This window comes from Panthera uncia, chromosome B1 (genome assembly GCF_023721935.1).
Source record: "Panthera uncia isolate 11264 chromosome B1, Puncia_PCG_1.0, whole genome shotgun sequence".
Lineage (NCBI taxonomy): Eukaryota > Metazoa > Chordata > Mammalia > Carnivora > Felidae > Panthera > Panthera uncia.
The window spans coordinates 130,280,693-130,351,168 of record NC_064811.1 but is presented as its reverse complement, the minus strand read 5'-3'; the positions used below and the strand labels follow the sequence as shown (position 1 = coordinate 130,351,168).

General features: G+C 37.3%; 1 protein-coding gene and 1 pseudogene across 1 annotated transcript; both read left to right on the top strand.

Annotated features, from left to right (window-relative positions):
• Positions 1-12,549: 12,549 nt before the first annotated feature.
• On the top strand, positions 12,550-42,052 carry ASIC5 (acid sensing ion channel subunit family member 5). The gene is given in 12 exon segments (XM_049630060.1): positions 12,550-12,589; positions 15,307-15,372; positions 15,375-15,464; positions 15,467-15,605; positions 21,151-21,394; positions 22,835-22,960; positions 25,771-25,920; positions 26,857-27,004; positions 29,501-29,557; positions 31,999-32,180; positions 38,997-39,087; positions 41,711-42,052. Coding segments are annotated over 12 exon segments (1,521 nt in total). The 3' UTR covers positions 41,899-42,052.
• A 2,731-nt stretch (positions 42,053-44,783) lies between these two features.
• LOC125922449 (non-histone chromosomal protein HMG-17-like) lies at positions 44,784-54,098 on the top strand (annotated as a pseudogene).
• Positions 54,099-70,476: the final 16,378 nt, after the last annotated feature.

Genomic DNA, 70,476 nt, shown 5'->3' with positions numbered 1-70,476 from the left:
CATGTGTGTCCTGCTGAAGGTTGGGATTTGCTTCGTATACAGAGGACACATGAATTGTCATAGTAAGGGAGGGCAAAGTTTCCCTCAACCCTCTTAGGGTCCCTGGCTATGTCTGCAAATTAAACTGACCAAGGCAGATTAACGAGAACAAAAGATACACATCTTATTGAATTTGTTCAAGTACATGTACATTCATAAGAGAATGAAGACCCAAAGTGATCAGAACAGGAAGCTTTTATACCTTTTGGACAATAAGTAAATAAATAAATATATAACAGGACCAAGGGGTTTGGACAAAAGGGTATGGTGAAGAAGTAACTAGAAAGATAACGGTTAGGTTAATAAAGTTTGTTTGCAAATTACTCTGGGCTGATAAAAGTCCATTTCCAGTAAAACGAGAATTCATTTCCTGCCTTTAAGCAGAAAGGGGGGGGAGTCTTTTCTGCATGTACTGCCTCTTAATTGCCTTCAGCTTAAAATCACTTTCAAGTCAAAGAAGTATATTTTGGGGTGACATATTCTGGTTTCCTTCATTATTGACTCTTGATCACTTGGTTGTTCTTTGTATTTTTATCTAACGAGGTATTTAACATACACTCACATCCACACCCCAATCTTATTCACTTAGCTATTCTTTTCAAAACCCTTTTTTTTTTTCAGGAAAGAGGTTACATCAAATTAAAGGACCTCACGGAGAGAATAGGTCTTTGATTATTTTGATTCAAACAAAAATATACATGTTGTAACAACATGTTAATACAAAAAGGGACCAAGTCAAAAATGAAAGTTCCTAGAGGTCCACCTCCCGGAAATAACCAATCATTAACTTGAGTTTTATACTCCCTGAATTCTCCCCTGTCCAGAAAAATCATTGTTTTTAATATTATAAATTTAGGCAAAGCTTTCTTACCTCTGCTGAAAAATGTAAGTATGTATACAAAAATGCCCATTACACAATTCCTCAAAGCCAGCAAAGACACATTCATATCCTAAGAGCTGTAAGCAAACCAGTTGTTTCTTGCTTAACCTATTATTTTCACTCACCTGAAAACCTCCTATAAAGATACTGACTCCCAAAGAAGATCTCATTCTCATGGCTCTAAATACAATCCATTTGCCATATGCTATTTCTTCTCCCTCCAGCCCTTGTACCATGGGAAGGGACAGAAATTCTACTTACTTGTTTTCAGACTATTCTTTCCCTAAAAACTCCATTACTCTTCACTGTTGCTACTACCTGCTGACTCTTGCATCATCTTCCTTGTTTCTCATTGACTTTTCCTACCTGGTTATTGTCTGTCATTCTCCTCAAAAGTTCCCCTTTGTTAGCTTTTTGAAATTTTCTTTTTTTTTTTTTATTTTTTTTTCAGCGTTTTTTATTTATTTTTGGGACAGAGAGAGACAGAGCATGAACGGGGGAGGGGCAGAGAGAGAGGGAGACACGGACCGCGAGATCGTGACCTGGCTGAAGTCGGACGCTTAACCGACTGTGCCACCCAGGTGCCCCGAAATTTTCAATATATGTATAGATGATCCTGCCAACAGCTTCGCCATTTAGTTCCCTGAACTCTCCTCCTCCCCTGAGGACCTTGAACTCCACTGTCTCTTGGCCAGTCACTCCGCAGTGATCACCCAGACCCACACCACCAGTGCAGGAGCCATTAGCCACATGTGGCTATTGAACCCTTAAAATGTGGTTGGTCCAAATATATATGTGAGTGTAATGTATACATCAGATTTCAAAGACCAAACACTAAGAATGGAAAATGCCTCCTTAGTAATTTTTATGTTGGTTACAGGTCAAAATAATACTTTAATTTATTGTTAAATAAGATATATTACTAAAATTAATTTCACCTGTTTCTACCTTTTTACATCCACAAGAAAATGTTGTACTTGTCCAGTACAAGTGCCACACTATTGAATTCACGTAATCATAACCATGACCCTCAAGTGGGCTTTTTACATTGCCAGGAAGTGATTTGATACACCCCCAGACCATTCATCCTATTAATTTTCACACCTTCTACACTCTCCTCTACCCCTATCTCTACTCTCAGTTGATGATTCTGATTTCATTTTCATTGAAACAGTGGAAACAATCAGAAGAGAATTTCCATTTTGACTCTTCCATCGCTTCCTACCATCAACCCCTACGTACTCTGTGCTCCTGCCTTTTACCATAAATGAACTATCCACACCAAACTTTTCACTTGTGTATTACATCATGGCACCTCAAGAGCTTTGCTCCATCAATTATGGATTCTTTCTTCTACATGGTTGCACTTTGACTCTTAAGTGTATCATATCTATAAGAATGTAAACATGCTGTTGTTTTTGAAACTCATGAAAACTTTTGTTGACCACATTTTGCGTGTCAGAACTGTTTTTAATTTTTCCATTTAGTACTAACAATCCTCAAGAGAGTTGTTCATATGCACTGTCTCCAACTTTTCTTCTTGGATTCTCTTTTTGGCCACTGGAATATTCATACTACCCCTTCTCTAACTCTGTCACAGTGTTTAGCTCAATGTCAAATTTCAGGTCTCATCTTGCTTGAATCATTAGCAGAATTTAACACCGTTGACTACTCTTCCCCTGTGAGTCACCTTTTTCATTTGGAGACAAGTATATCTCACTCTCTTGGTTTTTCTCCTGCCTTCCTCTCATTGGTCACTCCATATGGTCTTCCCTTTTCCCATAGTTTTTAAAATTAGAGATTAGGGGTCAGTCCTTGACCATCTCCTCTTCTCTAGCTACACTCCCTGGCTTGATGACTCATTCTAATGGCCTTAAATACAATCCAGTTGCCACTCATTCCTAAATGTCTGTCTCCAGCCCAGACCTCCTTTCTGAACTCCAGACTCAACCCTCTCCAAATGCTTGCCCAACATCTCTACCTGAATGGCTAATAGGCATTGCAATCTCAACAGGTCTAGAACTGAGCTAACCTTGCCACTTCTGCAAAATCTACAAAGAGCCTTTATTATCTCATGTGATAGCAATTTCATTCTGATTGCTCAGGTCACAACTCCTGGAGTCATCCTTCACTCCTATCTCTTTCTCACAGTCCACGTGTAATCCACAAGAAAATCCTTTTGGCTCTACCTTTAAAAATGTAAGAATCCAACAGCTTCCTACAACCTTCTCCACTACCCACTCACTCACCCCACCCACCCCCCACACATATGCTATTCCCAGTACCTTAAGCAAGAATAAACATAAATAGGTTCACGTCATTCTTTAAACAAATTCACAGAAATTTTCCATTTTATTAAAATAAAAGATAAAACTCTTACAGTGGTCTACAAGCCTAGTATTATATGCCTTCCCATTATCCTTCTGATCCTCTCCCCTCTCTTTTTCTTACTACAGTCCACTTATATTGGCTTCTTTGCTCTTCCTCAAAAACAAATAGCTTCCACACAGGACCTTGGTTCTAGCTATGCAGAGTACCTGGAATGTTCTCCTCTTGCGTTCTCCTTTACTGCTTTCAATGTTCTCCTTTACTGCTTCCAAAACTGTTCAAATATTACCTTCCCAAATATGTCTACACTGCCTACCCCACTTATTACAATAATTGACACCATTTCCTCAAAACTGAGAAATCTTGATCTCTTCTGCCATGTTGTCTTTCTCTTTCTTTCTTTCCTTTTCTTTCTTTCTTTCTTTCTTCTTCTTCTTCTTCTTCTTCTTCTTCTTCTTCTTCTCCTTCTTCTTCTTCTCCTTCTCCTTCTCCTTCTCCTTCTCCTTCTCCTTCTTCTTCTTCTTCTTCCCATAACACATTTCATCTTCCAACTCATTAGGTAACTTACTTAGTGATTAGGTTTATTGTCATCTCTTCTAAACTAGAAGCTCCAAAAAAATAGGGACATACGTTTTGCTCATTGATGCATCCTATGCAACTGCAAGCAGTATCTGGACCACATTAGGTATTTTATCTTTGTTGAATGAGGATAATTAACCCTGAGAATTTAATGCTAACTCAAGTACTGTATAAAAATACTTTTCATTATTCTTGATTTACTGAAAATGTTACAAAGAATTTGGTCTTATGATGCAACATAAATGTTCATGAATTTTCTTGCCATTGTAATAATGTTTGTTTAAAAAATCCTCTACATCTAAGGGGCACCTGGGTGGCTCAGTTAGTTAAGCGTCTGACTTCGGCTCAGGTCATGATCTCGTGGTCTGTGAGTTCAAGCCCCACGTCAGGCTCTGTGCTGACTGCTCAGAGCCTGGAGCCTGTTTCAGATTCTGTGTCTCCCTCTCTCTCTGCCCCTCCCCCACTTGCACTCTGTCTCTGTCTCAAAAATAAATAAACATTAAAAAATTTTTTTAATTAAAAAAAAATCCTCTACATCTATCTGACATTGATCTGGGTTGTCACATTTGTTTTGCCACAGAGCTGCGCATGAGTTTCATCTCACATACAGTCTCAGCAGTCACCTTTTAAAAACACAGTTGAACTAGGCTCTTTCATCAGGCTTAAAAGTCTTTTTATTTTTATTTTTTTCAGTTTTAAAATTCTTATATTTGCCAAGGAACCTCACAACTTTTTATAAATCTAAAAATTCATCTGATTTCTCTTCAACATGTGTACTAGGACAACTGTAACAAATCACCACAACAAATGTGGTTGCTAAAAACAACAGAAATGTATTATCTCACAGATCTCTAGAAGTTTAAAATCAAGATGCTGTAAGGACCATACTCCCAATGAAGGCTCCAGGGGGACAACCCTTCCTCAACTTCTCCAGCTTCTGGTGGCTTCTGGAGTCCCTTGGCTTGTGGCTACATCATTCTAATCTCTCCCTCTGTTTTCACATGGCCTTTCTCTGCGAATGTCTCTGTGTCCACATCTTCTCTTTTCTCCACACAGATGGCAAATTGATGCTGGTAAACCATAAATCCAGAATTATTTCATCATCTGAGATCCTTAAACAAATCACATCTGAAAAGAATCTATTTCCAAATTAATTTACCCTGAAGTTCTAGGTGGACATGAATTTGGAGAGAAACTATACCACTGTAGTATAAAATTCACATGGTGAAAATTTTTAAATCATTTATACTATATTATTCCTCATGCCTCTTGAATGTTCAACTTTTGAATTTTGTTATTTTTGAGTTGTGTTTTTGTTTTGCTTTGTTTTGACTTCTTTTTTGGTAAGATACACTAAGCACACAACTTATAACCTTCCTTTAGAATAGTCCTCAAAAATATGAAAATAATGACAAATGAATATTTTTGTTCTGGCAAATACATTTCTCTCAAATGTTCTATTGCACAAAGGTAAGAGGTTAGAGTGAAGAAAACAAAGAAACATCAAATTGCAGCTAGTATGTTTGTATAATTAGACCCTGTCCGGGTAACCTTGACCCACAGTGTCATGTTCTATATGGACACATGATTTTGCAACTTTCTGGGCCTACAAGTTAAGCATTAGTGGAGTTCTTCCCCCTATCTCGACCAATAACAGGAACGTTTTTCAATCCTGTGAGCAAAACCACAGGGTTGAGGTGTATAAACAGAGCTGTTTTACTGATGGCCTGGCAGCAGCTGAGTAACAAACAAAAACCTCCCACACACTGAGCCAATAGCACACCATGGCAAGAAATGGAGTAAAAAACTCATTAGCAGATTCTCAAAAACCTTTCATTTTCAGAAAGTTGAACACACCAGCTAGGGATGGGCTTTTTTTTTTTTTAAGTTTATTTATTTATTTTGAGAGAGAGGGAGTATGTGTGAGAGGGAGTGGGGCAGAAAGAGAGGGAGAGAGAAAATCCCAAGCAATTTCCGCACTGTCAGCTCAGAGCCCAATGTGAGGTTCAAACTCACGAAACTGGGATCATGACTTGAGCCAAAACTAAGACTCGGACACTTAACCTACTGAGCCATACAGTTGCCCCAGGATGGGCTTTTTAAACAAATAATTAGACTATATTCATGATACATTTATTATGATTGTTAATGACAATGTCACAGATACGTAACATTTTCTTGTGTATGTTCCTACGTAAATTATAAAGCAGTCACTTCCTACATTCATCTAGGGATGAACATCCCATTAAATAAATACATGAAAGCATGAATCAGAAGAATTGTTTGGATACCAAGATCAACATCTTATTAGATACACTCAGATAACAAGACATAGAATAAAGAAATACACAGCATGCTATTCACTTTTGTTTTGATCCAAGAAGTTTGGTTTCTAGTATATTTGCTAGAAAAACATAAAATAAATATAGTATAAAAAATTATTGAGTTATTTAAAAGAAAAATCCTTCACCTTCTTCATGGAGACAAGTATATCAAGACAAGTATATAATCTCTTGGTTTCTTTTATATAAGATGTAGATATATGTCTATATGTTGCCTTACCATTTTTCACAACTATCCAAATAACTGAGAACTGACACTACCATGAACCCCACCTCTTCTCCTACAGTTAATTGTTTTGGTGCTTTAAATTGATTAATCTGAGTCTAATGCATAATAAGTCTGTCTTTTCAAAATTAGCAGTATTTTACTTCTAACACATATTTGAATTACAATCTTTTAATGGATAATTATGGAAAATGAGACAGCAGTAAGCACAGAAAACTGACTTCAGTCCTTGCAGAAAAGGTGCTACTTTGAAGAATCCCTTAAATGAGTAACCATAGGACTATGTTTTAATGTATAGAACAATAATCCATTAGTTTAAAAACAAAATCAGAGAAACCAGAAATTAATGCTCTTGTTTCTGGAAGAATGCCAACAACAACAACAACAACAACAACAACAAAGCAGAAATGATGACAGAAGGAGAATATCATCATTTGGAAACATCAGAGCAATAATGAATTCAGACAAGATTCATTGATCTATGCTAAAATCCTCGCATGAAAAGTTGGGAACAAGATATTTTAATCTCAAAGAATCGCTCCCAGTGTTAATTATTACTTATTAAAGGGAACAAGTACATTTACAAAGGACACGTATGACAGGCAGCACTTTAACCAAGAGATCAAATGTGCGGTCACCAATAACAAGAGAGACTGAGATGTATAGACCTCTGGACGCAATGCCTTGTGAAGAACATACGTAACTTTGTGGTACTCCAGTGACCTTAAATATTTGACTGGAGCCTAATCATCAAGAAGAAACTATATAATCAAGAATTCAGAGGCATTCTGCAAAACATATGATGTGTATCAATTATTCAAAAATAGAAATGTAATAAGAAGACAAAAATAAATTGATGGCTAGGAAACTGTTCTGGATTAAAGGCGACTAAATAGACATGACAACTGAACACAATCCATGATATGATGGTGGATTGGGGAAATAAAACATTATAAATAAAATACCTTTCTGTTTGGGGAGGAAGTTGAAAATTCTGAGTGTGGAATGCCTAATAAGTAATGGTGCTGTATCGGAGTAAAGCTTCCTGAGTAAGATTTTTATATTGTATTTTTGCAGGAGGATGTCCTTTTTTTTTTTTTTTTTAATAAAGAAGAGGATGATGTATTGCATTTAGAAGCAAAGATAAAGCAAATGTGGGGTGCCTGGGTGGCTCAGTCGGTTGAGCGTCCGACTTCAGCTCAGGTCATGATCTTGCCCTCTGTGAGTTCAAGCCCCGTGTTGGGCTCTGTACTGACAGCTCAGAGCCTGGAGCCAGCTTCAGATTCTGTGTCTCCCTCTCTCTCTGCTCCTCCCTACTCATGCTCTGTCTCTCTCTGTCTCTCAAAAATAAATAAATGTTAATTAAAAAAAAAAAAGATGAAACAAATGTGGGAAAAAGTTAATAATTAGTGAATTATAGTAAAGCGTAGTTAGGTATTCATTGCACAATTTTTTCCACTTTACTATAAGTTTGTACTTTTAATTTTTTTAATTTTTTTTTAAGTTTATTTATTTATTTTGAGAGACACAAAGACAGTGTGAGTGGGTGAGGGGCAGAGAGAGAAGAAGAGAGAATCCCAATCAGGCTCCACACTGTCAGCACAGAGACTGATGCAGGACTTGAACTCATGAAATGTGAGATCATGACCTGAAACCAAGAGTCAGATGCTTAACTGACTGAGCCACCCAGGCATCGCTGTAAGTTTGTACTTTTAAAAATAAGAGGTTAGAGGGGCACCGGGTGGCTCAGTTGATTAAGCGTTTGACTTTAGCTCAGGTCATGATCTCACAGTTCTTGAGTTCAAGCCCCACGTCGGGCTCTGTGCTGACAGTTCAGAGCCTGGCACCTGCTTCAGATCCTGTGTCTCCCTCTCTCTCTGCCCCTCCTCCACTCATGTTCTGTCTCTCTCTCTCCGCTCTCTCTCTCTCTCAAAAATAAAATAAACATTAAAAAATAATAATAAGAGGTTGGAAAAATTACAATAATTTTCTTATATTAGTGTGTGTCATGAGAAAAGTACAAGGCTAGGACAAACTTTTTATTCATTCACAAATATTTACTACCTGCCTCCCACCTGCCAGACATTTTTCTAGAGTTGGATGGATCAGCAAACAAAACAGGCAAAGAGCCCTGATTTCGTGGAACGTCTGAGCTTTTACCTCATGTCTGAGCTTTCTCCTTTTTTCCATAGATGAGGATGGAGGATGACAATTGGGCCGGACTCAGTGAGGTCTATCATAAGGTCCCGTTCTACACTAAATGCTATCATTTAGATGAACGAATTTGTGTTGAATAGATATGATCACAGGGGCTAATTTCTTCCATTTAGTGTTTTTTTAAGCTTCTTTATTTATTTTGAAAGCAAGAGAGACAGACAGAATCCTAAGCAGACTCTATGCTGTCAGTGCAAAGTGTGACGCTGGCTTTGAACTCACAAAGTGTGAGATCGTGACCTGAGCTGAGATCAAGAGTCAGATGCTTAACCAACTGAGCCACGCAGGCTCCCACTTAGTGTTTTAAAAAAAGATTACATTGCAATGAATGCAAAACCACTAACCAACAATGCTTATGTACAGGATATAACAGAAAATACCAGTATCAGTCCTGCTTTTTGTATTATTACAAACCAAAGCAAGACACTATCAAAGTATTTATTGAAAACATGCTAAGTTGTTAAATTCTCTTTGGTTTTTCTTTCCAAAATTATTAAGGAAAAAATCTATTTCCAGTAAAAGAAAACATATTCTTTACCTTGTCTTCCTTTGCAGATCCTATACTGCTTTTCCAAATCTGTCTAAATTAAAAAAAAAAAAATGCATCACCATTAATGGTTATGCATTGTCCTAAACAAAATGTAAAACACAGAGTGTTAATTGAAAGCTAAATTTAAAAGTAGTAGCCAAAGATGACTTGTTAAAATAACTTTAGATATCTGCCAATTCAATAGGATCGACATTTTTATGAAAAACACATAAGATTTTCTGAAAAATAGAATAAATAGGAAATACTTGTCTATTTAATTGAATATACTTCTCTGGCCAGAATATACTTCTGTCTATTTAATTGAATATACTTCTCTGGACACTGCATATTCTCTGTCTATTTAATTGAATATACTTCTCTGGACACTGCATAAAATTCTTAATGTTGTTTATGTTCTGAATTCAAATTTGAGGTCAGATGAAAGGTTTTGTTTCTTTCCTATTCATTCTCTTTTATTTTATCTTTTGAGTTTATCAATAATAATGAGTAGCTTTCTGCTGTTGGTGCTACTTGTACAATGACAGTTCAGAATGCTCTAGATCCTCACTTCATTTGTTTTGCCATGTAATTACCCACTTTTGTGTGTGTGCATGTTGTAGGGTGGTGTTGGACGGGGTCTGAAAAATCTTATCTTTTAGCAAATGCACTTGCTATGCAAAACAAGTACAAGAAGCCTGGAAAGTAGGAGAAAGGAAAGTGGAAATTTCTGTACTGATGTTTAAGGAGATCCCTCAAAGAGTTAAGGAAATTCAGATCAGGAAGAAGATATAAGGGATAACTGTGGAAAGGACACTGGGCTTTGATTTCAATCAAACAGGGAAGAACAAGGCAAATGAAAGGGAGATTTTCTCGCCAGACAGAAAGGATGGAATTTAAGTTTACTAAAAGTTGCTAATCGAGTGGGGGAGATGGTTAGTATTTTTCACCTGAAGAGAGGAGGAGAGAAGAAATCAGCATTGAGAAGTTTGTCTTCAAGAGGGAGAGGGGCACCTGGGTGGCTATGTTGGTTAAGCATCTGACTTCTGCTTAGGTCATGATCTCACTGCTAGTGAGTTCGAGCCCCGCGTCGGGCTCTGTGCTGACAGCTCAGAGCTTGGAGCCTGCTTCGGATTCTGTGACTCCCTCTCTCTCTCTGCCCCTCTCCTGCTCATGCTCTGTCTCTCTCTGTCTCTCAAAAAACAAATAAACGTTAAAAAAAATTTAAAACAAGAGGGAGAGAGATGAGGAGGTATTACATCAGCGCAAGCAGGAACAGATACTTTCATCATATTTAAATGTCCCAGAAGAGAGGGACAAGTTTGAGCAAATAAAAATAAGAAGATGATTTTCTTTCTTTTCTTGTTTATTAAGTATAAGACAGGCAAGAAATGGAGAGATCTTGCCTGCTCACCTTCCTTTCTGTTTCATTCTTTCTCCCTGTCTCTCTCCCTCTCTAACACCCGAAGGCAATGTGGGGAAATAACTAAAAGTGTGGGCTCAGAGCACCTGAGTGGCTCAGTCGGTTAAGCGTCCAACTTTGGCTCAGGTCATGATCTCACAGTTCATGGGTTTGAGCCTGTGACTTCCTCTTTCTCTGTCCCTCCTCCACTCACTCCCTCTCTCTCTCTCTCTCACTCTCTCAAAAATAAACATTAAAAACAATTATTTAAAGTGTGGGCTCCAAGAAAGAGGAAGTGACATGGAAGTGAAGATATTAAGAAACATTAGGAAAATTGCTAGTTATTTTTGAGCCTTGGTTAAATTATAAGGCAGATAAAATACAGCTTTGGAAGACGGTCTTTCTCTTGATTTTGCTTCCCTCACCACCTGTTCCCCTCCTCTCACCACACACACTCATAGGAACCCCTCTCCCCACCCACCTTCTTTATTATTGTTGCCTGCCTGACCTGTTCTTTCTGGATTAGCCCCACTTCTTACCAGTCTGTTCTCAACTTGAATCAAGTAATGACTCTGCCTTTAGAAGTTCAAACAGTGGGGCGCCTCAGTGGCTTGTTAAGCATCGGACTATATCACAGGTCATGATCTCACAGTTTGTGAGTTGGAGCCCCAAGGGGCTCTGTGCTGACAGCTCAGAGCCTGGAACCTGCTTCGGATTCTCTGTTTCCCTCTCTCTCTGCCCCTCCCCTTCTCTCTCTCTCTCTCTCTCTCTCTCTAAAATAAACATTTAAAAAAAAGAAGTTCAAACAGTGGATAACTAATAATTACCTTATTTATAGAATATAAATAATAGGATTATATAGGATAGAAAATACAGGATATAAATAATTAGGCCTATTTAACACTGTAATCTATGACCTTGCTAACCAAAGGGCTCCAACAGCTGCTGTGGAGAGATGGTAAGAAGAAAGGGAGGAAGGCCAGGAAGGCAAGGTATTCACCCAGGTAAGTAGCTGTTATTCCTCTCAGGAATACCTAAATTTTAAAAACTGAAGTTGTCATTTAACCCCAAAGAAGAGATCTTTCATGGAGAAGTTTATCCACCATGAGATTGACCCTCTTCCTGAAATCTTTGTTGGGGAAGTATCCAGGATTTTCATTTACATCCTTTGAAACTTCTTACTTTGCCTCCATATAACACTAGTTTCAGGTTACAGTACTGAGTTTCCAAGAAACTGTATGTAAAATATATCTAACCATGTTAATGATCAGTGTTACAAAATTCTAAAAGGCTCGGAGTAGTGATACATGCAGTTCCTCAGTTGTGTCAATAGGTGGTGCCATTTATACACAACAATGTATTTTCTCACTTCTTATTTAATATAATTTCTCAAAAATGTTAATATGGACAAATAACTGGCCTGTGTGCTCTATTGAATTTGTATGCTTTCAGCAATCATTACTTCTTGAGGAGAAATTTTCTAATGTTTTATTTTGTTACTTTCATTGAATACTATTTCTGTTTAAAACAGCTTACCTCTGTTACTAAGAAAGTCACTTCAGCCAGGAAAAGGCCTCTCTACCCCCCAAATTTCATTTCAACCACGTTTTGATTCAAAGTGGTAGAAAGAGAGAGGTGGAAACGAAAGCTAAAGAGATTTTCTTCCAGGTACACCGCCTAAGTGTCAACGAGGCTGGTCAGGGGTGATTCTAAAACCAAAGATATCTGTAGGGATTGTCTCTTTCATTCAGAGAAAAAGATTTCCCAGTTATGTATTTTGTTTCCCTCTCTGATGGCCTCTCGTCAGTCCATAAATACTCATAGCTGGTTCTGCCAGCATTTTGGGTTTGCAGATTATGTGTTTTATGAGGCAAAACACAGCAACACAAACATTTATACTGCCCCCACGTTTTACAACCTCAATTGGTGCATTTTATATAAAGGCCACAAAATGAACACGGTTATGAATGAAAATTGGATATACCTCAAGGACGCCACAGGCTGAAATTGAGAATGAAGCAGATTGAGAAACCAAAAGCCTATGCTGAGAAAGGTAAGGAGTGAACTCCTCCAGTTACCATTTTCATTCCCACAGGCTAGAAATTAGCCAGGGGAAAGGGAGATTATGTTTCCCATTTGGGAAATTTGATTTCCAATATGACTTGGATATAAGTAATGGAGTTTCTGTTATGTAGGAATGAAGTAATTTCTATGAAGGAGTCAAACAAAAATAGTTGTGAAATATCACTGTATGCTAGGATCTATTTTTTGGTTTTATCTTGTTTGGGTTTTTGTTGTTGTTGTTTCTATGTATCATGCGCCTCTAAGTGTTTTGTTTTGTTTTGTTTTGCTTTTAAATACAGTAAAACTTGTTTGATGTTCCTTAAAATGCTTCTCTAAAGATCAGTATTCAATGCAAGGGCCACTTGCCCTAGTTCTGTAGGGTTTACTTCAGTCAGGAAAGTAAGACGTTTGCTTTGTCTTTCAGGCTGGTGTGTCATTTAGTAAACCAATTTTAACCTTCCTCATAGAAATATTTCACCTTGTTTCTTCACTATTCATGAGCAATAATAATTATTTCCAAAACGCTTTTAAAGTCTTCGCAAATGACTAAGAATATTCCAGTAAAACCGCAGTAATTGTCAAGGAATGGATCTGTATTAAACAAGTTGACAGATACACCTGAAAACTTTGCTTTTTCAGGGTATGCTGGCAACTGGCAATACTTTGGTTGGCCAGTTACTAATTACTAGATCACTCTTCCCCTTCTAACAGCTTTGGGCCCTGGAGTAGGAAGGGTGCCAGATGCCCAGAGACTGAGTTGTCCTTCAGTAAGAGTTCATTCTTTATGTTTGTAAACTGATGGCTAAGTAATACACACAAAAGAGCATTGTTAATTTATTTTGATAGGAAATAAAAATAACAAGAGCTTTTTTTTTTTTTTTAGAGACAGATGCAGAGAGAGAGATCACAAGTGGGGAGAGGTGCAGATAGAGAAAGAGAAAGAATTTTTTTTTGTTTAATGTTTATTTGTGAGAGAGACAGAGACAGAGACAGAGACAGAGACAGAGACAGAGAATGAGTGGGGGAGGAGCAGAGAGAGAGGGAAACACAGAATCTGAAGCAGGCTCCAGGCTCTGAGCTGTCAGCACACAGCCCGAGGTGGGGCTCGAACCCACGAACTGTGAGATCATGACCTGAGCTGAAGTTGGACGCTGAACCAACTGAGCCACCCAGGGGCCCCACAATAGTTTTTCTTATATTTCTAATTTTGCCCTGGGACTGGGCCAATTACTTTATATATACATTGCCTAACTCAATATTAAAAGCAACTATATGTGAGACAATTGTAAAATTTTTGTCTAAAGTTAGGCTACTCAGATTAATACATAATTTCCTGCTTAGTGTCTAGTCTGTAAAATAATCATAATATAATTTGTAATTGTGTCCTAAGACTTTACAAATGAAATGGAGTCCCTTAGAAAATGTTTATAAGTGCCTTTTATATATCATGATGTAAGCTCAGCTAATTGATTGGGACCTATGATGTATTAAGTAATGATTTAATGATAAGCCACACTTGAAACCTTTTAGAAACAAATGCTGACCAGTTGAAACAAACGATACTTCTTGAATTGAAGCAAAAAATATAAGTCAATTCACTTAATTATAAGCATTTGTGAGGCCATTAAGAACTCATTTCTTAAATGAGAATTTTAGACAATGTTTAAAAATCCCCGAATATTTCACCATTTGCCACATCACTACTAAATTAGCAGAATAATAAAAATAGGTAATACTAATTGAGTACTTTTCATGCATGGTTCAGGTGATGTGCCAATTTATCCCCAGGTATTGTCTTATTTAATACAACAAACTCATGAGGCAAATACTGTTCTCCCATCTGATGGAAGAGGAACCGCTTACTAGAAAGATTAAGAAACTCGGCACAGTTTCTGAACAGTAGCACAGGTTATAAGAGGCCAGGCCTGACCAGGCGAATGCTATTTCCATGTCAAAGGCCATCTCATCCTCTGAGCTGTATTTCAGACTTCCTTCAGCGAAGAAATTCTGAATGTCTTCTACAGAAAAATAAAAACAAATTTTTTTTTGTTTCCAACATAAGATTCAGAATATGTTATATATTGCCAGGAAAAATTTAGGGCCACATTCACCAGCCCTTATCAATCAATATAAATAAACACGAGTTGATTTATTACTGACAGTATTGAAAAAACTCACTTTCTGAAGAGGTTGAAAATAGATTGCTTAACTGATAACACGATTTTAAACATTCTGATTAGATTAACCAACTGAAGTAAAATAGTTGTTTTCCGACGCCTGTGACGCTGCAGAGGTTACGTTCAGCCACACACGCGTTACTGTAGGACTATGATTAATTGAAGATCAATTAAAAGTCAAAGATTAAAGATTGCTTTTTAACCCCACTTATAACTCTCAGAAGAATCAGCCTGATTTTGCTCAAGACATCTAAGAGACTTTGTGTTTCATGGGGGGGGGGGGGATGTATTTCAAAACTGAGAGCTAATTCTTTTAAAGATTATGAGTTGTAAGCATCCCATTCAATTTGACCCATGGAATCAACACGTCTACTTAGTTTCTAAAGAAACCATGTAACTCAAGATGGATTTTGAAAAAGGTGAAAAGGGTAACCTGTTCAAACTTTCTTTGGGTTGTGTTTCTCACAGATTGCATTAAGGTTTTCTAACTCATTACTTGTGTTTGTTTCATTATTTTGTTCAACTTAAGGACTCTTGGAAAAGATAAAGCTTTGCCTCTCAAAGAAACCGCTGCCATCTGCCAATGACCGGAAGAAGTCGACCATGACTTTGCCATCTCCACTTCTTTCCACGGAGTACACAACCTTGTTCGAAGCCAGAGCAAAATTTGCAAGCTGATCTGGTTGGTGGTGGCTCAGTGTCACTCGTGGTGTGGCAGGTCTGTAGTCGCTTGGTCAGCTACTTCACATGGTCCACCACGATGTCCACCGAAGTTCAGTATGTGGAAAAGATCGAGTTCCCGGCTGTGACGTTTTGCCATTTAAACAGGTAACAATTACTCTTTTAGTAGTGATAGGTCTCTATCACTTTGCTAGGGTAACCTTGCTTGTATAACATAAGTTAGGTTTTACTATGTGATATTTAATGTATATAAAACCTTTGAAGTTCTTAAATTATACCTAAAAACCCAAATTTAGGAAGGCAAAGGAGCTTATTTGATTTCTTCTTTAATTTTTCTTTCTTTCCTTTCTTCTTTCTTTCCACAATTATTTACTAGGCATCACACCAAATCCTGTGGTTAGATAAAAGTCTGGATCCTTGCACTTAAAAAGTTTGTTGATTAGGAAGAAAGAGAGAAACATAAACAGTCACCATGCAGTGTGTATGATAATTGTGCAGTACCATAAAGGTATGTGCAGGGGCTCTGAAAGCACAGGGGACAGGGGACAGTCTCGGTCTGGAGTGTCATGGAAGTCTGAGTATCAAGGATGCCCAGGCAGTTCCTAGATGGAGGTGAAGAAGAACCTGAAGAGGGAGCCACTGTGCGAAAGTAGTATGGAGACAGGAAATGTTCTGATGTGTACATAACGAGACCTTCAAGGTAACCAAGGCAGGGCCAGCGTCATGGATGCGTGACCTGTGCCATCACACGGGGCCCCGAAGCTCAGAAGAGCTTTACGCTTGGCTTAATACTCTGCTGTTCTTGAGTCCTTAGCTACAACTCCCTCCAGAAAACTGCAATTCAATGACTGTATCAGGTCTCCTGTAGGAGGGTGGCTGTGCCCCATGACGCCTTCCAGAAAAGCCCTGTAATTGCCAATGGATGGCCTGGAAGAGCACATGCTGGATTTACCCTAGAGACGGGGAGAGCGATTTCCTTAAGATCCCCCACTGATCCACTACTTGATCATGGACAAATCACTTAATCTTAGCTTCAACTTCTGTATGTGTAAAATGATATGGCGTTGTCTACCCATTTCCTGTTGCATCAGATGAGGTGACACATACACCATTTTGTCTCATTCCTGGGGTTTTCCTTGGACAGGTGTTCAATATATATTAGATATTATAGCACACTTGTGTGACTGTTAGATATGTGTCAAGGTGTGCATCAAGGTCCCAAAGAGTAAAAGCAAATCAACCCCATCCCCCAGAGATTTTTAATACTATTGCCTTGTACTATGTTAAATGGTCTGTGTTCTAATATAAGCAAAGGCTGATTGAAGATATCTGTTCTTAAAATGTATATACTATTTTGACAATGGCAGTGTGAGGAATTTCACAGATCCTCTCTTCAGAGAAATAACCATAACTGGTAAAAAATTATTTTTTTAAAAAAAGTAACCATTGAGAGGTAAATCTCCAAAATATAAACAATTCCTCCCCCCAAAAAAAACCCACAAAACTCAATAACTCAGTTAAAAAATGTACTAAGGATTTGAGTAGACATTTCTTCAAGGAAGACATACGAATGGAGAATAGTTATATGGAAAAAAAATGGTCAACATCATTAACCATCAGAGAAATGCAAATAAACACAATTAGATACACCTCACACCTGTCAGGATGTCTATTATCAAAAAACAAAAACAAACAAAAAAACAAAGACAGCTAGTGTTGGTGAGGATCTGAATAGATTGGAATCTTTGTACACTGTTGGTGGGAATGCATAAGGGAACATTGGCTAGGAAAACAGTGTAGAGGCTTCTCAAAAAATTAAAAATAGATTTACCATATGACCTGGCAGTTTCTCTTCTAAGTATGTATCCAAAAGAATTTAAAACAGATCTTAAAGAGATACTGACACTCCCATACTGATTGCAACAGTATTCATAATACCTAAGATCTGAAACAATCTAAATGCCCATTGATAGAAAAATGGATAAAGAAAATGTGATATGTGCATACACTGAAATATTATCCAGCCTTAAAAAAGAAGGAGATTCTGCAATATGAAACCTTATAATATAAACCTTGAGGACACTATGCTAAATGAAATAAGCCGGTCGCAGAAAGGCAAGTACTACATGAATCCACTTATACGATGTCTCTCAAATAGTCCAATTCATTGAATCAAAGAGTGGAATGGTGGTTGCTAAGGACTGAGGGGACAGGAAGTGGAATTGGGGAGTTAGCAATCAATATGCACAAAGCTTCAGGGGCCCCTGGGTGGCTCAGTAGGTTAAGCGTCTGACTTCAGCTCAGGTCATGATCTCACAGTCCGTGAGTTGGAGTCCTGCAGTGGGCTCTGTGCTGACAGCTCGGAGCCTGGACCCTGCTTCAGATTCTGTGTCTCCCTCTCTCTCTGCCCCTCCCATGCTCATGCTCTGTCTCTCTCTGTCTCAAATATAAATAAAAACATTAAAAAATATATGCATAAAGTTTCAGTTATACAAGATAAATAAGTTTTAGAGATCTGCTGTGCCACATTGTACCTATAATCAACAATACAATATTGTATACTTGAATTTGTTAAGAGAATAGATCTCATATTAAGGGTTCCTACCACATAAAATTTTTCAAAAATTAGTAGCAAAAAAGAGAAAATCATTATATCTATTACAATAATTAGGATATAATATGGAGTGCCTGGGTGGCTCAGTTGGTTAAGTGACCGACTTTGGTTCAGGTCATGATCTTGCGTTTTGTGAGTTTGAGCCCCGCGTCGGGCTCTGTGTTGACAGCTCGGAGCCTGGAGCCTGCTTCGGATTCTGTGCCTCCCTCTCTTTCTGCCCCTCCCTCACTCCTGCTTTCTCTCTGCCTCTCAAAAATAAATAAACGCTTAAAAAACAAAGACATGTTAAGGGATTTTAAATAAAAGATGAAAGCATGACTCTTATACAAATATAAAATGAACACGTGTCAAAGATTTTATTTTAGTGAGAGATCTGATAAGATATTAAAATTGGCTCCTAGGAGATCCAACCAGCAGACATTCTTCCCCCTTTTTCCTCTCCATAAAACGATCTGGAAAAGACTCATTTCTTGTTAATGCATGGTGGACTTAAATCTGTTTTGGTGGGATTCAGTGAAGGGCTGAGTCAGGCATCAACTTGGACATCAGATGAAGCATATACATTTGGGTTACATAACGTGGGGATGTGTAGTGAGAGGGCATTAATCCACACAAGAAGGACAGATTCGTTGACTGGCTATCACTCATTAACTTGTTTAAACAAAGCAGTGTATTTTTATTATGTTTTCTTTTGCTAGCCTCTTACCAGTGTATGTTAAATAAAAGAGTAAGTACACTCAAACTAAGCAAGGTTTCTGAAAGATTAGACACAGGAAGGTTTTAAAATTTGAATTAAAGTTGAAAATAAACTCAGCAAGGCCCTTCGGTTTTATGCTGAACAATATGCCTCACAGTTTTTTTTTACTTCCTTTGTTCCAAATATTGGTAGGCTTTATTCATTAAGTTTAGTTCATCTGCTTAAATCACCCTCATGGTCTCAACTATTATTATGTAATACAAAACATTTTAAAAGATTATTTTAAAACGCCTTCCCTTGTACTCCTTTTATCTATTGTATTCATACCTCCTACACGTGTGGTAATTCCTTCATTTCTCTGCACAATCCTTTTGAAAAGAATCCGGTGAACATTATATGAAGTAGTAATGATTCTTGACCCAAAATTGCAGGGCTTTGGAGCTGATCCCTGGTATGCTGTCATCATTCAGAGAGACAGAAGGCTGAAGGAAGTGGAAGGTCCATCCCTCAGTTAGGGCTAACACCATGACTCTCCCCCAAATCCTCTGCAAATGTAGATGGCTAACTCCTCAAAGATCACTACAAATACTTTTGACCAAGAAAAGCAAGGTTGTTGGCTCTAATACACTTAGTAGAATACCACCATGAGTTAGCTGTGTTTTTAAGAGAAGAGGAAGTCATAGGAGGCTATGTATAGGATTCTAGAACCTGGGCTGGTGGATTTAAGACAGGCCCTGCAAGGGTCAAAGCTGGGTAAGTAAGACACTATCTTAGGACCTGGCCATTAAAGCAGTTTCTCATCTCTGAAAGGATGTATATTGGCTTGGGTTTGTTTTCTATTTTCTATGTTTTGTTTTGTGTGTGTTCTACCCTGACCGAGAAAGGGTTTCACGTGGCTTATATGAGAAAGCAAAAGGATATAAATATAATTGAAAGTGAAGATAAAATATAATATAAAATCTGGGACATAAAGGAAGTCCAAGAGTGTGGTTACATACACACAAACTATGCACCACATAGCTCTGTGTACTTACTTACCAAGGGTGGATACACATTTTATTCTATGCTTTCTCGCAGTAAATTTGAATGGAGCATGTTTGTTCAGTTTCAAGATTTATAATATCCAAAGTATGAAATACCAATCACATTTTGAAAAGAATATAGAGTATACATTTAAACAACCATACATAAGGCAGGGTCGAAGTTGCTCACCAGAATAAGGGAGTTACAAAATCCTTATTGTAGTTAGGGCAAATAGATAACTTCTGCTTTAGTTGCCAGGAAAGTACTTTGACCATAAATGAGGCATTCATTTATTTAATGCATATTTACCTACCTCTCACTGTATTCTAGGCACTCTTCTACATTTTTTAGGAAAAATAACTTAATCATCAAAATAGCGTTTTGAGACAGGTTTTTTTTTTTTTTTTTTTTTAACATACACCAATTTTACAAGTGAAGAAACTGAGTCACAGTGAGAGGAAGAAATTGGCTAAGTCATCCCATTAAGTGGCTGTAACAATCAGGGCTCAATCAGAGAAAAAGAAGCCCTGTGAGTGACACAGAATAAGGGATTTATTCTGGGGATTAAGTCCACTACATGGACTTAATTTTAATTTACATGGACCAATTTTAATCCAGCTGGGCTTGAAGTCAGCAACATCAGCAGTCAGAAAGGAAAATAGATCTGAAGTGAAGGAAACAAACACAGACTAGAAATGCGTGTCTCTCTTTTTCACAAGCCCTGATCTTGGTAGTGTAGGAGACCTACAGGATAAGCTGGCACCTTCTCCAGGTTGTACTCTTTCTTGACCCAAGATCTGAAGAAGCTTAACGAGGCCAGGGAGCTCCTGGCTGCTGTCGCATACCAACAAGTTAAGTCAGGAGATCTACAACAATGTGTGTACCAGACCAAAGCTCCGACCCTACGATGACCTCAGATTGTAACCAGATAAATCCAAGGAAGAAGATGTTGGAAAATAGTTCCAACATAAGCACATGGGCACAGCACAAAGCCACAACAATGACAGAGCTGGGATTTGAACTCGGGAAATCTAGCCCCTAAGTCTATATTCTTAGTGATCTCGCGTTCCTATTCTCTTCATGTTGCGTCTCGAAGATCCGTTAGGACGTATCCAGATCAATGTCTGAGAAGTATTCTAGGTAATGAAACTGTATGTGCAAATACAAGGTAAATTGCAGGATGTGACAAAGACTTCTTAGGGATTCAATTTTGCTTGAATGTGTTATGAATGAAGGAGAGCATAGCAGATATGCCTGAGAAGTTGATAGGGGCCAGATGTTTGGCCCCTAGATAATGTGTCTACTAGATAATAGAAAGTTTTTGCTCTTCTAAATATTGCCTTTATTTCTACTAATAGGTTCCAAACAGATGCTGCAGCCAAATTTAGTATTATTTTTCTCTTACGGAATATTGTATCCAACGTCCTCTATCTTCAGGAAATCAGGTCCAATTATACTGGCTTTAAAGACGCTATTGACTTTTTTGCAAGTTATCAAAACTTCAGCATTATGGAGTTTGTAAAAAAAAAAAAAAATGGTCTTTATCTCAACAATAGCACTTTGTTGGAATGTGACTTTTTTGGAAAGCCATGTGGCCCACAGGTAATGGTTTGATATTTCTTCCAATATCATCAATATAATAAACTATAGCACAGTACTGCTTCACACTGAGATAAAGTTTACTTTCCTGGGGAATCAATTGAAACTTGCTCAAAGATTGTGTTTAGTTAGTTGAGCATTATGACATCAGGGGTGTAGAATACACACGAGACGTATTTCTTTTCTTAAGTAGTTTAGATAAGAAAAGGTAGAAAACAGAAATCTTCGATTACCTTTATTGAAGGATAATCTTTCCAAAACAAAAACAATTGTCACCCCAGGGGATATTTTAATTTTTCCCATTCTTCAGTAACTTATTCCAAGGTAGCATTTTTATTATCATTAAGGAGCCAACATTTAGTTTTTTTGGCTTGGGGGCTATAGAAAATGAGTAGGCACCAGCATTTGACTGTGAAAATTATGTATATTTCTCTGATCACTCATAACATCCTGTTTTTATCCTTTATAGGATTAATCTACACTTAAGATAAAGTTTCAGATATACCTGAAAACTATTAGCAAAGGCAATTTGACATCCTGTTTCTTGTATCAGCAATTCTGTAGCATGTGTTGTCAGGTGATTCCAAGTTAATTTCATAAATTCATGATTTTGGGACACAATTCTGTATCCTTTTGGTAACCTTCTTTAGCACACAGAAAACAGGAAAAAAAAAATGCCTGACAGACATCTGACAGAGATAAAGCCCTGCTGTACTCTTAATTTAGAGAAGAAGTTCTTCTCTGTTGCTTGTTATTTACCAACCAACATATTTAAACTTGTCACCAAGAAATTTTATAGTAAACATGTATTAGGTCCTCTCTCTCTGTCTCATGACTCACGTTGGCTTTTCCCGTGTGAGTTCTCCCTCCCAGAGCCATGATGACTCCTGGCAACTCTAGCCTCTCATTATCATAGATTAATACTCCAGTATCCTCTTAATAATTCCATGGAAGACTGATTAGTTCTTCTTGCTTATTTACATATTAAAATGTCCCACCTAGATAATCACATACAAAAAAATAAAAACTATTATTGAGCACAAACCAGAGTCACCACATTATCTATTCTTTCTGATCTTTATGCATTCTCATTTAGACATCTGATTTAAAAAAATAAAAAAGTTTGAGCAATTTAAACTTCAAAAGTGACCAAACTACCCAGCTGATTGTATTTTCTTTGGTTCATTTTCTTTTTTTTTTTTTTTTAATTTTTTTTTAACGTTTATTTATTTTTGAGACAGAGAGACAGAGCATGAACAGGGGAGGGGCAGAAAGAGAGGGAGACACAGACTCTGAAACGGGCCTCAAGCTCTGAGCTGTCAGCACAGAGCCTGACGCGGGGCTCGAACTCACGGATCATGATATCATGACCTGAACCGAAGTCGGACACTTAACCAACTGAGCCACCCAGGCGCCCCTATTTGGTTCATTTTCATATTGGAGGACTTTGCACATGTCTTCACTGAATATGGAAATTGTTTTACTTTTAATTATGGCGAAAATATCCGAGCAAGGAACAAAGTGAGTGTCTCTGGAAGAGGATTAAGCTTGCTCTTCAATTTCAATCAGGTACTGAATTTTCCTAAACCTAGCCAGGGCTCAAGACAAAAAAGAATGATCAAAAGACTTGATCAAAACATTTTGCCCCATCATATTGTGCCCATGAATTGTATATTATTTCCATTTTTGATTATGTAGACTGGAGTCCCATGTATGCAAATATTGATCTCTAACATTAAAAATTCATAATTTAGAGGCTAACCTGGACATTTTTAGCTATACTACTGACTGTCAGTTTTGTGACTCCAGAAACGTTTATGCCACAAAATAAGGAAGCCAGAGGTTTCTAAATCACAATGTGTGTAGTTAATTTAAGATGACTTTATGTATTTTAAGAATATTTTTAGAAAGATTTTTATGTAAAGAAGGCAATATGTTTTGGAAAGAAGCAATGCACACGTATTTAACAAACCATGGAACCTATAGTCTGAAGGATAATTTTAACAATACTTGCTATGGAAAGAATTTTGCATAAATTGATTTTGCCTAAGCCTAGCTTCTGTAAATTGGTAATTGATCCAAGAAGTCTAAGTGTTTAACCTTGAGAGGCAGATGTCCAGACACCTAAGAAATTCAACAGACGTCAGCTTCAAGCGTACCTGGTGTAGCTCCCACCCAAGGTTAATTCTTAAGTTTTATCTTACAGCTCTTTCTAGTATTACACATTTAGAGATAATCTACTTCATTATAGTGGTTTTATAAATGAGGATTCTGAAATGCTGATAAATTAAGTATCCGAGGGGCGCCTGGGTGGCTTGGTCGGTTAAGCGTCTGACTTCGGCTCAGGTCATGATCTCACGGTCAGTGAGTTCGAGCCCCGCGTCGGGCTCTGTGCTGACCGCTCAGAGCCTGGAGCCTGTTTCAGATTCTGTGTCTCCCTCTCTCTCTGCCCCTCCCCTGTTCATGCTCTGTCTCTCTCTGTCTCAAAAATAAATAAACGTTAAAAAAAAAAAAATAAGTATCCAAAATCACACAATTAATGGCAAAGTTGAGAAATACATCTAGTTTCCCCAAATCCCATTGAATTATCCTATCTTCCAATCCAAGTGAATGGGGCCATTGGCTACTTTCAAAGAATTTTTCTTAAGGTGTATTTCATAACTTCCTCTTGTATCTCATTCAAGATCCTTTTTGCTCAACACAGTACTGCACAGTATAATGCATGTATATATATTTGATCATATACTTATACTGTATTTGCTTGTACATATATTTGATTAATATTTCCAGGTGATTTCAGGGGAGCATGGGTGGTTCAGTCTGTTGGGCAGCTGACTACCACTCAGGTCATGATCTCGCGGTCTGTGAGTTTGAGCCCCGTGTTAGGCTCTGTGCTGACAGCTCAGAGCCTGGAACCTGCTTCTGAATATGTGTCTCCCTCTCTCTCTGCCCCTTTCCTGCTTGCTCTCTGTCTCTCTCTTTCAAAAATAATAAACAATAAAAAAATTAAAAAAAATACTTCTAGGTGATTTCAATACTGGCCATATGGTCAGTTCCAATATTACATTGTGGATTATACAAGCTAGAATTTCCCAAATATTTTTAGGATGCAATTGAAGTCTGCAGATGCAATGCAATATTCCATAAGTGAATGGCTCTTAAATACTTGTCCAGACTAGCCAACCGAGTATTTCTTAGAGTCCTAACAGACCCAGGAGAAATAGGGTCCTGAGTTACAAATGGAATATTAAGCACGCTCATTAAATGTAATTACATATACAATCGACCTATTCACAGGAAAAATCATCGTATCCCCAAGCCCATTCTTTCTCCTTATAACCTGAAATTACAACTACAGACAGTCTCTGACTTCACAATGTCTCCACTTGCAATTTTTCAGCTTTACAATGGTGCAAAGTGATACACATTCAGTCAAAGTCACACTTCGAAGTTTGAATTTGGACCTGTTCTTGCGCGAATGATATGTGGTGTGACAGTGTCTCGTGATGCTGGGTGGCAGTAGCTCCCAGACAGCTACACAATCACCAGCATAAATAACTGATATGCTTACAACCATTCTGCACCCATACAACCATTCTGTTTCTCATGTTCAGTTCCATATTCTGTCAACTACGTGAGATACTCAACATTTTATTATTAAAAAGAGCTTTGAGTTAGATTATTTTGCCCAGCTGTGGACTAAAGTGAGTGCTCTAAGCATGTTTAAGGTACGCGAGGCTAAACTATGATGCTCAGTAAGTTAGGAGTATTAAATGCATTTTTGATTTATGGTATTTTCACCTTACAATGGCTTTATCAGGATGTAATCTCATTGTACGTCAAGAAAGATCTTTAATAACAAAATCACCAGAAGTTTCTTCGTTTTTTTCATCTGGCATAGGATTTATAGAAGAGCATGATGTTAAAGAAATAGTGTAAGTCTTCACTCTTAGGAGGAAATGAATTTCAATTTTAAAGAAGGCCAGAGATTTTAATTGCAAAGAGACAAAAGGAGCCAAATGATTTTCCAAAACCAATGAAGCGAAGAGAACAGCCAAGGAAGAAGCAACTAAAAGGCAACAAGGTGAAGAGAGGGCCTCCAGGAAATCAGATGACTAACAGTCATGATACGTACTGTGGCATTCATCTAAGGTGAAAAGTAATCTATGGAAACTCTTGACACCTTGACATGTGATTCAACCATGAAAAGTATGTCTTAGAGGTGTTTAATTTTCAGTTTTTATATAAAAATTGAACAGTGATATGAAATGGTTGATTTTAAGTAAGTCAAATGCTATCATGAGATAGTATAACTAATTCTTAAACTTTTGTAGAATTGATATCAATTTGTAACTTGGGGAAATTGTTGTTTGTTTCAGGAGGAATTCACTTATGAACAAACCCTTGGTTTTGTTTATGCTGGAATCATCTTTGTTATCCATTCACCACAGAAGGTGCCCCAGATTGATGGTTTAGGCTTGTCGTCACCTGTGGGAATGCATGCACAGGTAACAATCCGCCAAGTCAAGGTAAATAATATTCACAAGGTGTAGAGTCTGAGGGAATCAGGTAAGGTAATAAATGTATATACACATAAATAATACTTCCACTAGAAACCTTTTTCTGCCATGCTCTCAGAAGACCTCTGGAAATTCCAGAGTTTCATTTCAGATTCTTTCCCATTACTAGGAGGTAACTATTTAGCAAAAACAATGAATTCACATGTACAACATAAGTGAAAGCTGGGAAACCTGGTAAAATCAACGTAATTTTAAATTCCATTAGAGATGGAAAGAATCAGTAAATATGAAGACACTCCTAAGTTGCTGAACTGTGCGTTTTCTCAATGAGATGCTGTGGAAAGAAGAAAAATAAGTGGGAAGAGGAGGAATTTTGGAGTCAGACGTGTCTGGCTGATTTCCATTGGCCAGCCTCTTGCTCTGCAATTTCCTTAATTAACTTCCTGAAATTCCATCTCCTTTCTCTGATAAAGATAATATTGTGTTTTCATGGTTATTATGAGGTTTACGTGAAATGACATAAAGAAAGCACTTACCCACTGCCTGGCATAAAATAAGTACTCAATAAAGGATTATTTGTGTGTGTATGATTTTGGTTCCTATTTTGTGGGTGGACTGATTAATATGCTAACATATTATTTCCATAAATGATACTATTTTTCTTATATGAGTTAATTTTTAGAGCAGTCTGTCTGATTTTATTAATTCACTACAGGTACAGAGCATTTGGGATATGTGTGAAAGGACCCCTGTTATATCTACCTTCAGGGATTTTCACGTTAATAGAGCAGGCAAAATAGGCAAATGTAGTCAATTAAAAAAAAAAAAGAATCAAAGAGATCTGAGAAAAAAAGTAAAAATGTATATTAGCTTCTCTTCTTGGAATGGAGATGTATGGATTGACTCAGATAAACTTCCTGAGCTAGGTATTTATTTTATCTCAAGACAGTCCATCAAGAATACCCCTGGGGAGAATGCAACCCTAACATCAAGCTGCAGAATTTTAGTACCTACAGCACTTCTGGTTGCTTGAAGGAATGCATGGCTCAGCACATACAAGAGCAATGTGGATGTTTACCTTTTCTGCTTCCTGGTAAATAAAGAATGACAAATTTCCCTTATTTAATTTTTCCTACTTAATTTGAGTCACAGGAAATGAACGTATCAGAAAATTGTTTTCCATTCTTATGAAATTCTATGCCAGAAAAGTCATCCATTTAACAAATACAACCTCCACTGACAGATTTTAAATCCCGGAGTCATAGTGGAGATTTCTGGAAAAGAAAAGAAAATTGAACGAGGCCCCAATTCTTCTTCTGAGCATGTAAGTCTGGGTGCTCTTAAATATCTAAAACCGATCATCACAGTTTTCTCAGTTTGAAAGCAAAATTAGATCATCTATATAAATCTTAACCCCAAATATTTCATCATTGGGGAATTCTTTTCTTTCTGGTTAGAAAAACAACCAAGGCTCCCTTTGCATAGAATTTGGAACATTTCCAAAGTCATGGATATTGGAAGCAAGCCCCGAAGGATGCAGTAGGGCAGGGTGGATAAGAGCTAGACTCTGACCCAGGCTGTTCATTTCAGCTACACAATTTCTCCTCTATGTGACCTTCAACTAAACCTCTCTGTACCTCCTATAAGCTGGGAAGAATAATAATAGTATCCTAGCTCATGGGATTGTCATAAGGATGAAAGGAGCATGTAAGTAGCTTGAAACCCACCTGACACAGAATACACTCTATATAAACACTGGTTATTTTTATTCAGATTTGCCTCATCCCCCTTCTCCGGCAAATTTATAAAGAAGTGTAGAGTGCATTAAAGGCAATACCAGTTTGGCCCTTTAAATTTGCTGCTATGGCCCATCTCCTGCGCGCGCACACACACACACACACACACACACACACACACACACTGGATATACTACTAACTCTGCTCTTATTAACAATGGTTTCTACTTGGCAAACTTCTTAGGAATTTTGAGAATCATCACTTCCTTCTTTCGAGCATTCTGATCATTGGCCTCTGGCCCCTCAAAAACTGCCATTCTGTAAAACTGCTAATGCTGGATCTGATCCATCATTCCTAATTATCTTTCCAAAGTTTCTGGGGAAAAAAAAAATCTGAACTGATGGATGAACCATAATGTTTATAATTTAAAAATGTATTACTTCTTACAAGTTAGAAACTGGATTATAAATATGTAATTTTGTAAGTTAATTACAAATATGTAATTAGGAGCTAGACAAAGTGAAATATAAAATACAAAGCATGGCATTTGTGCAAACTTTTGCATATCCCACGTGCTTCCAAAATGGTATCTTATTTGGTTTGATCCTCACATATCCATCTACGTGAGAACATAGACGAGGACGTTAAAAATATAGAGACGTTAAATGAAGCAGCGAAAGTACCTCTACTAACAACTTGCAGAGCCAATCCCCAAAATCAGTTTTTCAGATATGGATTGTTTCCAAAACATCATTGCTCTTTGCAATGAGAAAAACAGCATTTGAAGAAGCCCCGCATACTTTGGGAAAGACAGGCTTCTTTATCAATTTAATGCTGAAAGTAGATTTATTTTTTGTATTTCTTTCATTTCCTTTACAAAGAGCACTTCCTCATAGTTAGCCAAATGTATCTGCAAATTATAAGTGGACAATCCCTTTTGGTTATTTTCAAGATCCTTGACTAAACATTGAGGCTAACCCCAGAGACCGCATGGGGTTACGGCAGTAGACAATTAGCGATGCTAAGGTGCAATGACTAAAGTTTTAGAATCAGCCTGGAATTAATCCCAGCTCTGCTACATATTGATTTTACAATTTCTCGCAAGGTCCACAGCCAATGATTAACAATATTAGTCCTTACCTGCCCCATACTACCGCTAGAAAGGCAACATACCAGGTGTGTCAGTGTGTATATGTATGTTTAAAGCACATGTAAGTATTGTAATTACAGGTAAGTTTAAAGCATATGTAAATATGGAAGTGTTCAGTCACTAAATCGTACACCGGAAACTAATATTACATTGCAGATTAACTAACTGGAACTTAGATAAAAACTTTTTTTTTTTTAAAGAAAGTATACTGTATGCTATGCATCTTCCAATACCATAAAAAAAAATCAAACAATCAATCAATGCATAGAAGGAACAGGACAGAAGGTGAGCAAAATGAGCCAAGCCCAGCTCCCCTGCAACTGCTTGGACAAACCACTTTCTGAACCTTAGTTTCTTATTTATAACAATGATGATTCCCACATCACAGGATTAGTGTAGGGACAAATGAGATGATAAGTGTGAGAACAATTTTAAACTTCAAAGCTACGTTTTAAGACATTATCTCCACTTAAATGATTTTGCCTGATATAGATGGATGAAGAGAAACATGGAAATTAACAAAAACATTACTATTTTTCCTTTCAATGTATATTTACCTTAAGTATTAGCATGTTTTCATAGTTTGTTGTTGTTCTTGCTGTTTTGCAAACCACAAGATGGATGGATAAAATATATTTTTGTCATTATGTCACTTATTTCATGAAATGTAAAGTCTTTATGTTTAGATTTATTATTTTTAAGGAAATGGGATAGAGTGTGACCTACAAAAGTTTTACAACTGTGTTTCACCTACACTTGGTAAGTGGTTTAATTTATTTCTTTATTCTCACGATTTATATGACAATTGCTCAGAGTGATACAACACGTTAAACCATAGTATCGCTAGTCCTGAGATGAAACAGAATAGAGACTGTAAAGAGGAACTTTTTCAATGTTTTTAGAATTAGGAACAGTAACTTATATAGACATAGACAGTAAAACAAAACAAAACCCTCTGAATTCAAGATGCACCTGAATTAAAGATATTCATTGACCTGGGCACCTGGGTGGCTCAGTGGGTTAAGTGTCAGACTTAAGCTCAGGTCATGATCTCACGGTGTGTGGGTTCAATCCCCATGTCAGGCTCTGTGCTGACAGCTCAGGGCCTGGAGCCTGCTTCAGATTCTCTGTCTCCCTCTCTCTGCCCTCCCTCCACTTGCATGCTCTCTCTCTCTCTTTCTCAAAAATAAATAGACATTAAAAAATTCTTATGAAAAACAGACATTCAGTGACAAAGTCACAGCAGAAAGCTTTGATTCTTATTTGTTTTCTTTAAAAAAAAGTGTATTTTTTTTTAAAGTGTATTTATTTTGAGAGACAGAGGGAGTATGAGCAGGGGAGAGGTAAGGAGAGAGATAGAGAATCCCAAGCAGGCTCTGTCCTGTCAGTGCAGAGCCCAACGTGGGGCTCTATCTCATGAATTGTGAGATCCTGACCTGAATTGAGATCAAGAGACAGATGCTTGACTGACGGAGCCACCCAGGCACCGCGTGATTTTTATTTCCAAATTTTGTGTTTTTTCAATTTTATAGTTTTGTATAATCAAAATAGCCTTGCTTTTTTTTTTTTTTCTTATTATATAAATAAAGCATGCTTGTTGTAACTAGTTCCAACATTACAGAACAGAGAAAAATCTTGCGGAGATCAGTACAAGTGGCATCACTCTGAGAATTATTACCATTATTTAGGTGACCATCCTCTCATTTATTCATTTAGTTATACACCGCATTATATGTAAATGCTTATATAAATTTTTATGCAAATGAGACCAATACCATACACGCCACCTTTACTGGGTACAACTTCTTTTTAAGCAATATTTTTTTACTTTCATATTATTTATCTTAACTCCGAACCAATGTTAATACTCTAGTACATTCTACTTTTATTTTTTTCCACATAAATAGGTTCATATTTATGATGGTAAATCATTGTTTTTTAAAATTAAAATAGAATAATATTCTATAAAACTTGCTGTTCTATCCCATTGTGGAAATATCTCCAGGACACCAGGAATAGAATGAGAAGTTTCTTTTCCATTGTTGTAAAATAGTTCATGGAATGGATACGGGTAGAAGGAACCTGATGTATTTTTTAATATCTTTCAAGCTGAATATGCAGAAGTCAGATTATTGACCAGTGGAGTTAGGAGTTACGTTGTCAAATTTCTTATGATTTCCTATCCCTGATGGAGGCTGGAGAGAAAGTTTGGGGAAATAAATCATGCATGCAGTCCTTCAGGGAGTGTGGAGTGATAATGGGTTACACAGAAAAATGTGTGCTTATGACAGCATGTGTGTGTGAGTGGATGTGTTTGTGTGAGTTGAAGGAAAGGATGGTGTTTATTACCAGAATAAAGAACTAGAGAAAGCAAGCAAAAGTCATGCCCTGAAGAAGTATCATACTTAGATTCCGGAGAAGAAACCCAAAGTTTGCCATTAATCAGGGAGTCTTGGTAAACAAAGCATTCACAAGAACAAAGAGTTTTGGTAGCAAAACTACAGGGAAGAACAAGAAAGGAATATTTACCCAGAGTGAGGAGCAGAGAGATTGGGTACCAGGATGTGGTCCAAAGGAAAGCTGGAGACAAATACCACCTCCTGCAGGGGATTTTTCAAGGATACATTTGCATCGATAGCTTGATTGCTCTACAGAAGTCAAGACAAGACAGAGGACAGAGAACCTCGGTGGTTGAGTAAGAAGTCACTAGGTCCACAGCTACAAGATAATCTGAACACCCAGCCATGTATTTTACACTGTTAGAACTTGAGATAAACCGCAGGATAAGTTTACTTTAAACCTGAGTCATTGGCTTTCAGGACTATATTTCAAAGTTCCTCTCAAAGTGATATAAGGTCACACAAACAACTTTCCATCTTTCTCCTGTCCAAATGCATACTATTTTATGGAGGTAAACCCAAAGAATTTCTAGAAAAAACTTCTCATTTCTCACAAAGGTCAGAAGCCAGTGACTCAATGAATTTAAAAGATAATAATTCCTATGTTTCATATTCTTTCTCCTTTGCTGTATTTACGTTAAAATATAAAATATAAACACCATTTGTTAAGACAGTGATGATAGAAATTGTTAACCACGTTTTTAGCATTGAAAATCAAATGATAAAATTTTAAAAAGCTCTTTCCTCCCAACTGTGAAATGATCCCCTTTTCTCAATATCCTGTCCTGATTTTCATTTCAGACTACATTAAAGTTAAGGAATCATGTACAATGGGAAAACATAATTCTAGCTGCCCTGTTCCTTGTGAAGAAACAGAATACCCTGCTACTATTTCTTATTCTACTTTTCCAAGTCAAAAACCTTTGAAATATCTTTCCAAGAAGTTAAATCAAAGTCAGGAATATATCAGGTAATCTTTTTTAGTCTTGTAAATTCCTTGAAATCAGCACGAATATTTTGTTTACTCAAAACTCTTAAAAGCCGAGAAAACAAAATTCTGATCAATCAAAGGAGGCAAAGACTTATGTCACTCAATTAACAATGAAAACCTAGAATTTTAAAAGTACATAAGGTCATGCCCTTGAATCCTTTAATTGTGTGAAAACTAAAATGAGGCCTGCTTGAGTAATTTGCCCATGATCTCACCCTTGTTGACCCAACTGGAGAAAATAATAGTACTGACTAATATTAGTTGATGCTTTAAAGTATGAAAACCTCCAGGACACCTGGGTGGCTCGGTCAGTTGGGTGTCCGACTTCGACTCAGGTCATGATCTCACGATTTGTGAGTTCAAGCCCTGCATCAGGCTCTGTTCTGACAGCTCAGAGCCTGGATCCTGCTTTAGATTCTGTGTCTCCTGCTCTTTCTGCCCCTTCCCTGCTCACTCTCTGTCTCTCTCTGTCTCAAAAATAAATAAACGTTAAAAAAATTAAAGTGTGAAAACTCCTTACCTGCATATCACATAGTTTGTTTTAATAACTGTAAGGTTGATGGAACACAAATTATTGTTCTCATTTTACAGGTAAGGAAACTGAAGCACACTGTATCTCATGTAAATGTCCTATAAAGGTAGTCAGTGGCACAGAAAGAACTTATGCCCAAGACTTATGACCACAGATTCCTTGTATTTTTCCATAAAGATATATACTTCCAAGTTTCATTAACTGAGGATTAAATTAGGTCTCTTTCTGCTACACCATTAGAAATTGCAAGTCAAACTTCATGGAGAACTCTTTTAAAATCAGGGAGCAGCCTTAACATTTCTCTTTGTTTCGTGTTTATATTTTTAAGTTGAGCACCTGAAACAGCAATATAGTACATTGGTGTTTGCAATTTCATTTAATATAATTAAAATATATTAACTAATTAAAAGCTGATTTACTTTTGCACAGCCGGGTATCTAACGGTAAAAGCATGTTTTGAATCCAGTGCTATCCTGGTATTTATTTTAATGAAATAAATAAAATACTCTCCCCATGTAAATACCCAAACAATAAAGTGATCTTTAAAAATCAGAAAGCGGGGCAACTGGCTGGCTGGGTCGATTAAGGGTCTGACTTCGGCTCAAGTCACGATCTCACAGTTTGTGGGCTTGAGCCCCACATCAGGCTCTATGGTGACAGCTCAGAGCCTGGAGCCTGCTTCGGATTCTGTGTCTCTCTCCCTCTCTGCCCCTCCCCCGCTCACGCTCGCTCTCTCTCTCTCTCTCTCTCTCTCTCTCAGAAATTAAATAGAAACATTTAAAACATTTTTAAATCAGAAAGAGAAAGTACTTTCATCAAGACAGGGTTCATAAGGTATGATTTCAAATACTTAGCAGATAAGAAGAAGAAAAGGCTAGAAAATTTGCAATGATCTCTGTTAATGGTTTTGTATCCAGTACAGATGTCTCTTTGTATTCCATTTTAATATGTGAAAGTGATTTATATATGGTATTATTTCTGTTATGCTAAAATATGACCAAGAAGAGTACTTTGTGTGACTTTTGGCTGCTAGAGATCTCCCGAGTTTCATCATTATTTAATATGCAAAGAATGTAGGCATGATTTTGGAGACATATCGGTGAATCAGAAAAGAACCCATGTATAACGAAGATGATCCTAGAGAACATTGAGAGGTTTTTTTCCCTAAAACTTAGATTATTATAAATTTCTTTCCAATTAATCTTATCACACAATGGATATGTGAGGACCTCACATGGCTGTGAAGAGTTGAGGCCATTACTGCGAGGAATAGGGCGAGTCGCTGAACTGAGGCAGCGGAATGCAGGGTGTCCAAATCATAGATGGAGCTGGTGGCTAGAAACCACACATATAATTAGGAAACTGGCTTGGGCACAGGTACCAGAAATCAAAGAGTAATAAATCAGAAAACACAAATGCCAGGAGAGCAGATGTGAAATCTTAGCCGCGGTAAGATTTGAAACAAAGCAACTTCCAACATACATGAAGACTTGTCTGTGTTTCTTCCGTGCACACAAGCCAACCTCAGACTATGACCAATCCAGGGCCTCATGTGGCAGCTGCCAAACCCCATTAGAAAGATGATAGGAAGCTTAGCTTCACTAAGGTAGGCAGTTTGCAAGTGAATATAAAGATAAATTTTGGCTGAATCTAGGCCAATTCCATTAGCAAAACAAATGAAATTTGTGAATTGTTCTGTTTTAATTTGACAATTTTTCAAGTAAAAATTGTATGAAATTGTTTTATGCAAAACTAATTCATTCCCCTTAATACAGCACTCGTACTCAAGCAACTGGAAGTCCTTATTTAGTGTTTTGTAAACGCAATATACTCTCATTTTTTATGTTGATCTCCTTACTGTTATTAAAATCCAAATATGTTATAATTGTGCCTCCCCGACACAAACAAATATTCTTGGACTTAAATCCCAAACAATTTCATTATCTTCATGAAGCATAGATTCAATGAGAGCCAAATTACTAGGCAAGCAAGGCACATGCCTGCGAGAAGTAGAATAAATGTCACACTATTTTGTAAGGCATGAATTTATCTTCTCTCAAAAACACAGATGGATAATGATTGGAAACAGTTATGAGGTTTGTGCTTAGGAAATTAAACAATATTATCAGTGTACATGCAAATTAAGAGCACAATGGAGAGCAAAAAGATTGCAGTATTGCTAAAATTACTGGACTTCCAAGACTTTATTATTTCCTTCACTTTGGCAGCTGTTTTATTATTTGTAAATATGGCAGTACCTCCTGATTATCAACTTAAATAAAATACATTCTCCTGTCACCCTGGGTTAAACCAGTGGAAATTAAGTAAACATATTAATGATATATTTTGAAGTAAGTGTACTTAGGAATATTGATTTCTAACTGTGAACAATTAGGAGAGTGATTCACAGCCATGTTCCTTAGATATATGAGAAAACACCACGTAATTCCAAGAAACATTGCTAATAGGATTCATTCTTATTGTTGCCATCTGAAAAATCGTCAGGTGGTTGGTTTCCACCTCAGCTTATAAACAGACAGGTTAATATTTTACCCCTTCCTTCATTGGTTTCATCTTCAATTTGTTCCCTATTTCTTCATTTTACAAATATGTACTGAGCACCTACTCTGTGTCAGGATTTGAGGTGTTCTAGGCATTAAGTTTACCTCACTGAACAAAAGACAAAAACCCTGACTTGTTGCACTTATTCCCACTGGGGTGAAGATGAACAATAAATATATATAGTCATATCAGATGGTGCTAAGTGCTGTGGAGAGAAAGGAAGCAGAAAAAGGGCCCGAGGAAGCCAGAGTCAGGAAGAGTTGTTCTTAGGGTTGAGGATTGAAATAAAGTAAGATCTTCCTGAGAAGGTGGCAGTTGAGCACAGATCTAAAGCAGTGGTTCTCGAACTTTTTGATCTCAAGGTCCCTTTGCATTCTTAGAAGTTACTGAAGAGTCCAATGAGCTTTTATTTGTGTGAGTTGTATAAATATTTGTCATATTGAAAATTTAAACTATAAAAATGTTATTTATTAATTCATTTGAAACAGTAATAATAAATTACTCTATGGCAACATTAGCTAAAAGATTTTTATAAACAATAACTATTTTCAGAAATATATAATTTAGGAAGAAGAGTAGTATTGTTTTAGAATATTGTAAATTTCTTCAGTCTCTAGCTTAATAGAAGCCAGCTAGATTTTCATTTTTGCATTTAATCTGTTGGTTTATGTTACTTTGGTTGATGACTGTGAAGAAAACCTTAGGTCAAATAGATATGTAGTTGGGAAAGACAGGCATATTTTAATAGCTTTTGGGGATATGTGACACTTTTCTTTGATAACACATCAGAGCTCAACAAGTGAAGTTTCTTACATGTTCATTATAATATGCATCTTGTGGTTGCCCCATGGGGAGTGGAATTAACTCTCTACTCAAAATCTGATTTGGATGTTGGGACCCATGATGCCACACTCGCCTCAAGGGAGTATGAAAAAATTCATAGTCATATAATGAGACTTTCTGGGAAGTCCCTGGGGTCTCCCAAGCAGATCCTCTGTTGGCTTGAGAGAACAAGGAGAGGCAGCCACCTTTGCCTTGCAATGTGGTTATGAATTCAGACTTGGCTTAGAAATCCCAAGGGTTTGAACTTTCCCAGTTACCAAAGGAGAAAGTGCATGGGCTTTCCTATCAGTTTATCTCTTATGGGATTGGAAGAGGCAAGGATGGCACTGGAAAGCTGCCATTTGAAAGTCGTGATATATCAAAACATCTCAATGAAGTTTTTGTACTTAAATATATTAGTATCTCTTGGTCTTGTACTTTCAATGGATCTTTCATCCACGAATGATTTTGAACGTTATTTCTTGGTCATTAGAAAACTTCTAGGGGCGCCTGGGTGGCTCAGTTAGTGAAGCATCAGAGTCTTGATTTCAGCTCAGATCATGATCTCACAGTGCGTGGGATCGAGCCCCTCATTGGGCACCATGCTGACAGCACAGGGCCTACTTGGGATGCTGTCTCTTCCTCTTTCTCTGTCCCTTTCCTGCTCATGCTCTCTCTCTCTCTCCCTCTCTCTCAAAATAAATAAGCATTAAAAAAAAAATAAAAAATTCTCTGAGTTGTGCAGATCTTCCAAATATTGATCCATTTTATTATATAATATATATTTCATTTTAATATCATTATTTATCAGAAAGTCTTTAAAAATTGGGGAGTTGTCAAGCTCATCATAGCAGACACAAATTCTCCAAAATTCTGTCACATTAAAACCTAAGCTCAAAATTTATATTATTATTTTCTATTAATTTTTTTTAATGTTTATTTATCTTTGAGAGAGAAGGTGCATGGGGGAGGGGCCAAGAGGGAGGGAGTCACAGAATCTGAAGCAAGCTCCAAGCTGTCAGCGCAGGGCCTGACATGGGGCTCAAACCCACAAGCTGTGAAACATGACCTGAGCCGAAGTTGGATGCTTAACTGAGCCACCCAGGTGCCCCTCGAAATTTATTATTAACTACAAATCTTATCAGCTATTGAAGCAACAAGTCATTGTGTTCATTTCTGTGACAATGTCCACCAAATATCATAGTCTGAATAACCATAGTTTGCCAGTTTGCTAGCTTCCTTGAAATAACAATCACAGTGAAAATATCACATGATATGTTCGTTTATTATGAAAATAATTTTGACTTCATGAACCCCCCAAAAAGATATCGGGGACCCCTAAGTGTCTGTGACCACACTTTGAAAACTACTGATCTAAAGGAGATATAAGAATTAGCCTCAGTGGTAAATGGTGGAAGAACATTCCAGCAGGAGGGAAAATCAAATGCAGAGGAAGATTCTAAGCCAACAGCATGCCTCATGTACGGATAGAGCACAATGAAGGTTGGTATGGCAGGAAGCAGTATAAGCAATGACCAATGATGGTAGGGCATGAGTTGAGAAAGTTCAAAGTGGGTGGGTGACAGAGGTAGGGCCATGGAGGAGTTTTACTTAGAGTATACTGGGGAGTATCTAGGGAGTTTTGAGCAAAAGAGTGATATGATTTGTTAGTTGCAGAAGTATTATTTTGATTATTGTGTGAAGAAATAGGATATGTAGATATTGCAGTGAAATACATTAAAGTTGGAAGTGGAAAGACCAATCAGAAAGCTATTGGAAAAATCCAGGTGAGATGGATTCTGTACATATTTTGAAGATAAAGCAAATATTTACCTATGGATTTGGCTGTGTATTGTTAATACCTTATAAATGGAGGAAATGTGAAGAGTTTGACTTGGAATATGTTCAATTTGAAATACCTATTGAACATTCAAAGAAAAATACCATGAGACAACTGGATATGTTATTCAAGTTCAAAGTAAGATCTGAGCTGGGGTGGGGACAGAGTGTGAGGGCATCCAAGGCTATCTGAAGAGATATTTTAAAATAATTTTTATTCACTTTGGTCTCAAGTAAAGATTTCTAGAAGACACTAGGAAAACAGTTTGCCCTAATATATTAATGATATAAATGACTGCCATTTATTGAACACCCAGTATATACCAGATTCTATGCCAATTCTTTACATACATTATTTAATTTCTCCGCACATAGCTTTAAAATCCCAACTCTAGGGGTGCCTGGTGGCTCAGTCGATTCAGTGTCTGACTTTGGCTGAGGTCATGATCTCTCAGTCCGTGAGTTCAAGCCCCATGCCAGGCTCTGTGCTGATGGCTCAGAGCCTGCAGCTGGCTTTGGATTCTGTGTCTCCCTTTCTTCTGCTCCTCCCCCACTCACTCTCTCTCTCTCTCTCTCTCTCTCTCTCTCAAAAATAAAAATAAACATTAAAAAAAATAAATCAAATCAAATCAAATCCAATCCTGACTCTAAAATCCCCACTACAGATGAGGAAACCAAGGTTCCAGAAACCCACATGGTTTCTCCAGGATCACACAAGTAACAAAAGACAAGATTTGAATTCAGATCAGACACATACTTAAATGTTTGTAAATATTCCAATCTACTCAATAGATATTGACATTTAATGTCTTTTTCCAATTTTCTTAGGAATAAGCCATAGAAAAATTATTGGATCTGGGGAAAAATTCTTCTCCTTAAATACCAACATGGCAAGAGTACCTTCGAAATGTAACAAGCTATTGTGATTACAGTGCTGTGTTTAATTCAACATTAAGTGACAACTGAATTAAAAATGAATATTAATTTCATCAAATAAGCATTAAAAGTAATGCTGACAATCTTGAGCCAGATTAACTCTGTTTTTATTCCCAGGAGAATCTTGTGAACATTGAAATAAACTACAGTGACTTATACTATAAGATAACTCAGCAGCAAAAGGCAGTGAGTGTGTCTGAGTTACTTGGTAAGTGTTAATTTACTTGTTCTTCAATTTTTAAGACATTTTCTCTCAGGTTCTTTTTTTTTTTTTTTTTTTCCTTTTGTACTTAAGGTTTTAGCTTCTCAATGGAGAAGTGATAGTGCTAGTCTTCGTCTGTCATTTAAATTTTTTTTTTTTAACGTTTATTTATTTTTGAGACAGGGAGAGACAGAGCGTGAACAGGGGAGGGGCAGAGAGAGAGGGAGACACAGAATCTGAAACAGGCTCCAGGCTCTGAGCTGTCAGCACAAAGCCCGACGCAGGGCTTGAACTCACGGACCGTGAGATCATGACCTGAGCAGAAGCCGGATGCCTAACCGACTGAGCCACCCAGGCGCCCCTTTCGTCTGTCATTTAAATCTGACACTTTCTCTCTCCCTAGACACACCTCCAGTAAACCTCACACTGGGTTTCACCAAGAAAGGCTGACATTCATATTCGAACTCAGCATCTTGCTTTCCTTTCAGACACCGGGCACTCCTCCCCGCCAAGCAACTGACTTATAGAGTGTTCCAGCAATCCTGCTTCTGAGTAGATAAGCATCTCAGACATCCACACAGAACTCCACTCAGACTGGAGCGAAGAGACTGAGCGAGTAGAATTTAATCTTTTTGTACTTCCAATTTATTATTTATTTATTTATTATATAATTTATTGTCAAGTTAGCTAACATACAGTGTACATGGTGCGCTCTTGGCTTCGGGAGTAGATTCCTGTGATTCACCACTCACTCAAAATACCCAGTGCTCATCCCAACAAGTGCCTTCCTCAGTGCCCACCACCGATTGTCCTGCCCATCCCTCTGCCACCCCACTCTCTTCCACCCTTAGTTTGTTCTCTGTATTTAAAGTCTCTTATGGCTGGCTTCCCTCTCTGTTTGTAAGTATATATTTTTTTCTTTCCCTTCCCCCATGATCTTCTGTGACATTTCTCAACTTTCACCTATGAGTGAAAACGTATGATATCTGTCTTTTGCTGACTGACTTATATCACTTAGTGTAATACCCTCCAGTTCCGTCCACCTTGTTGCAAATAGCAAGATTTCATTCTTTTTCATTGCCAAGTAGTATTTCATTGTATATATGTACCACTTCTTCTTTATCCATTCATGAAGTGATGGACATTTGAGCTCCTTCCATAATTTGGCTATTGTTGATAGTGCTGCTATAAACATTGGGGTACATGTGCCCCCATGAATCAGCACTCAAGTAAAATTCAATCTTTAAGTTACAAGCATTGTCTGTTCATGTCCTTAACAAATTTAATTGCTGATTTTGTAGATCTTATTGCATATTTACAGGAAGTTATGTAGGAGACAGTAGAGAGTATCAATCAGGCAAAATAACAGCAATCACACATGGGCAGCTAAGACCCTAAATGGGGAGGAAATATACAAATTTCTCAAAGGTCTAGAGGCAACTTATATTTCACTACCAAACTGTAAAAAAAAATAGCATGATTCTAAGAATGGTCCAAGGCAATGAGAAAAAGATTAATAATGTAATCTATTTAAGAAGTCAGTGCTACAGGGGCACCTGAGTGGCTCAGTCAGTTAAGAGACTGACTTCAGCTCAGGTCATGATCTCGCAGTTCATGGGTTTGAGCCCCGCATAAGACTCTGTGCTGACAGCTCAGAGCCTGGAACCTGAGATTCTGTGTCTCCTTCTCCCTCTACTCCTCCCTCACTCATTATTATTATTAAAATAATAAACATAAACATAAAAAAATTTTAATAAACATTTTAAAAAATAATTAAAAAAAAAGAAGTCAGTGCTACAGTAGTCAAATTCAGAGACAAAAAGTTGGATGGTGGTTGCCAGGGGCTGGGGGGAATGGGAGACTGGAGAGATTTTTTAATGGGTACAGGGTTTAAGTTGGGGGGATAAAAAAGTTCTGGAGACGGACGTTGGTGATGGCTGCACTACAGTGGGAATGTACGTAGTGCCACAGAACTACATGCTTAAAATCTATTAATATGGCAAATTTTGTGTTACATTTTACTACAACTAAGCACAATCAATAAAGACAAATATAGATTTTAAAAATTTCTTAAAGAGAAGGCAATACTGTGTTAACATATTTTAGTTAGATGAAATATTACAAGTGCTTAAAAAGAAATAGTTTGGACGCTAGAATTCACAAACTGCTTCACAAATTGTTTCTGGAAAACATCATCATTCAATTAGTCACCTGAATGTTACATTTCTGTTCATTTAGCACATGGAAATGAATTTGTAATTGTCTAGGATGTTTTATTGATTTGCCTCAATTTATTATCTTCCAAAATCTTTGAGTTGTATTTTTGGAAACAGATTTTATAATTGCTTTCTCTCTCTCTCTCTCTCTCTCTCTCAGGTCATCAGTTGGTTAATTCTTTCTCTGTAACTCTCTCCTTTTTGAGATGATTTACATAAATATTATTTTAAGATATCATTAATTTCTATTACTTCATACCAATCTTAACATAATACAACTAATTCATTTTCATATAATATCAACTGTGGTTAATCTATTAGCTTCAAATAATTTAAACTCTAGTAATGTTTGATGTGCCTTTTATAAAAGACACATTATTTATTCGATTTCATTATTGGCTTTATTACACCAGATGTTGGTGGTCAACTGGACCTATTTTGTGGGGCCAGCATGATTACAATTATAGAAATTATTGAATATATATTCACCAATTTCTACTGGATATGCATTTTGTTCTTGCTGAAGATACCTCAAATGACCCAGGGGTCTCCTCCACCTCAGCATCATCTGAAGAAGAGAAATCACATAGAAGAATGCTAATGTTCACATAGGACAAAAGCTTTTGTTTTCTCTTCATAATACCTTCAAATTTCTTCATGACTAATTCACTGTTATGTAATTTTATCTTATATTTTGGGAATTCAGTAAAAGCCACTGTAGGTATCTATCTATACATCTTTATCTCTGTCTATACTTATGTGTATATATATTATATATATATGTAATTACATATATATATATATGTAATATATATATATAATATATATACACATTACATATTACATATATATACTATACTTATGTGTATATATATAATATATTATACTACATACATATATATACATATATATACTATACTTATGTGTATATATATAATATATTACATATATATATAATATATATACACATTACATATTACATATATATATATAATATATATACACACACATACACACACACATGCATACACATACAGGGAAAGAGAGAGAGAAAAAAAAGAGAGAGAGAGAGCAGGCAGGTACTATTTTTTTTTTCAACATTGAATTCCCAGCACCTGCAACAGTAGAGATGGTGTAGTAGGCATTTCATAATTTTTTTTTAATGAATGAATGTATGTAAAAGGACATTCTTTATGTCCTTTATGTTCTTATGTTCTATCTAAAAATGCAAACTGGACCTGGTAAATGAACTGTATGTGAGGAGAAAAGATACTTTTTTATTCTGGAAAGAATATGTGCAGACTGTGCTTTACAAAATTTCTGAGAATATTTATTTTCACTAAAATTCAACGTAATTTTATTTTACTTTGTCTGGAAAGTTATACTGTATAACTGTATAACTTTTGTAGGGGCAGGAATCTCTATGTATTTCCTATACAGGTGAATATTTAAATCTATTTAAAAATAAAGTTAAATTTATTTAACTTTATTGGCATATTGGTATATTGGGAGTACATAGTGTTTTGTCAGTTTCTCCACATATCTCCATGTGCTTATTTAATCAATCAACCTGCTTTCAGCCTCTCAGAATATTCAAACAATGGTGAATTATTCAGAAGTCTTGTCAAAAACATTTAAGAAATAATCACCAAGTCATAGAATTCTAACCCCAAATTCATTCTAGTGTTGCCAGGTGTCATTTCCTTTCCAGCCACATGAGAATAACATCTGAAAAGTTTTAAGGTGTTGTTTTCAAGTTTATTTATAAGCGAGTGCTTAGTGCTGTGGAGATCAGGCCAGTGCAATTAGACAGGACTCAGTCGAATGAGGAATATGTTTATCTCATGACCTGGCCATCCCTATCATGACAAATACTTCAGAGAAATTCTCTCCCAGAGATGTGACAGGCTAGAAGCTGCTTCATTGGGGAGACCTACGGCAATGGCATGGGTACATGCCATGCAAGACTAAGCAGCAGAGGGACACTATGGATTAAATGTGATCCCCCCCCAAATGCTGATATATTGATAAATCTTTAAAAATAAAGTGTTAAGTAAAGAAAAGTTTAAAATATAAAGCACTCCTGGGGTACCTGGGTGGCTCAGTTGGTTATACATCTGACTTGATTTTGGATCTGGTTGTGATCTCAAGGTTTGTGAGATCCAACCCTACGTCGGGCTCCACACTGACAGCATGGCGCCTACCTGGGATTCTCTCTCTCCCTCCCTCTCTGCCTTCCCCCAGTGTCTCTCTCTTTCTCTCAAAATAAATAAACTTAACGTATATATACATATAACATATATATTATAATATATAAAACATATATAAGACTCCAAAACTCTATAATGCAATAGTTTATGTAAATTGAATATGCATGCACACAGAGCAAGTATGTTATGTCTTCAAGAGAATACATATTTAAAAAGTAAACAAAAATATCACATTAAATATTTACATAAAAACACATCAGAAAGATTGCCTGTAGTGGAAAGGAGAATGAGAAGTGAAGAAATAAGAAATAAAGAATAAGAAATAAGAATAAGAAATAAAGAAATAAGAAATTAAATAAAAAATAAATAAGGTAAATAAACCAATAAGCAGAAAATATAAGACTGATGATACTGCAGAGTGAAAAGTAACTCATTTCTCTGCCCTGTGGACCAAAATCTAGCATAAAATATTTGGCTGCAAAGCCATGAGTTTTTTTTGTTTATTTTTGTTTTTGTTTTTGTTTTTGTTTTTGTGACCGTTGTGAAAAATCATTTGTTGTGCTAATATTAGTGTGACTGAATCTCAGGCTTACTGCAGGACAGCTTCTTACTTCTTGTATTGCAATTCTTTTCTCCTCTACTTATTCAAATTTGTTAAGTGAAACCAAGGAGATACTATTCTTACTCTTTTTCAACACATTGAAAAAATATTTAACTGATTTGAATCCATCAGGAAAAATCGACAAACATTATTCTATGCCTAACATAAAATGAGAAAGTCACAAATATAATTGAGATAATTGCTATGTTTTGGACTTGAGGAATCCTGAATTACAACAAATTTTAAGTATTTCACATGACCTTCACTAACTTATCTTCCGATATTCCTATGCTTTAAACATTACAAATATATACTGTTTAAAAGAAATTAAATAAGGATTGTTGTAATAAAAGAAGTAACTGATTAAGAACAGAACTTCTCAGAATGTAAGCCTCACTTCCTGTAATTGAGACTTAAGATGCGAGACCCTAGACCATAGAGTCAGTAAAGAGAATTGAGCAACACAAGCAGTATAAGGAGTAGCTTTTGGACCCCTAAATCAATAGGTCAGAATTACTTTGGGAAAACAATAGGTATTATGGATTTCATGAGATTTTGATGCCTAAGGGTTGTCATCTTACCCTTGGTGAAAAGTAGCAAAAGCTCTAAAACAGATTAAGCAGAGACCAATCTCATCCATAGACTTTGCCTGATATAGCTTTGACCTCTGGAAAAATGGCAAAATTGATTGAAATAAAGAAGATGAATGAAAGGGGAAATGATAGAAAAGAGGAGGCTGCTGTGTCTGCTAATCACTTTTGTAGAAGTGAAATTACTGATGAGGAAAGGGAAAGGAAAATGAAACACAAGGTAAAATCGAGACTGATATATGAAACAAACATGCAAACAAAATGGGCATCATTTCTGCTCAAAGTTCTTTTGGGAACTTGGAAACATAGTGTACTATGAGTCTATTTTGTTTTAATGTTCATTTAGTTTTGAGAGAGAAAGAGAGAGCAAGTGAAGGGAGGGGCAGACAGAGGGGGACAGAGGATCTGATGGACTCCGCACTGACAGCAGAGTCAATGTGGGGCTTGAAATCCCAAAACGTGAGACCATAACCTGAGCCAAAGTGGGACGCTTCAGTGACTGAGCCACCCAGGTGCCCCATGAGGCTACTTATTTAGGACTTTATTACAAAAGTACCATCTCAGTATTATACAGTAACGGGCCAGAGGACAGTTGGACCACTTGGCTGAAAAGTACCATCAATTGCAAATGAATCCTTGCTTTCTTCATTTCTTTGCTTAAATGATCAAGAGACAAATAATGGAATGGTAAACATCATGGAATGGAGGAGACTATTCAGGATGAATATTAATTTTGGTTGGTTGCCATGTTCAGCATCCAAACAAAAATCCCAGAATTTTAAATACACAATCCCAAATGTTTTAAATGTAAATATAATTAAACACACAATTGCAGAACTTTAAATGTTACCTCTTTAGGAATTGATGAAGATGGAAATACAGAGTCTGTGCACCTACAGAAAAATGGAATAGTTCTGAAGCATTTGAAATATTGTGGGTGCAAAGAACTCTAGGCTTGTGACATGATAACCAGCAAACCCTCCAGTGATATAACCCTGAGGCCAATAATAGTGGATATCAATAAATGTTTGGGCCCTTTACATAGCCCTCCTATTGAAAGGGGACAAGGTCACATAGGAACTTGAAGCTATGTAGGGCAATATCCAGAAGTTGAAAGAACAACTTGGAGGTTGTATTGGTGCTGCAGTGGATGACATAAGTATTAATAAGAAATTGCACATTGGAGAACAAAAAAGAAAAACAAAAACATCTTGTTGTGGCATCGCCTATACCTGATAGGAATGGAATGCACTTACCATAATGGAATGCACTTACTGTATAAAATAGAGGGCTTTGCCATTAATGGCTTGTAGCTTAAATAAGTCAATTTAACCTTTTGCTCCATTTTGTCATGCTAAGTGAGAACCTTTAGAATTACCCGATTTTCATCCACAGTTAATATTTTAACTTTAAAAAAAGCACAGATAATTTTGAAAATATTGTCAAATAGATGTATGAAGATTATCGTCTCCCTGACAGAAGCCTAATATTGCATCTCAGCATAAAATAGTGGAAGTTTAGGGTTGCAAGTCGCTGAATGCAGCAACTACAGATGATCCTCATAGGAGTCAATCATTGATCTGTTACCAGGCTTTAGTGGAGACAGAACCACATCAAATAATTCTAAGCCCCAATTCAGCTGCAACGTCAGAGACGCCATCCAATAAAGACAGAACAATTCAGAAGGACTGTATGATAAAATGGAAATGGTCTTTACGGAAGCATGTTCAATGGCAGCTCTGAAGGAAGGGAAGGGTAGGAATATATTGCATCCAAGAACAGGTTGTAGTTGTGCATTTAGGGCCATGACAAAATCCCCAAAATGGGGAGCTCCTATTACTGAATGGCCCAAACATCATTATTTCCTCTCTATTTAAGCAAAACAAGCTTCTTGGTGTACTGATGGAAAATTCTTCACTGAAAGATGTAAGTCAGTTTAGAAATGAGCCCTCATTCACCCTGTGAATGATAAATCTTTGGTTGAAGAAGGCACGGTAAGTCCACACAATGGACATAATAGAAGACATTATACTTGGGGATACTGAAGCATGGGACTCCCACCACCAGAATAACATGTGGATATTCACAGACAATTGGAATTTGTCAATAGCCTTGCTGTGTGTCCAATCAAATGAGCCTTCAATTAGGACAATTAGGAATATCTCTCTATGGAGAATGAAACTTTAGAAATCTTTGTAAGAATTCTGAAGAAAAATCTAAATGGGTCATGTAGATGTCTATCTGGGAAAAGCCTAGTGGCTGATTCAAAAGGAATCTGGAATGCAAAATCTGAGGCTTGTTCTGGCCCCTGAAGCTGGCTACTTGGTATATGAAATATAAGAATACAGAGATGTTTAAACTATTCAATGATGGGTATAAAAGTGACATTCTTTTCTCCTGTATAAAACACTTCCCAGAATGCCAAGAGGAAAAGATTACAAGGCTTTGGGTAAGATTTTCAAGGACAATAGCTAGCAGGTAGGTTAGGGGAACTCTTACCAGTGACCCCATGTGACTTCAAATAGGTTCTGACTGGAATAGGCATGATTACTACTTTGGGCTTTATTACCCTTTGACTGAAGTCAATCCCCTCCAAGATTTGGAACAACAGATTGTGTTTCTATTTGATTCTACCAACTGCATTTCACAGATCAAGGAGACATGTCATTGCTGCTAATGTAGCAAAATGAGCTAAGAAGCTTAACATCATATGGACTTAATATATCTCCTACCATCCTCAAACTGGAATCAAAAACCTTTATTAAAAATGGAAAGAGTGTGATAGAGGTATGAAAGGCTGATCCAACTCATGGGTAAATTCAGATTTTATCTGAATATAAGGGATAGTGGAGGAGCACCTTTGCAAAGCATTCTTTGTAAAGAATATGGGGATGAGAATGAATGTTGGAGGATGATGCAAGCACATACTATCTGACTTCCTCACCTCAAAAATATCTTTCTTATTCTACTGTGTCTAGCTGTATCAGGTCGAGGACTGCACTTGTATGTTCTGGAAGAGGGAAGAGCCACCATGCAAACAATCATGCCATAGTATCAATTTCTCTGAAAGTATAAATATTTCTAAGGGGAAAAATAGACTGAATGAAGATTCCACACTATGTGGCTCACCTGGGAGTAATTGGAAGTCCTGGCCCATTGCCTGTGTAGTGATAGTCCTCTAATCTTTCCCTTTCTAACAGCACACTTTATTGGGAATGGACAAAAGGAACACTAAGATTTCTGCTACTTGCCTGTGAGGGGTTGATGGCATGGCTGCGTATGAAACTACAGCCTAGAGAGGTCAAGTCTCCAGGTGAAAAACAGATAGGCAGAAGCTGTGGAATATGGAAAAGGAGCACATAAATGACAAATAACCTTGGGAAAGAATACTGTCATTCTGTTCCAGAGAGAGGGGCTCAGAACAAGAGACCTAGTACTCTTAATTCTTTCAGGTATGGTCATGGGTCATGATTCATGCTGATGTGCTTTTCCTCTGAGACAGAAAAATGACCTGAAGCCAAACTATAAAGTTGACCCAATAAAGCTATTTGAGGTATTTGAAGGAAAGATATTAATTGGCAGCCCTTGGTAAACTGCCTGCAAAATGAGCAAGTAGGAATCATCTTTTGGGTTTTGCTTTTCAAGCCATGTTTATCATATTCATACAGAGAAGACTCAGGCTAGAGGAATACATTTGTGGAAACCCTGTACAGTGTAAAATATGACATGTTTCTGGTAAGAGCACATATATATATATCAGTGCTATTTCCTCTCCAAAATGCCATGAATCAACAAAGAACCTTCCCCATGGTACATCCAATTGCTCAGGAGGTAGATGTCAGATTGTTGGAGAGGAAAATGGTCAGAGCTTCAAAGTGATAACCTGAAAACCTATGTTGTTGGAAATTTGCTTCTAGAATTTTGCTCCTCTTATCCCAGATGGAACCTGAAGTTTAGTGAGCAGTGGCCTCTGGTAACTGTTTTTGTAGCAGGGGATGCATTTTTGTATAGAAAGAAATCTTTTGGGGATGGTTTGATAAATAACATGATAATATTAACTGAGATATGGTATGGAAAGACGATTTTTAATCTCTCCACTGCAGTTGTACGTTACAATAAAAGATTTAGAGTTTTAATTATGGATTGAAAGGTAAATGAAACTTGAGTAGACAATGATCCCAGGATGAGGCTGTATTTTCAGAAGTTAAGCCAAAATTCCCCCCTGATGTCATACTCATGGAGATTGAGTATTAAATGAATTTAAAATTTTCATGTTACCAAAACACAGTGTACCATTCAATTAAATATGAACTCTGTCAGTGACCATTTGGAGGTCCTCAATAAATTAGCACATCTCTCTAAGGCACTGGCAAAATTTCTGTCTCTGTTAAAAGTAAATTAAAATCTCCTTCAAGCTAGCCCCTTTAACTTCCTGAGCCTAAAGGGAGCTTTCCTACAACAAAATCCACTAAATCGGTTTTGTTTTAAGAGAGAGAAAGAGAGAAAAGAAAACTAATACATGATTATATGTACATATATATTAATAATATGGTATATATACATCTATACTAATACACGGTTAAGTTTCAGAAAGCTTATTGAAAAAAAAGTTCAGAAAAGGTGAAGAGAAATAACTTTTCACAGTTTTGGAGATGTCTAAACTGAGTTGAATCCTGCAGATCAGATTAGTAGAACTTGGATAAACAGAGAGAAGGCAAGGTCTTCAGCATAGAAGCTTGAAACAAAACCTTACAGCTGCAGGTTTGTACAGTGTGTTTGCAAAACATCAAGGAGATTAGTTTAGAGAGAGTGGAAAGGACATCAAGTTGAACTAGAAATCCTTTTGAATAAAAGAAGTGATTAGATTATAGGAATCCTTAAATTCTTCTCTAAGGTAATTGATCTTTGCCCTGCAGCAAATTGAGGAAGAGACACTATCGTTTCTTGAACCCTTAAATTCTTCTCTAAGGTAATTGATCTTTGCCCTGCAGCAAATTGAGGAAGAGACACTATCGTTTCTTGAACGGAGTGGTTAGATTGTGGTTGCAGATCAAAAGGAAAAATAGGCTGTATGATACCAACAGAATATGGGAATCTCCATGCAATGCCAATAGTAATGTTGACAGATTCTATGCAAGTAGTAGGCAGATTAAATTTACACATTAATTAGGACCCAGAAATTTTACTATTGAAAACATAAATACATATTATATATAACATATATTTAATATTATGCAGTATGTCATGTATTCATATTATGTATATATCATATCACATATATCATATATAAAAATCTCAAAAAGTAAATATACAAGTATTTCTTCCAAAAGTGTGTGTGTATCTCTCTCTCTCTCTCTCTCTCTCTATATATATATATATATATACATGCATACATACAAGCGTGTGTCTGTTCATGTGTATAATCTCCCAAGGGAAGAATTCACACATAAAAACATGAAGAGAAATATACATACATTACAACGTTGGGAGTTGGGGATATTTTGGGAGTCCATTAGTAAAGAAATGTTATTTTGTGTACACTTATGTTGGTGACCCCCAATAGATCATGCCTCACAGTGGAAGAACAAATAAAGATTTCATATTTCAGTGTCATGATGATATTTGTTTTCAGTCAAGTTTGGCCACATAAATAATTTATGCCTGGAGAATGGTACTTTTCCATTATGGAAATATTATTTGATGTTAGTGATGTTAAAGTGTTGATACTTTTGTTGTTATTTAGCTTAACTTGTGCTTTAATAAGGAGCAACATTTTAGAAATGATTTTTAACAATTTGATGATTTTTGAGTGATTAAAATAATACAGTAGATAGTAATTGAAAAATCTATTTGAATTCAGTCATTAAAATGTAGACAAAGATATACAATCCCATATAAATAATGTGTAATTCCCAAATTACTGAGTGAGAACCAGGAGAAAGATTTGTTTTCTTTTCACTTAAAGTAGTTGCTGCTTATGGCAAACATCTGAAAAAAATTACCAAGGGAAAAAAGAAAACTAAATGGGCAAACCCAGGTCATGACATTTAAAAATTTTGAGAAAAATATTGGGTGATTAAATTTCCGAAATAATAGATGCTTTAGTTCTAGAATGAAGGTCAGAGTAATTTTTCTTCTTTTGACAAAAAGAAAAGGTTGAAGACAATAAAATATTTTATATATACAAAATACTGATTGAAGTGCTAATTATTTAGCAAAATTGTTGGGATCTCATATTTTTGAAAGTTTTAGAAACTTGTTAAGACTTTGCCTTTTTGTTAAATATAGATTTATGATGCAATACAAATTTTATGTAATTTAAAATTCCTTTAAAACGAAAGGGAAAATATAGCAACAAAAGTTGAGTAAACCTTTGAATTAGCACCATTGCAAGAGCTAAGCAGTGAGCGTTGTGAGATCTTCATTGAGCTTCAAGCATGAATTTTAACACTGAAAGCCAGCACCTTGACAGCAGTGAGTGCAGGACTTGCCTGGCATTGCTCTTATTTCAAGCCCACAGATCGAGACATGTTGGCATCTTTTTCCATTTTTTTCTCTTACAACCGTATGAAAAAGCAAAATGTGTATATTATTAGGGAGTTACAGAAACAAGTAAACAAATAAGGCTGTTACTAGTTTTGGTTCTGTTTAAGGAAAAATAAAAAGTCAAGGAATATCCAGTTAAAGTTTCAAGATTTTAAAATCCAAATTTTTATATCTAAGTGTGAGTCAGTTTTCTTTAGGTACATATAATTACTGTTTTAAATCTGGCTAATATCATCTTCCAAATTATCTAAGATACACGTACTCACATATACACACAGTCACACACCCTTGTGCCAGTGGGGAGAGTGGAAGGTATATATGGGGAAATCTAGGTTAATTTAAATGAATAAAATGGATTATAAAATACTTATGCTCTAATAATAGCATTTTACTGCAGTAGTCAAATTGAGTATATATATTGGAGCTATATGAAAATAAATCCATCATATATATCTTTTGCTACTCAAGTCTTCTTTTGATGGCACCATTTAGAAGAAAATACGCATATACCCTTGAATGAATGATGAGATCTGTTCATATATATCAACAATATTTTATCTGATAGCAAGGATAATTGCTAACAATTTAAAATTTTTCCCTTAAAATAATAATAAATTGTCATCCTCTCTACTCCCCCAGCCCCTCCCCCTGCCCTCCACTGAGATTAAAAGGAAATAGACAATCCCTCCGGTGGTCAACAGAGAATTGGTGACACCAGAAGTTGGCAAAGAGACAAGATGGCAGAGATTCTGAGTGGTCTTTTGACTAATGCTGGATTGCTGTGATTGAGTATAATCAGTGAAATTCAGACACCTGAGAATAATAATGAACTTTAATGTTACATTTTTTTCTGGTTTTTTTCTTTTTTTCTTTTTTTTTTTTTTTTTTTTTTTTTTTTTTTTGCAGATATTCCCATCTGATCTCTTCCCTCATATCGTCAGTGAAGCTTTGTTCAAACTGCAACTTGGTACTAACCATCCATGTGCATGTGTATGTGAAGAGAAGCTGTTTCAATAAATAACTCCACAGTCAGCACAAAGAACAAACTGCTAAGTGGAAAACACAGATGCTTTAGAAACTGCGCAAGTATCATTCTTCCTCCCCAGTAGATTCTCTAGTATTTGGAAGGACATCACTTATTTTTAAAGTTTATTTATTCATTTTGAGAGAGGGAGGTGGGGGAGGGGCAGAGAGAGAGGGGAGAGAGAGAATCCCAAGCAGATTCCAAAGTGGGGCTCTATCCCATGAATGAGAGATCATGACCTGAACCCAAACCAAGAGTCAGATGTTTAACTGACTGAGCCACCCAGGAGCCCCCGGAAGAAGGACATCGACAATCCTGAACTCCTGCCGTCTGGCAAAGCTCTAGCCTGGCTGCCGGGGATTGGAGTGGATGGAGATGCAGTCTTGGACATGCATTGTTTCATAATCTATTTGACAAGAGAACAAGCCATCAAAATTTTATCAGACAGAAGAATGGCAGTGGATTATGCCCAGGTACAATGGAAGCACAGACCTAAACTAGGATGGGAAACCAGGGTCTCCTGTATTTCTGGCAGACCTTGTTAGAAGACTTGAAAAGGAAAGTCAGTAAAAGTTCTTTTAGTCAACAACTGCTACAAATAAAATGAAGTTGCTAGTTGATAGAGGTGAGGAGCATGAGAGCGAGGTTGGCCACATTCGGAGGGTTCCCTCCACATCCAAGGAGTCCGCACTCTTAGAAAATTCCTTAATGGAAAGGTACAGTAAATGACTTTCTATCCTTACTTTTATGGCCCATCAAAGCATACTATTGGAATTAAACAGTCCCACAACCTGAAAACTTGAGGCAAATCTGGTTTTCAGGCAGAGCATAAGCCTTTCATACTTAGAAGGCCTGATTGCTATCACGACATCTCTCCTACTACATATATGATCCTCTTGTTCTATCCTTATGATTGTTGCTTTGTGACCTACACTGCGTTTTATCACGTGTTCTTTCTCTAGACCTGCTTTTGTCACCTGCCTGTGCCCCAGCCCTCCAAATCCTGCCTTTCAGTATTAGTCATAAGGTATAGGGCTAAAACCACCTGTCATATCTCCCCCACACTCCTTGCACACTTGTCCAACTAGAACTTTATCACCTGACAGATAATAATCTAATGTTAAAACTCTCATCAGAAGCTCACCCCTTGCCAACTGCTTTGCTTGCCTATAATGTGTTAGGCATCAGAACATTCTGCTTAGAAGCGAAGGTTCTGGCACCTAGTTGCCATGTATAATTATTAGCTCTCCCACTCACTCTCTGTTTGACTTTTGGCAAATTACCCTAACTTTATGTGCTCCATTTCCTTTTAAGTAAAATGGAGGTGGAGCTGTGTGAAGAAGAGGCAAGAACGACCCCGGATCGGCTAAAACCGAGGGCCACTGCGTCCCCCCAACCAGCACCTACATCCCCCTGTCGCGACTACCATACCTAAGAGAATCGTTGAAGGGGATGCCAGCAGAAGGAAAGCCAAGGTGAAGGATGAGCCACAGAAAAGGTCTGCAGGCTCTCTGTGCCTCCAAAGCCAGAGCGCAACCCTCAAAAGACCCCTGTGAAGAAAGGAGAGAAGGTACCCAAAGAGGAAAAGGGAAAAGCAAATACTGGTGAGGATGGGAACAACCCTGCGGAAAACAGAGATGCCCAAACAGACCAGGCACAGGGAGGTGAGGGTCCTGGAGACGCCAAGTGAAGTGTGTGCATTTTTGACAACTGTTTACTCCTGGTGAAATACTGTTTTTCATCAAGTTTTATAAAAATGCAGGATTTTCTTTTTCCTTCTTCCTTCCTTCCTTCCTTCCTTCCTTCCTTCCTTCCTTTCTCTCTCTCTCTCTCTCTTTTTTTTTTTTTTTTTGAACTATATTGGTAGTATACAGAAAGCTTCATTTTGTTTGGGGAAAGGGCCCATGTCACTAATAGAATATTTCCGAAGCTGGATTGATACAGGGGTGAAACGCCTTTGCCTTATAGTTTTGAGAAACTTCCTCTTGGTTCCCAGGAGTGGGGGATTCCTTGATGTTGACACACATCAGCCACCTTGGCACAAACATTTGTGGTGTGGAAAAACTGAAATTCATTTTGTTACAGCAAATACTTGGTGCCCAGGAAGGGACAAGAAGCACACACTCAGGAAATCATAAAAGACTGTTTATTTCGCACTGCTGCTGGCCGGCAGAGTTACCTTCAAAGGCCTAGCCTCTGGCTCGGGTTTTACTGATCTGTTATTATATTTGCTTCCGGGTTGGGCAGGACTAGTATAGTCAAGCTTCCGGTTCCTGGCTGCTGGCTGATGTAAGAGGCAAGCAAGATTGAAGAAGCCAAAAGCATGCAAGGGGAGTGTCCAGCCTCAGACATCTGGCTGGTCCTTTTTACTTGCGTTTACCAGCTTTCCTCCTCAATTTTTTATGACTTCTTTTCCCTTTCTGCCTTCACCATAGACTTGACTCCCTTAAACCCAAAGACCTGTTGGAACCTGAGCCCAGGAAGTGGTCCCCAGCACACCAGGCAGTCTGGACTTTGCAGTGTCACCACAGAGATGGCATCTCTTAAAACCATTTCTTTTTTAGCTTGTGGATCTTGGTAATTCAGCCATTTTCGTTTCACTTCCTGAAAGTCAGGGCCCACTTGTGAAAGGTGGTTAAACAACATGTTACATGTGAAATGTCAACCTTCACTTTGATGTTCAGAACATCAGATGAAGACTTCAGTGGGTTTCATAGAGGCTTTCTGATTTTGGTAGTCCATTGAAGAAGGGAATTTGAAAGTTGTTGTGTACTGTTGTGTGTGTGTGTGTTTAAGCTTATTTATTTTGAGACAGAGAGAATGTAAGTGAGAGAGTTGCAGAGAAAGAATCTCAAGCAGGCTCCACGCTGTCAGCATAGAGCCCACGTGGGGCTCGAACTCAAGAAACTGTCAGATCATAACCTGAGCTGAAATCAAGAATCAGATGCTTAACCGACTGAGCCACACAGGCAACCCAAAAATTGTTGTATACTGTTAGCGGTTGTCTCCCTATGCCCTGCCTGAAATACCATGATTGTTAATGAAAAGTATCTTTAATAAAGCTGGATACAGTTTGAAACTATAAAATAAAATAAAATTAAATTAAATTAAATTAAATTAATTAAATTAAAATAAAAATAAAAATAAAATGAAATAAAATAAAATAAAATAAAATAAAATAAAATAAAATAAATAAATGGAGGTAATAATAAGAGTATTTACCAATGGGTTGCTCTAAGGATTAAACACATGCAAAATGTTCAAAACAGTGTTGGGCACATGGGGTACCCAGTGACTGTAGTATTGCTCCCCAAATGCCATTGGTAGTGTAGATTTTTTTGTGAGTTTGAGGGGCTGCAGGGATTCTGATCACCTCTTTGTTCAACTTTTTCATGCCAAGTTCAAATAACTGTTACGGTACAGTACAACATTTAAAGAAATGTATGCTGAAAGAATTTTGTAACTTTTATTACAGTTTTAATGCTATTTTTAAAAGAACTTTTAAAAGGGATTTACATGTTAACAAATGCAATGAGCTATATATAAACAGCTTTAAATCCCCAAAAATTTATAAATCAGGAACACCTTTTTAGCACGAAAGAGGAGAGCATGAGCTCCGTATGATAGGCACATTTTCTCCCACTGAAATCTGAAGAACTCCTACCTTTCAGGGGATTTTATTGAGCACAAGTGAAGTAAAAATTGCTCATGTGTCCACAGGTGTGCAAAACTGCTAGTAGTTATCTTTTGCATTATTCATTTTCAGTTAGTACTTTGATAATCCTCCTGTCAGGTGTTAAAAATAGGCTCCGTTGACAGGGAAAGAGCAGCATTTAACAAGAATACAAATGAAGAGGAGAAATGGAATGTGGGTGGTAACTGAATGATAAACCAGATTTTTATAGTCTTTGTCAAAAGATAATAGGTGCTGCTTAGTACTTGATAATTGCTTCTTTCGCAAAACTTGCAAAAGAATTGTCAAGTGGAAATGCAAGGTTCCTTATAATCTTTATAATATCTTAACATTAAGTTGCTAATGTTAGCAACTTATGAAAAGGTCCAATTTCTCTTTCCTTAAATATTTTTCTAAGAATCTCTCAGATAGAACTCATTTTCCTTCATTACTCTTCTTATCACCATTTCTATTATGTTGTAGTACACAGAGTGTTTAAGTTTAAAAGAAAAGGCTCTATTCAAAACTGCATATTATAAATTAAAATAGGAAGTATAAGCATACATATACTTTTTTCTTTATCACATGATTACTTTCACTTTCAACTACTCAGCTACTTTTCTTGTTTTGTTCTTATATTTTTATATTTTTTATATTATTTATTTAGTTTGAGAGAGGGAGAGTAGGGACAGGGCAGAGAGAGAAGGAGAGAGAGAATCCCAAGTAGGTTCCCCACTTTTAGGTTCCCCCCTACGTGGGGCTCAGACTCACCAACCATGAAATCGTATTCTTAGCCAAAATCAAGAGTCAGATGCTTAAATGACTGAGCCATCCAGGAGCCCCCTGTTTTGTTTTTATAAATAACAAGGTACGATTCAACGTGCTGGCAAGGAAGAAACAAAACAATCAAATATTTCATATGACTCTTCACTTTTTATAGAAGATGCAGTCAGTATCCTGTGTAGCTAGACCTGAACTGTCTGATAATTGCCATCAGCTTTGAGTGACCATCGAGCATTTGAAAAGTGGCTGGTGTTTTTTATTTGTTTGTTTTAAATTTTTTTTTAATGTTTATTTGGTGGGGGGGGAGGGGGTAGCAGAAAGAGAAGGAGACAAAAATCGGGAGCAGGATCCAGGCTCTGAGCGGTCAGCACAGAGCCCGAAGCGGGACTCAAACTCACAAACTGCAAGATCATGACCTGACCAAAGTCAGATGCTCAACCGACTGAGCCACCAAGGCACGCAGGGCTGGTGTTAAATTAACCAAATGAGGAGGTCATTAGACTGATGTGGCTCTAAGGCCATGTAAGTCTACATAAGCAACCCAAAATCTAAGCCTGAAAATGCCTCAGGGTTATGAAATTGAAACCCAAAGACAACCAATCACAAACAGCCATCTATACTTTAAACTATTAGCCATTCAAAATTTTCCTTACTTTGTTTCCACCTTTTTTCTAGAAAAGTCTCTCCCTGATATCCCAGTCAGTGGAGTGCTCCTAACCACTCCCAGTATAGTACTGCCCACTTGGAATGGGTTTTTGCTCAAATAAACTCTTTAAAAAAATTTTTTTAAGTTTATTTTGAGAGGGAGGAGTAGAGAGAGGAGAGGGAGAGGATCCCAAGCAGGGTCCGCACCATCTTGAACTCGCAAACTGCGAGATCATGACCTGAACTGAAATCAAGAGTCAGATGCCCAACAGCCTGAGCCACCCAGGTGCTGCTCAAATAGACTCTTAAAATATTTAACATATAAAATTTTAACACTAGTCTGAATTGAGATGTGCTGCGAGTATAAAATACACACTGGATTTCAAAATTTCATGAAGATATAAAGAATATAAAATGCTTCATTAATAATATTGTATATGGATTACATATTGAGATGATAATATTTTGTATATATTTGGTTACATAAAACATATTATTAAAATTGTTGCACCCTGTTTCTTTCTTCTTTTTGAAGTGTGGATACCAGACATTTTTTCATTTAAAATTTCCCTATTTTAATGTGACTCAAATTTACATCTGATGTTATATTTCTTTTTGGCCATGTGGACAAAGACCACCCTTGCAATTTTCTAAACAAGCTTAAAAGATATGGTGCTTTGGATGCAGAAATAGTTCTACTAATGCATCAAGGAATTATAACCACCTTATTATTTTATATCCTGCTCTATATTTAAAATTGAGAATGTAAAATCATTAAACACACATGTTTCAAAACCATCACTGCACATACACATTGGCACCCTGCTTTTAAAATGCTTTGGACCCCAAGACACGTTTAACTCCCAGATCTTTCCTGCCTCGCAATCTCTAGGTTCCCGGCCCCTATCTCTAAGATATGAGGCTTTCTTGCCAGACCCTAAATTTGGTTTCTACCTACTTCCTGAGACTGATATTTTCTTCAGCCCTGACATCACCTTGTCCCAGATTCCAGGATGCAAACTCCTTACTCCCTGGGAAACACTGTGACCCTTCCCACTGAGAGTGCCAATTGCCCAGAAGCTGGCTCAGCCTGTGCCTTACACTGTAATGATTTTTACACAGAGATGAGCCAAATCCCTTTGATTCTGTTATTTGTTCTAATACATTTAAACTAAACTGCCAGATTTTCGTGTTGTGGTTGCCTAGAACTTTATGATTGTTTTATATTCGTGAATATATATAAATTATGTTGAAATTTATTCATGTGGTGCACAAAACCACAAAAGGGAAAGTATTTATAAACTTTTTAATTTATTTTTTTAAGTAGACAAAACCATTTTCTCTAGCTTTACTGAGGTACAAATGTTAAATTAAAATTGCATGTATTTGAGGCATACAATATGATGTTTTGATGTATGTATATATGTATACATTATGAAAAGATTGCTACAAGCTAATTAACGTATCTATCACTTCTAATATTTACCTTTTGTGTGTATGTGTGTGCATATGTGTGTGACAGCCCTTAGGATCTTGGCAAATTTTAAGTATACAACACATTATTATTCTTAACAGTAGTCATTATGCTGTATATTAGGTCTCCAGAACTCACTCATCTTAAGTTTGTACCTTTGACCAACATCCCTCCATTTCCTCCAAACCCTATCTCTTGTAATCACCATTCTACTCCCTGTTTCTATGACTTCAACTTTAGTAGATTCTATACATAAGTTGGATCATGCATTATTTGCCTTTCTGTGTCTGGCTTATTTCACTTATCATAATGCCCTTAATGTCCTCAAAATCTATCCATGTTGTCACAAATAGTAGATTTCTCTCTGTCTCTCTGTCTTTTTAAGTTTATTTATTTATTTTGAAAGAGAGAGCACAAGTGGGGAAGAGGCAGAGAAAGAGAGAATCCCAAGCATGCTCTGCACTGTTAGCTCAGGGCCCTATGCAGGGTGTGAACTCATGAACTGTGAGATCATGACCTGATTCAAAGTTGGACGTTTTAAGGACTGAGCCATCCAGGTGCCCCAGGATTACTCTTTTTTAAGGGCTGAATAACATTCCATTTGTATGTATGTATCAATTTTCTTTATCCATTCATCCATTGATGGACACAGATCGTTTCCAAGTTTCAGTAATGAAGTTCTTTTTTTTTAAGGGAAATGTTTCATAAGTTAATACAAAATGGGCAATAAATTTCAGTAGTAACAATTTTAAACATTTTTATCTCATCTCATCTCATCTCATCTTATCTTATCTTATCTTATCTTATCTTATCTTATCTTTTGTATATAGAGAGAGTGTAAGCAGGGGAGAGGGACAGAGGGAACAGAGAATCCCAAGCAGGCTCCATGCTCAGTGCAGAGACTTATGTGGGGCTCGACCCCACGACCCTGGGATCATGACATGAGCTGAAATCAAGAGCCAGACGCTTAACAAACTGAGCCACCCAGGTGCCCCTAGTACTAATTTTAAAAACCTTACAGGTAATATTGACACTTGATGTCTTTAATTTTAAGAGGTAATTTTCTATTCAAAAGGATTACTGCTTAAAATAGAGGTACATTTTCTCCCCTTATTTTAGAGAATCAAAATTAAAAAAAAAACTTTATTAAAGAATTTAAACTTAGGTATCATAATTAGGTAAATAATATAAGGTCAATTTTTAATAGAAATACATACATTAATACTTTCATACACTAATCAGGATCTAGGCATTCTGATTTTAGCTTGCAGCCAAAAGTCCTCATCAACTCTTTGCCTTGGATTTGTTCATTTCTTAGAAGTTACTTTAAAATGGCTCAGTTGATCTACTCAGTGTTCATTAACTGTTAAGAGAGTACATTTAGTACAGATTATCTAAGTATTTCCAAAAGGGCCACACCAAAGTCATAGCATCACTCCACTGGAATTTTTATTGAAGAAATGATGGAATTTTAGAGTAAGCATTAACTTTAGGTATCTTTTTCAACTCCTTTTTTAAAGATTAGGAAACTAAATCCTAAGAAGTTAAATGATGTGTTAAAACCACAGGGCTAAACTCATGAGAACTGGATTCAGATTCTTAACTTTCTGTCCAGTGTTTTTTGCTTTCGTTTGGTTTTTAAAATCTACCCTACACTATTTCCTCTCTCCAATATAGTAGAAGTAGCAAGGAGGTATCATTTAAATACACTTTTAATACAATAGAAGAGGTTTTCTAATTTTCTCCTGGTAAATAAATAGTACTTGCTTATTTGTATTTAATAGGTTTTAACATGAGACAAATACAGCTTAGTTTGTCTATAATTCTTCTGTACAAAATTATAGCTTCTGTCACAATTGCCTGTTTTAATAAATTTAAACAGCTTCCTACAGAATTGGCAGGAAATACATGGGTGAAATTTTGAAACAAGATGTGTGTGAATACGTTTCATGCTACACAAACGGTTATAATGAGATAGAAATAGTTATTTTGATGACATTCCTTTGAACCTAGGGGAGGATGGATGAGTGGAAGGGAGGCATTCAAGGTTGCACATAAGAAGTGACAGTCGGGAGCCAAGGTGGTGAACTGTACTTCCAAGAGGTACCGTACTGTGTCCCTCCCAATTCTTTATCAGACTTAGATTCTAAATAGCATTCTCTGCTGCCCTCTAGAGCTCTTAAGAGTCATTAGTGAGGACAGCAAAAAGAGAAACTTACTTAGGGGTAAGCAGGTAAGTGACTTTTCCCCTTTAAGAATTCTGCGCCCATTTACAATGTGGGTTTTTGTTTGTATTTTTTTTTTTTTTTTTGCACACCGCCAAGCAGTTCTCATGAAACCAGCTGGGTGTCTTAAAATTCAACTCATCTCCGCCACTATCTACTAGGAGACAGCATCAAATTCCACAGGTTAAGGGCTCAGTCCTACAAGACTGTCCCCCACTTTAGAGGATAATTGCAAGTCTAGATTGTCACCTGTGTTTATGACCAACTGGCTATAGATCCAAGTTTCCTACAATCTCCTATTTGGGTTTTATTGATTTCCTAGAACAGCATGCAAACTCAGAGAAATATTTTCCTTACTAAATTACCAGTTTATTATAAAAGGTATAACTCAGGAACAGTCAAATGGAATAGAGCAAGGTGGGTGAAGGTGAAGGATGGAGCCCCCAAGTCCTCTCCCATGGCATCACTCACCCTTTATGTCCTCATGTTCACCAACCCTGTCCTTTTGAGCTTTTCTGGAGGTTTCATTACATAGGCATGATTGATTAAATCATTGGCCATTTGGCAATTCTTTTCAGCTTCCTGTCCTTTTACCCTCCCTGGAGTTTGGAGCTCAGATGTGGGACTGAAAGTTCCAACCCTCCAATCAATGGTTGGCTCCACTGGCACCAGCCTCCATCCTTAGGTGTGATTTAAAAGTCACCTCATAGGGGCGCCTGGGTGTCTCAGTCGGTTGAGCATCTGACTTCGGCTCAGGTCATGATCTCACAAGTCATGAGTTCAAGCCCCACGTCGGGCCCTGTGCTGACAGCTCAGAGCCTGAAGCCTGCTTCGGATTCTGTGTCTCCCTCCCTCTGCCCCTTCCCCACTCATGCTTTCTCTCTCTCTCAAAAATGAATAAACGTTAAAAAATTAAAAAAATAAATAAATAAAATAAGTAAATAAAAGTCACCTCATTAAAATAAAAAAGACACCTTTGTCCTCTCATCACTCAGGAAATTCCAAGAGTTTTAGTTCTTTTTTTTTTTAAATGTTTATTTATCTATTTCTGAGAGAGAAAGAGAGCCTGTAAGCACAGGTGGAGGAGGGGCAGAGAGAGATGGAGAGAGAGAATCCCAAACAGGCTCTATGCTGAGAGCACAGAGCCCGACATGGGGCTTGATCTCACGAACAGCAAGACCATGACCTGAGCTGAAATCAAGAGTCAGAAGCTTAACCAACTGAGCCACCCAGCCATCCCCAAGGAGTCCTGTGTTTAGAAACAGGGAGGAGACAAAGATGAAATATATATTTCTTATTACAATGTCACAAACTTTAGTAACACAGAAAACAGAACATGTCATTTGGTGACTTACCCCTATATTTATTTAAACCAAATAAAATAATGAATTCTTTCTGCAAGATATTTTTGTGTGTGTATACAAATTGGTGTTCTACTGTAAAAGTTTTAAAATGTGTACTTCTATCGTCAAATCAAACTGACATAACATTTTCATAACATTTGGCTCTAATTTTTTTGGATGGTTTTCAGTAGGATTGCTTCACTGAACTTTGATCTGTCTTCAGCAAACATTCTGTCCTGCCACCACAACAAAGTAGTACACAAACTAGCTGAGGCCCCCCAGTTCCACCCTCAACCCTGGTTCTTCTCTCTCTAAATCAGCCCCTACCTCAGTGACAGTATGGTCTCCTCCAAACACAAATTATGCAATGCCACTTTTTAAAGTCCTTTTGTGCTTCCCTTTTTGTCCAGTCTCCATTTATCATTCTCTTTGATTCTCGTTTGTGGCCCCACCACTGGAAGAGACTGCTCCCTCCTCTCCTTCACCCAACATACGGTAAGTGCCCATTTGGTGTTGGGCTCAAGGGACAAATCTAGGAAAAGAGGAACTATTTATTTTAGCCTTAAAAAACAAAGCCAGGGGGAGCCAAGATGGCGGAACAGGATGGAAGTTTTGTGTGTCTCGCGTCCATGAAATACAGCCAGACCAACACTAAACCATCTTACACACTTAGAAAACTGGAGGATTAACACAACAATCTGCACAACCTGAACCACAGAATTCAGCAGGTATGCGGCGCAGAAAGCTGAACTTGGGGAGCGGTAAGGGAGGTGTTTTTGTGAGCAGAGAGAGGACTGGAGGGGGGAGAATATGGGAAAAGCACCCCTCCCCAAAAGCAGCTGGAGAGAAAGTGGAAAATTGGAAACAGCCGCAGGGACTAAACTAAAAAGGGAGAAAGGAGGAAGGAGAGGGCTTAAATTCCATTAAGACTGTAAACAAGGGGAGCGCAAAGTCTGCAACTATGCAGCTCGATACCTGGTGATTCTCTGGTGGGAAGGGTGAATCCCCAGGAGCAGAGTGGGATCCGGGAGGTTCTCAGGCCACACGGGAAAAAGCGGTTCCACTGCTGGAAGAACATTCGGTAGAGACTGTTGAAGCCACCTGGTCCCAGCAGACCCCAGAAAATGGCCACATCCACTGGTGCTGGAACAAGGTCGTTAAGGGTGAGGCCTGGTGCCAGATGTGTGTTGTGATTTTCCATAATCCCTGAAAAGCTGCCGCTATACTATCTCGCAAACTTTTTCTGGGGCAGGCTGGCAACTGGCCGCAGTCTCGGGGCACTGGCAGAAGCAGGGTCCGGCAAGCGGTCCTGGGTGCAGGCGACATTCAGCCATTGCTCATTCGGCCATTGCTCGGTGAGACCCTCCCGCAGAGGGGCGGAACGGGCCAAAGCCGCAGTCCTTCAGAAGTAAGGGGCCGGGGAAAATAGCCACATCTGAGACAAAGCTCTAGAGAGAGGTACTGCCTGGGGCTTGGTCATGGACAGTGAAGAAGCGGGGAGTGAACAAAAGCTGAAGACAGAGGACGGGTGCGCGATTGCTGATCATTAAGAGTTCCCATACTAGAGATTGGATAGCTGGGTGACTCCATGGAAACCTCTCCCGTGCATGCCCATAGCACACCTACAGGCTCTGCACCAATCCAACCCAGTAGGCTAGCAGCGCCATCTAGTGGAGAACGGAGCCATTACACTGAGCCCTGCCCAACTGGGCCAACCTTGCTCTTGAAGAACACAAGTCTCACCGCCTGCTTAGTTTATGGACTATAAAGCGTATCCTACTCAGACTTCTAGGGAAAAATGAAGTAATTTCAGCCATATTTCAATCAGTTAGCGGGTCCATCTATTCAATTTTCTTTTTTTATCTCTTTTTCACTTCTTTTTCTTGAATACAGAAAAGGAAAAAATTTCAGTTTTATTTCAATTTTTATTAAAAAAATTTCCTTCAATTTGTTTACTATATTTTTTACTTTTATGTATATTTTTTTCAAATTCTATTTTACTTCCATCATTTTATTTTAGTCTACTACAGTGTATTCACTTTTTCAAAATTTCAAATGATTTTCCCTATTTTGTCTCTTTTTTGTTTCTTTTTTGTTTTTCTTTTTTTGTTTCTTTTCTTTTTCTTAAATACAGAAAGAGAGAAAATTCATTTTTATTTTTAATTTTTATTAAAAATATTTTTCTTTAATTTTTTTACTATATTCTTTACTTTTGTGTAATTTTCTTCAAATTCTATTTTACTTCCATCATTTCATTTTAGTCTACATCAGTGTATTCATTTTTTTCAAATTCTCAAACGATTTCCTTTTCTTTTTTTTTCCCCTTTTTCCTCTAATCAATCAAACCACTTTCAACACCCAGACCAAAACACACCTAGGATCCAGCATCATTTATTCAATTTTTTGTGCGTGTGTTTTTAATTTTTTAATTTTCAAATGTTTTTAATTTTAAGTTCTATAATTTTAATTTTTCTACCCCATTAATTCCTTTTCTCCCTTCAAAATGATGAAACGAAGGAATTGACCCCAAAAGAAAGAGCACGAAGAAACGACAGCCAGGGATTTAACCAACACAGATACAAGCAAGATGTCTGAACCAGAATTTAGAATCATGACAATAAGAATACTAGCTGGAGTCAAAAATAGACTAGAATCCCTTTCTGCGGAGATAAAAGAAGTAAAAACTAGTCAGGATGAAATTAAAAGTGCTATAACTGAGCTGCAGTCATGGATGGATGCCACAGCAACAAGCATAGATGAGGCAGAGCAGAAAATCAGTGATACAGAGGACAAACTTATGGAGAATAATGAAGCAGAAAAAAAGAGGGAGATTGAGGCAAAACAGCATGATTTAAGAATTAGAGAAATAAGTGACTCATTAAAAAGGAACAACATCAGAATCACAGGGGGTCCCAGAAGAGGAAGAGAGAGAAATAGGGAAGGGTTATGTGAGCAAATCATAGCAGAAAAATTTCCTAACCTGGGGAAAGACACGGACATCAAAATTCAGGAAGCATAGAGGACTCCCATTAGATTCAACAAAAACCGACCATGAACAAGGCATATCATAGTCAAACTCACAAAATACTCAGGCAAGGAGAGAATCATGAAAGCAGCAAGGGAAAAAAAAGTCCTTAACCTACAAAAGAAGACAGATCAGGTATGCAGCAAACCTATTCACAGAAACTTGGCGGGCCAGAAAGGAGTGGCAGGATATATTTAATGTGCCAAATCAGAAAAATATGCAGCCAAGAATTCTTTATCCAGCAAGGCTGTCATTCAAAATAGAAGGAGAGATAAAAAGTTTCCCAGACAAACAAAAATTAAAGGAGTTTGTGACCACTAAACCAGCCCTGCAAGAAATTTTAAGGGGGGTCTCTCTGAGGGGAGAAAAGATGAAAATATAAATAAATAAATACATACATACATACATAACAAAAGCAACAAAGATTAGAAAGGACCAGAGAACACAATCAGAAACTCCAACTCTACAGGCATCATAATGGCAATAAATTTATATCTTTCAGTACTCACTCTAAATGTCAATGGACTCAATGCTCCAATTAAAAGACATGGGGCGGGGCGCCTGGGTGGCTCAGTCAGTTGAGCGGCTGACTTCAGCTCAGGTCATGATCTCGAAGTCCGTGAGTTCGAGCCCCGCATTGGACTCTGTGCTGACAGCTCAGAGCCTGGAGCCTGTTTCAGATTCTGTGTCTCCCTCTCTCTGACCCTCCCCTGTTCATGCTCTGTCTCTCCCTGTCTCAAAAATAAATAAAACGTCAAGAAAAAAATTTTTTTAAAAAGACATGGGGTAACAGAATGGATAAGAAAACAAGATCCATCTATATGCTGTTTACAAGAGACCCACTTTACACCTAAAGACACCTTCAGATTGAAAGTAAGGGGATGGAGAACCATCTATCATGCTAATGGTCAACAAAAGAAAGCTGGAGTAGCCATACTTATATCAGACAATCTAGACATTAAAATAAAGACTGTATCAAGAGATGCAGAAGGGCATTATATCATAATCAAGGGGTCTATCCACCAAGAAGACCTAACAGTTGTAACCATTTATATGCCAAATGTGAAAGCACACAAATACATAAATCAATGAATCACAAACATAAAGAAACTCATCAGTAGTAATACCATAATCGTAGGGGACTTCAACACCCCATTCACAGCAATGGAAAAATCATCTCATCAAAAAATCAACAAGGAAACAACGGCTTTGAATGACACACTGGGCCAGATGGACTTAACAGAGATATATTCAGAACATTTCCTCCTAAAGCAGCAGAATATACATTCTTTTCCAGTGCACATGGAACGTTCTCCAAAATAGACCCTATACTGGGACACAAATCAGCCCTAAGTAAGTACAAAAAGATCGAGATCATACCGTGCATATTTTCAGACCACAACGCTATGAAACTCAAAATCAACCACAAGAAAAAATTTGGAAAGGTAACAAATACTTACAGACTGAAGAACATCCTACTAAAGAATGAATGGGCTAACCAAGAAGTTAAAGAGGAAATTAAAAAGTATATGGAAGCTAATGAAAATGATCACACCACAACCCAAAACCTCTGGGATACAACAAAGGAGGTCATAAGAGGAAAGTATATAGCAATCCAAGCCTTCCTACAGAAGGAAGAAAGATCTCAGATACACAACCTAACCTCACACCTTAAAGAGCTGGAAAAAGAACAGCAAATAAAACCCAAAACGAGCAGAAGACAGGAAATAATAAAGATTAGAGCAGAAATTAATGCTATCGAAACCAAAAAACTGTAGAAGAGATCAATGAAACCAAAAGATGGTTCTTTGAAAGAATTAACAAAATTGATAAATCACTAGCCAATTTGATCAAAAAGAAAAAGGAAAGGACCCAGATACATAAAATCAAGAATGAAAGAGGAGAGATCACAACCAACACAGAAGAAATAAAAACAATAATAAGAGAATATTATGAGCAATTATATGCCAATAAAATGGGCAATCTGGAAGAAATGGACAAATTCCTAGAAACATAAACTATCAAAACTGAACAAGAAGAAATAGAAAATTTGAACAGGCCCATAACCAGTAAAGAAATAGAATTAGTAATCAAAAGTTTCCCAAAAAACAAGAGTCCAGAGCCAGAAGGCTTTCCAGGGGAAATCTACCAAACATTTAAGGAAGAGTTAACACCTATTCTCTTGAAGCTGTTCCAAAAAATAGAAATGGAAGGAAATCTTCCAAAGCCTTTCTATGAAGCCAGCATTACCTTGATTACAAAACCAGACAGAGACCCCACTAAAAAGCAGAACTATAGACCAATTTCCCTGATAAACATGGATGCAAAAATCCTCAACAAGATATTAGCCAACCAGATCCAAAAATACATTAAAAAAATTTATTCACCACAACCAAGCAGGATTTATACCTGGGATGCAGGGCTGGTTCAATATCCGCAAAAACAATTAACGTGATTCATCACATCAATAAAAGAAAGGACAAGAACCATATGATCCTCTCAATAGATGCAGAGAAAGCATTTGACAAAATACAGCATCCTTTCTTGATAAAAACCCTCAAGAAAGTAGGGATAGAAGGAGCATACCTCAAGATCACAAATGCCATATATGAACGACCCAATGCTAATATCACCCTTAATGGGGAAAAACTGACAGCTTTCCCCCTAAGATCAGGAACAAGACAGGGATATCCATTCTCACCACTGTTATTCAACATAGTATTGGAAGTTTTAGTCTCTGCAATAACACAAAGAAATAAAAGGCATCCAAATTGGCCAGGAGGAGGTCAAACTTTCACTCTTCGCAGTTGACATGATATTCTATATGGAAAACCCAAAAGATTCCACCAAAAAACTGCTAGAATTGATTCATGAATTCAGCAAAGTTGCAGGATATAAAATCAACACACAGAAATCAGTTGCATTCCTATACACCAACAATGAAGCAACAGAAAGAGAAATCAAGGAATTGACCCCATTTACAGTTGCACAAAAAACCATAAAAAACCTAGGAATAAATCTAACCAAAGAGGTGAAAAATCTATACACTGAAAACTATAGAAAGCTTATGAAATAAATTGAAGAAGACACAAAAAAATGGAAAAAGATTCCCCGCTCCTGTATAGGAAGAACAAATATTGTTAAAATGTCAATACTACCCAAGGCAATCTACATAGTCAATGCAATCCCTATCAAAGCAACACCAGCATTCTTCAAAGAGCTAGAACAAATAATCCTAAAATTTATATGGAAGGAGAAAAGGCCCCAAATAGCCAAAGCAATCTTGAAAAAGAAAACCAAAGCATTAGGCATCACAATCCCAGACTTCAAGCTATCCTGCAAAGCTGTAATCATCCAGATAGTATGGTAATGGCACAAGAACAGACACTCAGATCAGTGGAACAGAATAGAGAACCCAGAAATGGACCCACAAACGTATGGCCAACTAATTTTTGACAAAGCAGGAAAGAATATCCAATGGAATAAAGACAGTCTCTTCAGCAAGTGGTGCTGGAAAAACTGGACAGCAACATGCAGAAGAATGAACCTGGACCACTTTCTTACACCATACACAAAAATAAACTCAAAATGGATGAAAGACCTCAATGTAAGATAGGAAGCCATCAAAATCCTCGAGGAGAAAGGAGGCAAAAACCTCTTTGATCTTAGTTGCAGCAACTTCTTAACACGTCTCCAGAAGCAAGGGAAACAAAAGCAAAAATAAACTACTGGGACCCCATCAAAATAAAAAGCTTCTGCACAGTGAAGGAAACCATCTGCAACACTAAAAGGCAACCGACAGAATGGGAGAAGATATTTGCAAATGATATATCAGATAAAGGGATAGTGTCCAAAATCTACAAAGAACTTATCAAACTCAACACCCAAAAAACAAATCATCCAGTGAAGAAATGGGCAAAAGACATGAATAGACACTTCTCCAAAGAAGACATCCAGATGGCCAACTGACACATGAAAAAATGCTCAACGTCACTCATCATCAGGGAAATACAAATCAAAACTACAATGAGATACCACCTTACACCTGTCAGAATGGCTAACATGAACAACTCAGGCAACAACAGATGTTGGCGAGGATGCGGAGAAAGAGGATCTCTTTTGCATTTTTGGTGGGGATGCAAGCTGGTGCAGCCACTCTGGAAAACAGTACAGAGTTTCCTCAGAAAACTAAAAACAGAACTACCCTACAACCCAGCAATCGCACTACTAGGTATTTATCCACAGGATACAGGTGTGCTGTTTCGAAGGGACACATGCACCCCAATGTTTATAGCAGGATTATCAACAATAGCCAAAGTATGGAAAGAGCCAAATGTCCATAGATGGATGAAAGGATAAAGAAGATGTGGTATATATATACAATGGAGTATTACTCGACAATCAAAAAGAATGAAATCTTGCCATTTGCAACTACACAGATGGAATTGGAGGGTATTATGCTAAGTGAAATTAGTCAGTCAGAGAAAGACAAATATCATATGACTTCACTCATATGAGGACTTTAAGAGAGAAAACAGATGAACATAAGGGAAGGGAAACAAAAATAATATAAAAACAGGGAGGGGGACAAAACAGAAGAGACTCATAAATATGGAGAACAAACTGAGGGTTACTGGAGGGGTTGTGGGAGGGGGGATGGGCTAAATGGGTAAGGGGCACTAAGGAATCTACTCCTGAAATCGTTGCACTATATGCTAACTTATTTGGATGTAAATTATATATATAAAAAAGTTAAAATAATAGAAAAAAAATAAAAGAAAAAAAACGTAAAGCCTAAGACAGAAACAGACATATAAACAATATGCTAACTATGGTAAATATTGTGGAACAGGAAGATAAGGAAGGACTAAATTTGCCTAGGAAATAGGAGTTTGCCAGCAGAGTATGGGGACAGAGCATTCCAGAAAGAGTATAGTGGAAAATTACAAAGGTAGGGACTAACATAGAAGGCTGGTAAATTTTGTATGTTTTGCTGGGGGTGTAGAGACAATGAATAGCTATTAAGTGATTGTAGGCAGG